Genomic DNA, 72,089 nt, shown 5'->3' on the forward strand with positions numbered 1-72,089 from the left:
GTAAATAACATGATATTTTATATTAATTCATAAAATGAACTTTAATTTTTTATATTTTAAGTGCAAATGTTAATAAATAAATCTCATTGATTGATTGATTTTATGTTTGAGTGATATTTATATTAAATCTTAGTAATTATCGAAATTGTAGATATTATAATATGTAAATAAGATAATATTTTATATTAATTCATAGAACTAAAGAATATTTTAGTTAGGTCAAATTAAGAAATTAAGTTTATCAATATATATAAAGTTAGTTTTATAAAATATTATTGATATTTATTTATTGTAAGGTCGAACAAAACCAAAAATAAAGATATAATATAATAAAATATTACAAATTAAAAATGTATACATAATTTTGAAATGTATAAGAAAATAGAATCAAAGAATAAAGAAAAAAACAATATATTTTTTAGGTAAATAAAGAGTTTTGAAATGAAAAGACATAAATCATTTACCTATAAAAAAATTAAATATCATAATCATCTTTAATTGATTGCAACTTTAATTTTTGATTTAATCTGATTGCTATTTTGATTTTTGATTTAATGTGATTGCAATTTTTAACTTCTTATCCATAGTAGTCCAAGCATTATGGTCGATTTGAACGTGATTTTAAAGAATGGTTTGTTGAAATAATGAAGCAGCACACCTATTTTCTTGATATGGAAATAATTGGTATATTATTGCAAATTTTAATAAATAAATTTCATTGATTAATTGATTTTATGTTTGAGTGATATTTATATTAAATCTTAGTAATTATAAAAATTATAGATATTATAATATATAAATAACATAATATTGTATATTAATTCATAGAACTAAAGAATATTTTAGTTAAGTCAAATTAAAAAATTAAGTTTATCAATATATATATATATATATATATATATATATATATATATATATATATATAAAATTTATAAAGTTAGTTTTATAAAATATTATTGATATTTATTTATTGTAAGGTCGAACAAAACAAAACAAAAATAAAGATAAAATATAATAAAATATTACAAATTAAAAATATATACATAATTTTGAAATGTATAAGAAAATAAAATCAAAGAATAAAGAAAAAAACAGTACATATTTTTAGGTAAATAAAGAGTTTAGAATGAAAAGACATAAATCATTCACCTATAAAAAAGTTAAATATCATAATTACCTTTAGTAATCATTGATTGATTGATTGCAACTTTTAATTTATGATTTAATGCATGTGATTGCAACTTTTGATTTCTTATTCTTTTAGTACTTACCACATGTATTTTTCAATTATTAGATTTGAGAAAATATTGTACTTTTATATCTTACAAAATTATACTGTTTTTACAATATTGTATGATTTACCTAAAAAAATATAATTTTGAGAAAATATTGTACTTTTGTATGATTTACCTAAAATTATCTAATTTTGTAAGATATAAAAGTCTTTTAACGACCCATACGTTAAAATCATTACGTTGGGGATAATTTAATTGATATAAAATCAATACATTAAAATCATATCAATTACTTACCAATATATTAATTGGTATAAAATAAATACTTTACAAATATATTTAGTACTCCAATTATATTGATGTTGTATCACCAAAAATTGAGTGAATCAAATTATCATTAAAAATTAATAAAAATAGTTTATCTCACTTGATTTCCTTCAAAATTATTTAATATACACTTTCCAAAATAATGAATTTATCAACCTAATTTTGAAACCAAATATCATAGGGTTAGAAGATGTCTAACCTCTTATTTAACAAAAGGATTAATATTATTAGATACATATTTTAATAAAGTGTTTTAGGCATATCATTACTTTTATATATTATATGGATTTTTTTTTTTGATAAAAAATGCATAATTAAACTAACTACTATTTTCTATTTTCACTTTAATAAGATTTCTCACTAATACTACTAAATTATTTAAAATATAAAATTTGAAAGTTATATATATATACATATATATATATATATATATATATATATATATATATATATATATATATATATATATATATATATATATATATATATATATATATATATATATATATATATATATATATTAATGAAATTTTTTTAGAGATTATGGGTGTTAATAAGTATAAGTAATCGAATGAAACATAAGTACTGTATGAATAAATAGTAATAGAATGAAACATAAGTAATGTATGAATAAATAGGAATAGAATGAAACATAAGTAATATATGAATAAATAATATCAAAATTGTATGATATTTTTTATTAATCATACAATTTGTTTGTCATTTATAAAATTTAAAATTTTAATTGGACAAGTTCATCAATAATCAATATATATTTATCTATATATAATATAATATAATTGAAATATTACCATTAAAACTTTAATGGGGTCAATTCTATCCAAATACAAAATAATATATTACGGATATACACGGGTAATTATATGGTACGCGCATATGGTACTGATATTAACACATTTAATTAAATGTTGAATAATAACGAGAATAAATTTACAATCGATTTAAATAGTTTTATAAATAATTCCAAAACAAAAATATTGATGAAAACATGAAGTTACTGATCGAAATATTAAATATTAACGGAAAAATAATATTTATTGATCAAAATATTTAATATTAAAACAAATGAGCGTACCACACTGGTCCCAGTGCGAATGAACATGTTTCCCGTTAATATTCAAAATATTGAATATTAACCGGAGCACGGAGTTATTGATTAAGATATTGAATATTAACGGGAGCACGAAGTTACTGATCAAAATTTTGAATATTATCGGAAACATTAAGTTACTGATCAAAATTTTGAATATTAACGGGAACAAGTTTTGAACATTAACGGGAACACGAAGTTACTAATCAAATAATAAATATTAACGGAAATACGGGGTTATTGACAAAATATTGAATATTAACGAGAACACGAAGTTACTGATAATTTTTTTGAATATCAACAGAAACATTAACTTACTGATAAATTTTTTCAATATTTACGGGAACAAGGAATTACTGATCAAAATAATGAATATTAACAGGAACATGCGTTACTGATAAAAATATTGAATATTAACGGGAACAAATTTGGAATACGTTGAAAGTAAATGTGACTAAGTTTATTGCATTGGACAATCGACATTGTTTTATTGATCTTCCCAATTTTTATTGCATATTAATAAAATAACACTTCATTATTCTATTCTTTATCAATTTCATTTTTAAGTTTATTATGTATCTTTGCTGAACGAAATGTATCATAATAATAATTACATCAATTTCTTTTTTTTATAAAAAAATATAATATTGAACAAAATAAGCAAGAACATGAAGTTACTAATCAAAATATTGAATATTAACGGGAACATGAAGTTATTGAATAAAATATTAAATATTAACGAGAACATGAATTACTGATCAAAATATTGTATATTAACGGGAATATGAAGTTACTGATCGAAATATTGAACATTAATGGGAACATGAAGTCACTGATCGAAATATTGAATATTAAAACAAATAAGTGTACCACACTAGTCCCCGTGCGAATGCACGGATATCCCGTTAATATTTAAAATATTGAATATTAACGGGAGCACGGAGTTATTGATTAAAATATTGAATATTAACGGAAGACAAAGTTACTTATCAAAATTTTTAATATAATCGGAAACATTAAGTTACTGATCCAATTTTTGAATATTAACGGGAACACAAAGTTATTGATCAAAATAATGAATATTAACGGAAAAACGGAGTTACTAATCAAAATAAAGAATATTAACGGGAACATGAAGTTACTGATAAAAATATTGAATATTAACGGGAACAAGTTTGGAATATTAACGGGAATACGAAGTTACTGATCAAAATAATGAATATTAGCGGGAACATGAAGATACTAATCAAAATATTGAATATTAACGGGAACATGAAGTTACTGAATAAAATATTCAATATTAACGAGAACATGAATTACTGATAAACTTATTAAATATTTACGGGAACATGAAGTTACTGATCGAAATATTGAATATTAACTGGAAAATAATTTTTATTGATGAAAATATCCCAAACTTTACCCCAACCTATTAAAAAGAAATTTCTATATTTTACACATCTGATTTTATGACATTTACCTCTAGAATAATATATATATTGAACAAAATAACACGGCCACAACGGGTACCCGTGCGGACGCGAGGGTATCACGCAGGGATGGCAATGGGCAGGGTTTGGGCAGGGTACTATAGTACCCGTCCCCATATCCGCAGTTTAAAAAAATCCCCGTACTCGAGCCCAAACCCGCGTGGGTATCAATATTCATGCCCGTACCCGTACCCAGTGGGTACCTCAATGCCCATACCCGTACCCGTTTATCTGCATTTATAGTAAAATTAAATCGTTTAATTACAAAATATCATATAATTTAAGTCTTTTTAACAATATTAAAAAAAATTATGTATGTTATTGTTGAGTTAAGAAACAAATAAACACTTTTATTAAAATGTGTAATGATTTAATAGCGATATATTTAAAAAAAAATAGAATCATGCATTTTTATATAATAATATAAATGACATTATAAAAATATGTAGTGTGGATATGGGGCGGGTTGGGTAGTAAGGTACCCGTGCCCGCACCCATACCCGCATATTTTAATGGGTAATTACCCGTATCCGTGCCCATACCCATTTTTATGAGTATTTACCCTACCCGATATGGGGTTTTTTGTGAGTACCCACTGGGGATGGGCCAAATTGTCATCTGCTAGTTTTTATTGACTAGAGTGAAATTCAAGAGTTCACTTCACTTAACGTCCTTATTTCTAACCTAACCACAAAGTAGAAAATAGAACAAACCGGTTCAAACGAACTAATTCGAATGAACCACAAACCCGGTTTTGGGTCTTGTAAACCGCCTCTCTCTCTCTCTCTCAAACCCGGTTTTGGGTCTTGTAAACCGCCTCTCTTTCTCTCTCTCTCTCTCTCTCAATTCCTTTCCACTTTTCTTTTCTCACAAAACACAGAACCCATTCTTCTTGCTTTTCTGTTTTTCCACCGCCATTGAAGCTAGGCTCCAAAACTTAAGGGTAATTTCCTCACAGTGGGTTTCAATCCTCATTATAATAAGAAAACTTTTATATGTTTTACTTCCATTTGAGTTCTCAATCATTTTAGTGTGTTGCCACTGAATTGTTCATCTAATTGCTTCTCATTTGTCTTCATAATAAATTAGCAATGAAGCTTTAATTTGATTTTTTTCCATTGTTAAGATGTTTCCATTGATAGCTGAATGAATTTGCTGTTGTTCTGTGTCATGGTATAATGCGTGTTTTCTGTTTGATAAAATGCTTCAACCAAACTTTGTACACAGGACACACAGTTTTAGTGATGTTGATAGTGCACTGTCATAATTATTTCATGCTTAATTGGTTATTTGATTTTGAGCTAGTGATGTAAGTGAATTATGAAATTTTTACCAGTTTGTTTAGTTGATTATTATCTCTGTATAAGAGAGTAGATGAGATTAACGTAATCAACTCCTTGTTGTAAAATTTGATTATGATGCAGGTACTGGATATATAGTTCACATATTGCAGTACTCTCTGGAATGGAAGATTCATCATTTTTGGACCGAATGATTGGTCATCTTCGGGGAACTTGCAAGTATGTCCATGTCAACCACTGGTGTCATTTTTCTTTAAGTTGTAGTTTTATTTACCTTTACTACTGCTTCTATTTTTCAATCATTCTGTAGTATACTACTTCAATAATTTTTTGTAGTGCAATATTCATTTTTCTCTAGCCATTTTATTTGTTAATTAAATATTAGAAACTAGTTATTGTCATTTGATTGAAGAATTGTTTAGTCACATCAATTAATTTATGGAATCCCATTTCAAAACTATTTCGTATTAATGACAAAGTTCAGTAATCCCTACTATGGTAGCATACTTTGCCTGATATAATTTAGATGATAGATACTTTGCATAATGCCCTGGTGCATTATTCTTGGAATATGTTCACATCATCCCATGCTATCTATTATTAGGTACTATACTGGTTATCCAAAGGATCTTGGACCATCACGGGTTATTCATTTCACCTCTGAGCGTGAGTTTGTCAATATCCTTCATGAAGGGTTTCCTGTGGTTGTTGCTTTTACTATCAGGTGATCTGGTTGGAATCAGCTCTTGAATACTCTTACTATGAAGGTTATTTATATCTGAATGAAAAAGAAAAGTAATAAACGAGTTGATTTAAGAATAACTTCTTATTATTAAATAATGCAGGGGGAATTACACAGAGCATCTTGACAAAGTATTAGAAGAAGCTGCTGCTGAGTTTTATCCACATGTAAAATTTATGCGTGTAAGTTATTTTATTAATGATCTCTTGTTACTTGTTTGTGTTAGCACTTGGGAGTCATATTTATGTATATTTATTACTCACGTTGAAGCATTGCAATTGTCTAGTCTGCTAGAGTCACAAAAGCATACACAAATGTGCTAATTACTTTGCAATGAGTTGGAGTTTACGTAGGCACTGGGCTTACAGTGGAATTTATCTTTTATCGTGTTGCTTTTTATGTAATTTTATTGCTTGTTATCGTCTACACACTCTGTAGCGTTTCTATTCCGCATTGATGACATGATAATTGTTTTGTGCTTTGCAGGTTGAATGTCCAAAATATCCTGGGTTTTGTATAAGTCGGCAGAAAAAGGAGTATCCATTCATGGAAATATTCCATAGTCCAACACATGTATGGCAGTCCTTTCTGTTTGCTCAGCCTCTTAACCTAAGTGCCTAAATTGCTAATTGGATGAAATTATAATAAATTTTCTTCTAATTGACATGTTTAAATAAACCTAAAAAGCACAAATTCTATGGCAATAATTTGGTTTTTAGTAATTGGTTGATTTTTTCATCGACTGAATGTACAGTTATTTGAGACATGTGTTTCTTCTTACAGGTAGCTAACCAGGGCAGGGTAGCTGATCCAAATATTACTAAATACAATGTGAAAGTCATGCCTGTAAGTATATCTCCTCCTGCTTTTTGGGAAAATTGTAAAGCATGTAATACCAGTCATGATTATTCATATTTTGAACAATCCCCCATAAGCAAATACAGATACTGAAAATGAACCCTTCCTAGGTATTACATCTAGTAGTCACTGCGAAGATCAACTTAAGCACATGTTTCTCGATATGCAGCCATTTATTTTATACCAATGGAATTTGTCTACTTGACATGGAGGGTTCCTCAAAGTCAAGATTTGTTCCATTCCATGTACAAGAAGTCATTTCCTAGCATTTAAAAACAAATTTTCTTACTCAAAATTGATATTTCATTTCGAAACAAAATTAATTAAAAATTAGAAAGTATAAAAGTGTAGATTGCAGGATTGCTTAAAGATTACTATATCATTGGAGCAAAATGTATATTGAGTTGCTTAAATATAAAGTGGCATAGTTGAAATTGAGAACCACTTATTAGCTGCTAAACAACTGAAAGTTATTGCTTAAAAGTTTCCCCTTTGGATATGCTCTTAGTGGCTGTAAATCCTATCTAACATTTTTGAACTTGTCTGACATATGTCAAAGGTTTCGACTTTGAATGTTTTTAATATTCTCAGACTTCCATTTGCTTGTGCAATTGCAGTTCAACTACGATATCAGTGTTTACGGATTTAGAGAAATCTTCAAGCGCTATGGAATCCGGGCATCAGATCCGAAGTAATGATCTAGTAGGAAGGTTTATCTTTCAAATAATGAGGAGCCACACCAGATTTACTACTTATTTTATCAATTTGTAATTGTATATCATCATAAGTTACAACTTCAGGCCAATAGATGGACAATTATAACTACCTGTTTTGTTGATGTCTCAACCCTTAAATATAATTTGGTTCAGTGCAAACATGGAGATGTTCTGTTCATTCCTTGATTTTGGTTGTTTAAGTTGTATAGTAAAGTTATTCGATGCTGCTTTTAGATTATTTTGCTCTTAATGTTGTCGTATTTCAACCATTGGCCCGATTGGTTAAGAATCTTAAGGGCATTTTTTTTTTCAAAAACTATTTTGTTAATAATGATGAGTTATTTTGATTTGTTTTTGAAAAAAAAAATACTTTTAATAGAACAATGATTATTTTTAGATGGTTGAACCATGTAGAGAGGAGACATGTAGATTGTGTGGTAATTAGAGTAGATTATATGAAGAGAAGTCAAACAACTAGATGATGAAGAAGACTTAGAAAGATTATAATTATTAATAAATAATTTGAGATTAACAGTTTAGATAGAAGCATGGTCATAAATATAAATATTATAACGTCAGTTGATCAATCTAGTTGATGAGTGGTAAATTGTTGTGAATTTGAGTGTGAATAATTAGCACTCATCAGCTTAATTCATTTGCTTTTCGTCAATAAACCTTAACTTTAGTGTATATTTGGTATAGTTTACGTTATAGTGTATATATTGCGTTATCGTGTAAATATCATTGAGTTTAATTGTTTTCATCTTATTTTTGTAGGTATTCAAGCATTGATATTTATTCATAGTTAGATAGAGCATTGAATAAGCTTTCCAACGCTTCAAACCGGACGCAAATCGGAGTTACGGTTCTCAAGTTATGGCCGAAACAGTGCAGAATTTTTGCTGTTCTGGTGTACTTCGCCGGGCGGAGCAATTGGCTCGCCGGGCGAAGCAGAAATACTCAAAAAATGTGATTTGCTACTGCCTGGAGTCGCCGGGCGAACCATTTTAGTCGCCGGGCGAAGCAGTGTCGGCAGAAAACGCAATAAAGCTGTTGGAAATCATTTTTTCAAGGATGGTTGGATATTTTAGAGCTCCAATCCATCCAATAGCATTTTTTGAGTGGAAAGATACTAGAAAACACATTGGAGCTGTCAAATGGATGATCCGGGGTTGAATCCTTCATCAATCGGAGCCGACAAACCGGGAGATTTTTGGGTTTTTCTTCTTTTCTTCTCTTTGTGGTTTCATTTGTGGGTTTTGTGTAGATCTACTATGATCTCATGTATATTTGTTGACTATTATGTTATATAAATCTTGCTTTCATATTTTTATGGATTATTGTCTTAGATTATTGCTTTGTGGCTATGTGTTTGAGTTGCTATAGAGATGTAGGGCTCTAATGCTTATCTAGGATGATTTTCTATTAACTTAATTGCATAGATGGATTAGGTTGATAATCACTTAGTGTCAGTGCTTAATGCGTCTGAGTGGTCGTGTTTGTCTGAGAGATCGACATTTACGGGAAGCCCGGATTTCTCATGTGTTGTTTAGGTGTCTAAGAGATCGTCACTTAGATAATGTTGTGGGTTGTGTTGTTGACATGTGGTAATATTGATAGGTTACAAGTTGAGTACATTTGGTCAATAAGTTTAAGTTTGTGAAGAGTAGATTATATGCAATACTTGATAGTTTCTTCTATTTGAAGAATGAATTTATTTTATGTTCATATGTTATATTTTCCTTGTTTACTTTCAACCCATTCAATCCAAACTCATAACTATGGAAACTGTTGAACGGCAGTTCAATGCACTGATCCCTGTGGAGACGATAATTTTCCCGGAGTAATACTTCCTAATTTTTGTTGCTTGCCGCTTTACCGCCCCACCAAAATGGCGCCGTTGCCGGGGATTGGTGTTTTATTGAATTTGCATTGCAATAGTTTCTTTGGTTTGGAGTTTTGTATATATTGAACATATTGTATATTCTTACTTGTCTATATTTGTGTATATGTTTACTATACTTTCACATGTTTTCTATACTTGTACATTTGTTATATTATTGTTTGTTTTCCTTTCACGTTTGCTTGTGTGTGGTTAGGAATAGCCGGACGGAAGTAACTTGAAGGAACGTTCTTAAATAACAGGCGTCGAGCTAACGACGTAAAACAAGCGCTTGTTGGGAGGCACCCCAACGTTTGTAAATTGTTTATAATTTTTTCTTTAGTTTTTGATTTTTTGTGTTCAAAGTTTGGCTCGATAGCTTGAGGTCGCAATTGGTGATTTATCAAGTTTGATCGTTGCGACTTGCGGATGTATGGTAATGATAGAGTTTAACATTTTGTACACGTTCGAGGTATGTGTTTATCACTTTCTAGATTGTAGCATATTCATGATACTTAGGCTTTTTGCAACTTGTATGCCATTCATTCTTTCGTATACTTGTTCATTTGTGAATCACTTTAGTTCTCAACCTTTTTGTGAGGAAGCTTTCCATTGTTTACATATGCGGGAGACCACAATTCTTGTTTTAACTAGATGTTATTATGTTTAATATTTTGTTTGTATTGACTTTGTGAAAGCATGAAAATGATCAAGGCATTTTGTTTGATTTTGAGCACAACTACCTTAGCCATATTGTCATTTCACCTTGTGAGTGTGTGATCTTTTGTTAACCCCCTTTGAGCTTTTTGTCATTATCCATTTCGCTTTTTGAACTTGAGAATTAGTTCGCTTTTTGGTGGATTTTGATTGTTGTTTTTTCTTGAACCCTCAACCTTTTGTTGTTGTATGAGTTTTTACCTTGCCTTAGTAAGTGGGAGTATTCATTGTATAACGTTGGTTGAATTCAAGTTGCGGAGAGCATTGATTATGTGCTTGTTTGGTTGGTTGAGTATGTGTTGAGGAAAGGAAAAAGAAAAAAAGAAAGAAAGAAAAATAAAGAAAGAGAAAAATAGAAAAAGAAAGAAAAAGAAAAAGAAAGAAAAAAGAGGAAAAGCTTTGAAAAATAGTAAGACAAAGAGTATGGAATAAATTGTGCTAATAAGTTTTGTGTTTGGTGTGAAACTTGTGATGATGAAGAAGTGTGATTTAAATTATATTGTGTGAAACTTTGTGGAAGTAATTACTCCCTTAGTTTTAGGCAAGTTTTTGTTTCATTTAGCTTTAGGACTTATCACTTGTTTGTTTACCGAGCCGCATTACAAACTTGAAAAGCCCTTGTGATTTATGTTTTCATGTGTCAATGTGAATTTTTGAGATAAATGCATAATTTTGTCTATTGTTTGCAAGATTGTTGGATGAGTGAAAATTCTTCATTTTGTGTTTTTCATCTACCGATGATTCTTTTTGCTAGGTATGATTCATATGTGAACTTGCATTGTTTTAGAATGTTTGGCATAAATTTTGTATTTAGCATTGGTTTCATGTTTTTATGTTATCATCAAAGTAGTGGTAAGTAGTATACTTTGTGTGTACCGTTTTTGATTGAGCCATACATTTGTTTCCTTCTTTAAAACTTGTCGTTTCGTGATTCTTTGATTGATCTTTTTGTCATTTCGAGTTGTTTAGTTTTGTTTGAGGACAAACTTTCTTTTGAGTGAGATTTGTTTGTTTCTTGTTTGAGGACAAACAAGTCTAAGTTGGGGAGAGTTTGATGAGTGGTAAATTGTTGTGAATTTGAGTGTGAATAATTAGCACTCATCAGCTTAATTCATTTGCTTTTCGTCAATAAACCTTAACTTTAGTGTATATTTGGTATAGTTTACGTTATAGTGTATATATTGCGTTATCGTGTAAATATCATTGAGTTTAATTGTTTTCATCTTATTTTTGTAGGTATTCAAGCATTGATATTTATTCATAGTTAGATAGAGCATTGAATAAGCTTTCCAACGCTTCAAACCGGGCGCAAATCGGAGTTACGGTTCTCAAGTTATGGCCGAAACAGTGCAGAATTTTTGCTGTTCTGGTGTACTTCGCCGGGCGGAGCAATTGGCTCGCCGGGCGAAGCAGAAATACTCAAAAAATGTGATTTGCTACTGCCTGGAGTCGCCGGGCGAACCATTTTAGTCGCCGGGCGAAGCAGTGTCGGCAGAAAACGCAATAAAGCTGTTGGAAATCATTTTTTCAAGGATGGTTGGATATTTTAGAGCTCCAATCCATCCAATAGCATTTTTTGAGTGGAAAGATACTAGAAAACACATTGGAGCTGTCAAATGGATGATCCGGGGTTGAATCCTTCATCAATCGGAGCCGACAAACCGGGAGATTTTTGGGTTTTTCTTCTTTTCTTCTCTTTGTGGTTTCATTTGTGGGTTTTGTGTAGATCTACTATGATCTCATGTATATTTGTTGACTATTATGTTATATAAATCTTGCTTTCATATTTTTATGGATTGTTGTCTTAGATTATTGCTTTGTGGCTATGTGTTTGAGTTGCTATAGAGATGTAGGGCTCTAATGCTTATCTAGGATGATTTTCTATTAACTTAATTGCAGAGATGGATTAGGTTGATAATCACTTAGTGTCAGTGCTTAATGCGTCTGAGTGGTCGTGTTTGTCTGAGAGATCGACATTTACGGGAAGCCCGGATTTCTCATGTGTTGTTTAGGTGTCTAAGAGATCGTCACTTAGATAATGTTGTGGGTTGTGTTGTTGACATGTGGTAATATTGATAGGTTACAAGTTGAGTACATTTGGTCAATAAGTTTAAGTTTGTGAAGAGTAGATTATATGCAATACTTGATAGTTTCTTCTATTTGAAGAATGAATTTATTTTATGTTCATATGTTATATTTTCCTTGTTTACTTTCAACCCATTCAATCCAAACTCATAACTATGGAAACTGTTGAACGGCAGTTCAATGCACTGATCCCTGTGGAGACGATAATTTTCCCGGAGTAATACTTCCTAATTTTTGTTGCTTGCCGCTTTACCGCCCCACCAAAATGGCGCCGTTGCCGGGGATTGGTGTTTTATTGAATTTGCATTGCAATAGTTTCTTTGGTTTGGAGTTTTGTATATATTGAACATATTGTATATTCTTACTTGTCTATATTTGTGTATATGTTTACTATACTTTCACATGTTTTCTATACTTGTACATTTGTTATATTATTGTTTGTTTTCCTTTCACGTTTGCTTGTGTGTGGTTAGGAATAGCCGGACGGAAGTAACTTGAAGGAACGTTCTTAAATAACAGGCGTCGAGCTAACGACGTAAAACAAGCGCTTGTTGGGAGGCACCCCAACGTTTGTAAATTGTTTATAATTTTTTCTTTAGTTTTTGATTTTTTGTGTTCAAAGTTTGGCTCGATAGCTTGAGGTCGCAATTGGTGATTTATCAAGTTTGATCGTTGCGACTTGCGGATGTATGGTAATGATAGAGTTTAACATTTTGTACACGTTCGAGGTATGTGTTTATCACTTTCTAGATTGTAGCATATTCATGATACTTAGGCTTTTTGCAACTTGTATGCCATTCATTCTTTCGTATACTTGTTCATTTGTGAGTCACTTTAGTTCTCAACCTTTTTGTGAGGAAGCTTTCCATTGTTTACATATGCGGGAGACCACAATTCTTGTTTTAACTAGATGTTATTATGTTTAATATTTTGTTTGTATTGACTTTGTGAAAGCATGAAAATGATCAAGGCATTTTGTTTGATTTTGAGCACAACTACCTTAGCCATATTGTCATTTCACCTTGTGAGTGTGTGATCTTTTGTTAACCCCCTTTGAGTTTTTTGTCATTATCCATTTCGCTTTTTGAACTTGAGAATTAGTTCGCTTTTTGGTGGATTTTGATTGTTGTTTTTTCTTGAACCCTCAACCTTTTGTTGTTGTATGAGTTTTTACCTTGCCTTAGTAAGTGGGAGTATTCATTGTATAACGTTGGTTGAATTCAAGTTCCGGAGAGCATTGATTATGTGCTTGTTTGGTTGGTTGAGTATGCGTTGAGGAAAGGAAAAAGAAAAAAAGAAAAAAAGAAAGAAAGAAAAATAAAGAAAGAGAAAAATAGAAAAAGAAAGAAAAAGAAAAAGAAAGAAAAAAGAGGAAAAGCTTTGAAAAATAGTAAGACAAAGAGTATGGAATAAATTGTGCTAATAAGTTTTGTGTTTGGTGTGAAACTTGTGATGATGAAGAAGTGTGATTTAAATTATATTGTGTGAAACTTTGTGGAAGTAATTACTCCCTTAGTTTTAGGCAAGTTTTTGTTTCATTTAGCTTTAGGACTTATCACTTGTTTGTTTACCGAGCCGCATTACAACCTTGAAAAGCCCTTGTGATTTATGTTTTCATGTGTCAATGTGAATTTTTGAGATAAATGCATAATTTTGTCTATTGTTTGCAAGATTGTTGGATGAGTGAAAATTCTTCATTTTGTGTTTTTCATCTACCGATGATTCTTTTTGCTAGGTATGATTCATATGTGAACTTGCATTGTTTTAGAATGTTTGGCATAAATTTTGTATTTAGCATTGGTTTCATGTTTTTATGTTATCATCAAAGTAGTGGTAAGTAGTATACTTTGTGTGTACCGTTTTTGATTGAGCCATACATTTGTTTCCTTCTTTAAAACTTGTCGTTTCGTGATTCTTTGATTGATCTTTTTGTCATTTCGAGTTGTTTAGTTTTGTTTGAGGACAAACTTTCTTTTGAGTGAGATTTGTTTGTTTCTTGTTTGAGGACAAACAAGTCTAAGTTGGGGAGAGTTTGATGAGTGGTAAATTGTTGTGAATTTGAGTGTGAATAATTAGCACTCATCAGCTTAATTCATTTGCTTTTCGTCAATAAACCTTAACTTTAGTGTATATTTGGTATAGTTTACGTTATAGTGTATATATTGCGTTATCGTGTAAATATCATTGAGTTTAATTGTTTTCATCTTATTTTTGTAGGTATTCAAGCATTGATATTTATTCATAGTTAGATAGAGCATTGAATAAGCTTTCCAACGCTTCAAACCGGGCGCAAATCGGAGTTACGGTTCTCAAGTTATGGCCGAAACAGTGCAGAATTTTTGCTGTTCTGGTGTACTTCGCCGGGCGGAGCAATTGGCTCGCCGGGCGAAGCAGAAATACTCAAAAAATGTGATTTGCTACTGCCTGGAGTCGCCGGGCGAACCATTTTAGTCGCCGGGCGAAGCAGTGTCGGCAGAAAACGCAATAAAGCTGTTGGAAATCATTTTTTCAAGGATGGTTGGATATTTTAGAGCTCCAATCCATCCAATAGCATTTTTTGAGTGGAAAGATACTAGAAAACACATTGGAGCTGTCAAATGGATGATCCGGGGTTGAATCCTTCATCAATCGGAGCCGACAAACCGGGAGATTTTTGGGTTTTTCTTCTTTTCTTCTCTTTGTGGTTTCATTTGTGGGTTTTGTGTAGATCTACTATGATCTCATGTATATTTGTTGACTATTATGTTATATAAATCTTGCTTTCATATTTTTATGGATTATTGTCTTAGATTATTGCTTTGTGGCTATGTGTTTGAGTTGCTATAGAGATGTAGGGCTCTAATGCTTATCTAGGATGATTTTCTATTAACTTAATTGCAGAGATGGATTAGGTTGATAATCACTTAGTGTCAGTGCTTAATGCGTCTGAGTGGTCGTGTTTGTCTGAGAGATCGACATTTACGGGAAGCCCGGATTTCTCATGTGTTGTTTAGGTGTCTGAGAGATCGTCACTTAGATAATGTTGTGGGTTGTGTTGTTGACATGTGGTAATATTGATAGGTTACAAGTTGAGTATATTTGGTCAATAAGTTTAAGTTTGTGAAGAGTAGATTATATGCAATACTTGATAGTTTCTTCTATTTGAAGAATGAATTTATTTTATGTTCATATGTTATATTTTCCTTGTTTACTTTCAACCCATTCAATCCAAACTCATAACTATGGAAACTGTTGAACGGCAGTTCAATGCACTGATCCCTGTGGAGACGATAATTTTCCCGGAGTAATACTTCCTAATTTTTGTTGCTTGCCGCTTTACCGCCTCAACACTAGTCGACTTCATTTAATGAAATAAGACTTGATTGTGGAGATTATTTTTAAACAAATCAACTCTATATCTCTTTATACGAACGTAGTAGTGATTTTTTGTTATTGGAATTGAACCGAGATGTCTACCCTTAGTCACATCGCCCTTCAGACCTTATGCATGAAGAACTGTGATTTGAGATGCCTTACTTTAATCACACCGTTCTTCTAGGTCTCGTACTTGAGAAACTAAGAAATGAAATAACTTAAGTTGGACTTCAAAGAGGCCAGTCAACCAATTGTGTAGCTTGTAAGTTACGCGAATAGGACTTGGGTGCGAAAGGGCGAGGTCCAATGGAGAACATGTGATCTCGCCCGACTCAATGCTCATCTATCTTGGATCATCATCGTAGGTGACATGTCCAACCACATATTAAGAGAATAACTAAATTTATCCCAAGTTACATAGATTTTCTACACTCTGTATTATGGTCTATGGAGGATGTTTGTCTCCACTCACTTCACTATCATGTCAAAGCTAGGAGGCGTATGTCTAGATTTATAGGCAACAAAAGCGATCTTCACAGAAACTCCTGGATCAAGTAATCCAACCTATACATATCATAGCTAGATAGCTTGACTAGTCATTCACTTTTTAAGATATCAAAACTCAAAAACTCTTTTGCACATCGCATCACAGACATGATATCTGATATCACTTATTGTACTCACCACAAGTTCAAGATTCAAGTACGAGATCTAGTTTTCTTCACTTATTGTACTCACCACAAGTTCAAAATTCAAGTACGAGATCTAGTTTTCTTTCCACTGTTGTTGCAGGGGATAAGTAACATATGTAGCCATATCTAAGTCTTAGTACAATTAACATGTGATTCCATTGAAATCTATTAATATTTGTTTTATAACATTAGTCTTGATTTGAAATCTATTATAAAATTAATTAATTTTTTTTCAATTCTACCCTCTAATTAATACTTTATTAAAAGACATTTTTAGTAAAAATATCAGTTGGACTCCAATGGTAAATGAGCTCCTTCAAAGGATGACATTCGAAGAATACTGAATTTGGTTCGTGGTGGAAAATAATGTTTGGCCAAATTTTTGTAGTGATTCCACACAATTTCATGTTGATAATAATATTGGTAGTTAGTGGTTAGTTTTTGACTGAATGACAAACAGAGATGTAAAACTGTGGCACAATGAATGTAAAAATTCAAATTCGCCTCCCTCTAGGAAGATTCACCAGTTCATATAGATCTTTTAGTTATACAGTTAACTACTAACTAACTAGAGCCAAAATGTATTACATCGCCATATATGCAATAAATGGCAAATTAATATTCACATTTGCGCCAAAAAAAAAAAACTAATCCATGTAGTCAGTTTCATAATCTACACTAGACTATATCAAATGGTGGTCCATACTAAATTCGTCAATGTGGAGACATGATGTCACATGCTAGCATATGACAGCACTTTCAATATCAATCAAAGTATATTTTGGAAAGTCCTGCCAAAAAAGTACTCTTAGATATGAACCCCGTCTTCATTTTCATTTATACATGTGCTATAAGACAAAAGTAGATGGATATAAGTTATAACATGACATGTGATAGGAAAAGAGCCATATGAGTTGTAATTTAAAGTTCCAAAATTTAGGTAAATTTGATGGTTGCAATTTTAATATGGCATGCCAAACTAGTAAATTTCAATTAAAAAACAATCAAATTATCTTTGGAATCATGAAAGAGTGAAGTTAATGCAAAAAAATTTAGTTGGAAATTCAAACATTCTAAATGATGGTGAACATACATTACAATCACATGTCTGTTTAACTGTTAACAAGACAAACTACTCAGCATTATAGAATAAACAAACATTTTCTAACTAAATTGAAACTAATTCCTATGATTACAATATGGTCTATATCAGAAGATCATGCTTCCTACCAATATGGAAGTCAGGGGAACTGTGAGATTGTCATCAAGATCTGTGCTGATAGGAAGGGACTCCACAATTGCCGTGATAACAGACACAACTAAGAAACCTATAACCTTGTTCCAGCTTCCCTCCATGTATCCAAACGACGAAAAATACCACATAAACCTGACAAACCACTAACTGTTAATAACGAAATAGATTACAGGTATGTTTGGTTTCACTTTTTTTCTGTGTTGTTAATGGCGGATAGCAGAATATGGCGGAAGGACAAAAAATTTCCATATAAACATGCCATTGCAGCCTATGACACTGCCAATGGCGGGGATCACTCCACGCCATGGCCTGACCATGACTGCCATTTAACAGCACTGCTTTTGAATAAGGCAAAGCTGATTATAGAAGCATAAAGTTGATTTTGACAAGTTTATGTGTGCTCGAATGTAGTTAATTTTGCATCCGAACTTAATTCTAATATAAGCTAAAATTTGGAGCTTTTTGTATGTAAAATTGATTTTAACTCACAAGTTTATAGTTTGACTACTTTTAAGAAAATATGTTCTAACAAAAATCAATTTTCATCGATGCAGAAACAAATGCACACATAGTAGGCTATCACGTGCAAGGGAAATTTAATAGAAAGTAATACAGGTCCACAGATATTTACCCAATAGAAGCTAAAAATCCAGCAGATGCCATTGCAATTGATCCAGCATAGGACTTGTTTTTGTTGTAAGGTAACTTTTTACTACCAATTCTCCTTCCGACGACGTCAGCCATACCTGAAATATTAAATTAACAACAACCATAAGGTAACTTTTGCGCGGCTCAACCATTTATGTATTTTCATCCATCAGATATTTAACTTATGCCATGGTTAAAAAATGTGTAAAACATTGCCTAATTACGGTAAATGGGACTAAAAGTAATTAGCTGAGAAGCATTATTACCATCTCCTGCACACAGATTACATATTGCAGCAATGGAAACCGGCGAAGTTCTCCAGTATATTATGCATGCGAAAGTAATAGCTGCAGCATAATACAGTGGTCCTCTACGAAGTTCCCTGGTGCAGAGGAAAATGTGAGACCAACCAAGTGAAGAATTAATGTCAAGACATGTAATCAATTATCAGTCACTAGCAAGAACTAATACTATTATAGTTACATCACATGTTCAAATATTCTCACTGGCATTAACGTATTCAATTTCGCAACCTATAATCTCCAAATCTGCTCATCGATTTCACAGTGGCCTCATCTTTCCATATTCCAAGTCCAATAGCAAGCATCCGAAGTATATTGACTCCCGGAATAAAAGCCCCAAAGTAAGGCCCCCATTCACCAGTACTGCAATAATACAAGAAAGGGTCCGTCGTTCAACAAAAAGACATCGTAACAGAACTTTGAAAGGCTCGTAAACTCATAAAGTCATAAACTATACAATTACCCGAATAATGGCCAACAGAGCATGAATACCAGCCCAATGGATATGTGCACAAGTTTCCTATTCAATTTCTAAACATAAGAAAAGCTAATTAGCATAGGTAGAAGAACAGAAAATCGGTAGCTTTATAATTGTAACATACAACAAAAATGCACAAAATCCTGGTTAAGATGAGGTTCTAGCTTACGAAAGCTTCTCATAAGATATAACTATACAAGCTTGTGGAGAGAAATCAGATAAAGGAAATTATGAAAAGGCAAAGGAGTAAAAGCTTTATATCACGACATCTCTAAAAAAAGGCGTGTCCAGTGTCCGGTACCAACATTTATTTTTTCAAATTATTACTGGTGTAATCGTGTCCTGTTAGTCTCCCGAGTAAAAGCTGATTACAACTTATGCAGGAAGTTATTATTTAGAAGACTCAATTTTTTCTTTTCCTAAAAGTGCTTAATGAAAAGTTTATCTAAACTAAGTGCTAAATAACATAACCTAAACCAAAAAAAAAATTAAATTATCAATTCCAACAATCCTCAACTAAAGAAAACTCTACATTCATTAAATTTTCCTTCAACTTATAATCCCATAAAAAAAACAAACATTCACAATTCATCTCCATTTTCATCTAAATCAAAACAATCCCACTTAATAAAAACTCCAAAATTTAAGCATCAAACCTCACCTGATCAAAAAGTCCACGTTTTGCAGTTTCCTGCCACAACCTAAGAAACGAGGTAGCAACAACACCAGATATACCTAATGCAATGAAATCAGAGACAACAGGGTCATGGTGAAGCATGGCGGAAGACGGAAGTTTCCGGCGAGATAGGAACCGTAATTGGGTGGAAGAAAACAGAGAAGTGAGGGGTGAAATGGGTTTGAGTTTGGGGAGAAAAAAGGGAGAAGAATGGGAAATGGGTGTGAGTGTGAGGTGAGGAGGGAGAGAAGAAAAACGGGTAGGCGGGTGAAATGTGAGAGTATTAATCATGTTTGAATTGGGAGAAATTGCAGAGATGATAAACTACCCAACTACCCCATTTCACTGCTCACTATTTTGTCAACTTTTGTTCATTGATTATTACAATGAAATGAAAAGGTAGGACTAGTTACTGTTAGGATTTGGTTTATGCATAGCTCAATAAGTACTTTCTTGGATTTTCTCCCTCTTTCACTAATTGTAAATCATTTTTAAATTTTTTTTATCTTAAATTATAAGTTATTTTACGATTTGATATACATTCTATTGATTTCTCTATTTAATTAAGAAATGAAAGTATCGTAAAATAATATATATACAAAATTAATTAACTATGTTTTTTAAAATTTATGTTAAATGTCTAAGGCGTTTGGGAAATGCCCTATACTTTTTTTAGTTTAGGACTTTTAAAAAAAAAGTTTAAGCATGAGTAACCTATAGAAAAAAAAATACCATAGCCCAAGGGTAGGAAGACTTAGAAGATAGAGATTGAAATGCACTAAGAATACCCATAAAATAATTATTGATTTTCAACAAAATACACCGTAAAATAATTTATTAGATATGAAAGCAAAATGTTTATTAATTTAGAGGATAATTTGAGACCGTTTATTTAATTAATATCATGGCCCATTTATTTTGGGCTTTTATTTTTCCACCCCATGTTTTTCTAGCCCACCACGTAAAATTCCACAAATGTCTCTTAAAATCGAAAGTATATTTTTGGTGCGCACCAAAAACTGAAAAACTCTACAATTGGAACCAGAAATGTATTTCCGGTTTTGTACGGGAGATATAACTACGATTTTGTTCTAGACAGAAACCAGAATAACTTCAATAAATAACACCATTATCACAACAAGCCAACATTACATAAGGAATTATAACATAAACATAGGAAATAAGGATTTTAACAACAAGCAAACATTACAAATCAGCGTCCGCGTGGACGTTGTAACATCATGATAATATCATCGACCGATCTTGAAATAGTCGCATCTAACTCGATCAGAACTTTCTCCTTAAAATTGGTAAAAGTATTCCACATAGCCTGCATATCAGCGCTGTTATTTAGCTCACAGTTGATGAAAACAAGCTTCCCCTCCGTGTCAACAGATGGCGAGCGGTACTCAATCTTTCCAACTTTGCGATTGTCACCATAAGGTACAACTTCATGCAATGTTAGACGCACTTCTTCAATTGGGGTGTACATGGTGATCTTAAATTGCCGTGATGGTGTGGCGCAAGTAAAGTGGACAACTCCAACATGCCATTCGATAATCATTTTCATGTTCATTTCTGGTTTTTGGTGTTGTGTTATGAAAAATATGACAAATGAGGTTATTTATAATAGGTGGATGCAAACATGAACCATACAAATCCTATCTACTTTTGCCGAAGGAAAAACCAGAAGTGTAACTCCGGTTCTGTACCAGAAATATATTTCCGGTTAGTGCCCTGAAGTTGATAAAACAGAAACAACATTGAAAAATAAAATTCATGTATTGAAATATTGTATTTTGGCCAAACTACAAGATGACTATATTTCCACAACACAATACATGAACAAGATGACATTTATGATCAAATGAGATCTAACTACGCCAATGACCCGAAAAAGTTATCGTCGCCCAAATCCACCGGAGGCACCCCTTTTAACTTTTCTCTATTTTTTTCTATTTCCATTTTGTTCAACTTGTTGTAGTCTTGCATCCTTTATATGAATTGGTCCGCCCAACTCTCGGACGACATTGGGAAATGAATCACCCACTCCGGTGATATAGGTGGTATAAAGCATCCCAGTTTCAAATACACTTGTCGCGGATTTGAAACTCACCCAACACATATGATACGATCATTATGGTTAGCACTTGAAGTAGTGCGCAAAGGGACAAAAGTCTCATAGAAACCGTATCTCGTAAGATAAATACACACCCTCTCATACGCACTTGCTATTAGATGACACATTTCATAGAAATGCATCCACCTTTCCTCCGGTGTGAATCCACTTACGCTTGGTACAAGAGTGTTATATATTTCTTCAACTTTCTCTTTACTCCCGAACACGCGTGTGTATAAATCTCTATAGCCTCTCAACTCTTTGATCAGGGTATGTCGGACAATAATGTAATCCTCTTCCCCTTTCCCAGCAAACCGGAAATAGCTCGAAAACCACAGTTACCGTACCGTCTCCCCCCCCCCCCCACATTGACGATCCATTAAATGTACATGTGCATAAAAACCGGCATGTGATCGATGAATGGTATTTTTGGTGGAGTCGATGTTGTAGGTGGTTTGCTAATACGGGGGCCTTTGAAAGCACTTTTTTGAGATTTTGGAGTAGGTGAATCGGGAAAAACTTTGTCAATGTGTTCAAAATATGATGGAGTCCTGGTAGTCGAACTGCCGCCCGGTGTCGGTTTCACCTTCTTAGGTGCCCTTTTAGTTTTTACCGGTTGAGATGGTGGTTTCAAATCTGTGGTCTTCGGGAACACAATCTTCCTTAGTTTCTCTTTTATGTGGAGTTTTGCGGCGTCATCGACTTTCAAAAGTCTTTCTTGTATCGCTTCCCATACAGTCAAGATGGAAATACTCGATCTTTCGTTTTACCGTCATCTTCAAAATCGTGTCTCTTCTAATGACTAGAGACCTCGTCCATACGTATTGGGCAATCAAATTTCATGTTCTCAGATATGACACAAGCACAAGGGAAACCATATGTTTTCATAATTGTACAACCACACTTTGAGTTGTCGGAACCGACATTAGAAGCACGTTTGACTTCGTCAAAAATATAATTCAGAGCTGCCCAAGACAAATTACCGACCAACTGAGAATATAATGTTGTGTCTTAGAACATGTGTTCCAACACTGTGATACCTGTAACACCCTTCTAAACCCCCACGGAAAATATAATAAAGATCAGAGTAATTATACAACAAGGATGTTACAATTAATAAAATAAATAAAACTTCAAGTCGTTCGTGTAACACCCGTATATTTTAATTTTTAATTTAACTGGAAATTTAATTTATAATTAGAATTATTGGTGGTTGGTGGGATTTAATTGGAAGAAAGATGGTTTATAGTGTTGGGCCAAGTGTGGTATTAGTAAAGAGGGGGTGCTATGTTAGTAAAGCCCTTTACTAATTAAAATGTTATTTTTCATAAAAATAAGGAAAATTGGGAGAAAGGAAAAAGGAACGTGAAAAGCAGAGCAGAGGAGATGAGGGATTGGAAAGCTGGTACGTGAAGAGGAGCAATGGAGGGAGAGACCAATCAAGAATCTTTGGCTAAGGTAAGGGGGGACTCTCCGGTTATCATCTATTATCGTATTCTTGGATAATAATATTGATTAGGGATGTTGTTGAGTCAATTGGATTATATGTCGGGTTTAGGGAGGTTATGATTTGATGAAAATTGCATGGATTATTGATTGATTATGTGTTGTTTTGATGTGTGATGATGAATAATGATGCAATTGATGATTAAATGCCTGTATATGATGTTTAGAGTCAGTTTTGGACTCAAATTGGGTGAGATCGCAGGATCTGACGCAGACCTGAAAGTCTGTGAAATCGCCAGTTCGCGCCGCGTCCTAGTGTTGGCGCCGCGAAGGCGTACTTGTTTCCTCGCATCGCGCCGCGTGCATAGGTTGGCGCCGCGAACATGTTTGTGTGCTTCAGGTCGCGCCGCGAACTTTGGTTGCGCCGCGTGCTGTAGCGTTAGTCGTTTTCTTGGAAAAGTTAAATGATGTGTAACTTTCGAACCGTAGGTCCGTTTTTAGTGCCGTTTCGAGCACAATGAATCTTACGAGATAGTCTACGTGTTTAAATGATGGAATGAGGTGTGAATCCAATTATTTTTAAATATGATTTTATTTCTTGGTGAATGATGTATTGTACATGTATGTGATGAGATGTGTTAAATACATGCTACGTTGAAATATTAATCATGTGATGAGTTGTTTAATTGGATGATATATTGTTGACATATATGATGAAATGTAACAATATAAGATGTTGTTTTGAGAAACATTAGGATGTGATGAATTGTTGAGAATTGTATGATGTTGATCGATTTGATTTGGAATGATGTGGATACATGTGTGTTCTTCTTATTGATGACGATGATTGATGTGGACACATGTATGTTCTTTAATGATGATGATGATGATTGATTGTGATTGAATGATGTTAATATATATGAACATACTTGATAATGATGATGATGTTGATGATGATGATGATGATGGTATAAGTATGTTGTATATGTTGCATTCATTCATGTTCATTGATGATACTGTATCCATAAGGGTGTGTTGGATCAGTGAAGGGAATGATTCCCATTGTGTGGAATCTGTGCTGGCAGGGCCGTATCTTGATGATGTTGGATCGGTCATGGGTTATTCCCATTTGACGAGGTTAATCGTGTGCCCATGTGGGGTGTGAGCGATTGAAGGGCAGTATCGTAGAGAGAAGTCCTGTGAATATGATTCACGAATTTTGGTACCACATGCATAGTGCCAGTTCATACATATGCATACTTTTATAACATGATTAGAAGTATTCCAGTGTTATAAATATTGATGACGTGTTGGTTGTATGTTTTGTTGAATTAATGTTGAGTATGATTGTCTGTTTGAAAGATGTGTTTTGTTGACGTTTGTGTAAATGATGGATGTTCCTGATAATCTGAATATGATGAAGTTGGGTGAGTAATATAACTATGACGTGTTGTTATTTAAGATGCAATAACATTTGTTAACTGTGATGAGACTCACCCTTACTGTTGACATTTTCAGATTGAGGATAGCTGCTTTCGACTTGGTGAGGATTAGCTCATAAGTCGGTTTAGTTGTTGTGTCGGTGTCATGCTCTGATAGATGTAACACTGGGGACGCGATGTTTTGAGTTCGATTATAACTCTATTGTTTATTTTATTTGAAGTCTGATACATTAACGATGTAATGTTGACTTGATGATTTGATTCCGCTGTGTAAACATGATTTTTATCTAATGAGTTATAATTTCAGATATTTCAGTGAATGCATGACATATGCCGAACGTGTGTTTTCTTTTATTTTTGAATTGTGACACCCTTTGCATGTTTACTCTGATTTAATTTTGTTAATTACCGTGGGGTATTAGAGGGGTGTTACAGTTCGTCATGCTTTATTAGGAATAATTCAAAAATATCAAAACATATGTTCAGCACAGCGGAAACTCATTCAACAATGTTATAAAACATCTCCAATAAAATCAACGGTACATAATCCAATAATGGCAAAACAGTGTATCACAAGTAACTCTAAGACTATCGATCCCAGTGTTACAAATCAGAGCATGACTCGACACGAACTACGGACTAGCCTACGAGTTATCCTCACCCAATCAAGATGCCGCTACTCCTTAATCTGAAATCATCAAAGTAAGGGTGAGTTTCATTCGAATTAATAAGCATTATGCAGTCATAAGCAATAAAATTTCATAGCAATTATCATCCACTCAACCATACATGTATTCGGAATTATTACAACAAGCAAGCATCAATGCATAACTATCACCTATCACATCGCACAAACATTCAGCTATATCAGGCTATAATGCAATGAATGAACTGACACTATGCATGTGGTACCATACATGAGCTAAACCCATCCAACTGATCTTTTTCATCACCAAGATACAGTCCAACCAGCACAAATTCCTCACAATGGGAATTATGCCCACCATTTTGATCCAATGTCATCACCGGGATCCATCACCAAAATGTATACGAATGAATGCAACGTATAACATGCTTACAACATCACCCATCCGATGTAATACATCGTCTCATTATAAATCACCAATTCATCACCAATAAGCATGCATATGTTTTAGCATTCATACAAATATATCACACGCATACATGTAAGACATCACCTAATAAATAATATAAACACGATATAAAACTCGGACTTTACGTCCATATCACCTATTCATCATATAGGCCATTAACTCAGCTTCACAATGCCCCAAACGGAACTTAAATCAGACACTCGGATCAAAAGTTATGGGTTTTTGAAGTAAAAACAATTTTCTAAAAACACACAGTAGAACCCGGTTCCTCCCACACGGGAATCGGTTCCTGACTGCTTCCCAAAACTCGTCTCTGATTTTTACTATGGGGAACCGGGTTGTCTCTATCTGGGAACCGGTTCCCAATAACCCAGAATTCCCACGCCTCTGTTTTTATAATGGGAACCCGGTTCCTCCCACACAGGAACCGGTTCCTACGTACCTGCACAGCAAAAATTCATAGTTTGACAGCAATATGCTTTACCCCATTCCACCAATTCGTCCACACACGAATATTACACACAAACATCACCAATTTACACATTATAACACATTTCAAACAAGTTTTAAACATCTAATAACAACATATATCATGGTTATTATCAAAATCATGCTAAATTATGAAGGTTTAACAAAACCTAACAAAATCCCCAAACCCGACACGTCAGATTGAACTAAATGACAATCCTAATCAATTCTACTACCCACAATCACATAAGGATTACTAACCCGAAGAATCCCCCCTTACCTCAGAGTCGAATCTTCGAAGGTCCTCTTCCTCTTTGGCTCTTCTCCTTTTCACGTACTTCTCTGTTCCTCAGACTTCTGCTCTTTTTGCCTCTAACCTTCTTTTTTCCCAATTTCCTTTATTTTTATGAAAAAATAAACATTATCTTAATAGGCTTACATAGTTAACACCCCCCTTCTGCTAACTACCACACTAAGCCCAATGCCAATATTTCATCATTTTCCAAATAATTCCCAATAAAATATTAATTCCAATAATTTAATTAAAACTTAATTAAATTAATAAATAAGAATTAACGGGGTGTTACAATACCGCGAACAAATGATGTATGTATCCCGCTATGCTGGTTTAGTATCATTTGGTTCACGTTATCCCAACCCGTAATCAAATCACTCTTGCTATTTCCCAACCAATTTTTCAGACAAGCATGAGCAGACTCAACTTGGTTTGTTGTAGTATTTCCAAGATGCAAAACCCCATTGGTCCAAGCACAAACAAACTTCTCCTTTACCTGATCAAGTATTGGGCTTTTGACATATTTCACTAGATCGAGATATTTCACGCAAACACTCATAAATTGTAAAATAGCCTCATCGTATAGTTCTTTTGTAGATGCACTTACTATCACATTCCATGCATCCATAATTTTCTCCACAATAACGCTCGACTTGACCAATTTTCCATCTTCACCTGCAATCTATTTTGTCCCCACCGCATGTTTAATCCGACTTCTCCCATTTGTAGTAATATGGTACTTACAGAGTAAGGCGTAAGAAGTGGGAAATATAGTTGCAACCAGATCCATTAATGTTGTATCTCGGTCGGTAACAATGACTTTCGACATATCTTCTTGATCCTTCAAAATTGACCTACAAACCTCCAAAGCCCATGCAAAGTTGTCCTCTTTTTTGCACTCTAGAAATGCAAAACCAACAGAATATGTCTTCTGAGTCGACGTAACACCAACAATTTCCAACAACGGAAGCCTGTACTTGTTCGTCTTATACGTTGAATCAATTATGAGCACCGTGGGAAATGTATTGAACAATTTAATGGAGTCGGGATGAGTCCATAAATATCTCTTAGCGTAATTCCATCATCACCTCGTCGGTGCCTACAAACATAATCTTTTTCATCTAGAAGTTTCATGAGGTGTTGCATCTCGGTTCGATCCCCCCTAAGCGTTACTTTGGATTGATAGCCCCTATTGTAAACTTGCTTGATATTTGATGTATTCCTGAGTCTTTGCCCTTCAAGGTTGCAAGAATGTTCTTGGGATGTACTAAGCTCAAAGTCATGTCAGATACACATATCTTCTCATCCGGAAGAAGCCGACATGCAATTGGATGACCGAACAACTTTTGACTTAGGTCATGGGTGTGTAAACCACATATCACGTTAAATCTATATTTGTTATTTTCCAAATGATAGCCACACAACTTAAATGGGCATTCACATTTTCTTGAATCGGTGTCGTCGCGTTTCAATTTTTGGATACGACAAATATTTTCCCCACTTCTTTCGCATGTCAAAGTCATAAATGCATTTCTTCTAGACGTACCATTATAGGACCTTCCAATCACAACACCAAATCCTAGTTTCGTTGCCTATGTTCGAATCCAATACAATATGTCATCGCATAATTCAAACTCTTCTCCGTTTTCAAGATACTTACGAATATCTACCACCTTAGTTACCAAAGGAGATACGAGAGGTGAAACAACTTGAGACGCATTAGGTTTGGGAATGTTATCAAGATGCACCTTACCTAATGTAATAGACAACATAATCATCAGTTCTGCTGGAAAATAAACACAGACAGAAAATCAGAAAGGTACTTTCGATTTTGTTCAACTACAAACCGGAAATATAACTTCGGTTATCGTGTGACCTGTTTTTAAATTCAAAAACAGAATAATGTATGCTATGGGTATTGAATAGAATAAAATTTACCTTAAATTCCACTGCTTGAGCTCCTTTTGATATGATGAACCACAAAAAAGAAGATTTAGAGTGAAAAATGGATTGAGTAGGGAAGGGTTTTTGAGAGGTTTTATGGAAATATGAAGAAATGGTATGATCAAAAGGTGACCATGTTGGTTACTGTTTTGGTCTATATATAGTTGCCATAATACCGAAAGTATACTTCCAATTAAGGGTGTTCACGGTGCGGTTTGGGCTATTTTGACGTAAAAAAATTATCCGAATCGCAAGAGGAAAAAGTGTGCAGTTCGGTTTGGTTGGATTTTAGAAATAAAACCAAACCAATGCGGTTTAGGTTGGTTCGTTTTTTTCACAAAAAATTATTTTGCTATACATGCACATATAGATGACAACATAACTTTATATTTAGTCATTTATGTGTTATCAAATAACAACAAAATTCATCATATTTGGATAACAACTTTCCATTTAATATACAAAAATAAGATTAGATAAAAGTGAAATAAAAAACATAAAATAGTAGCATAAAATAATATTAAAAACATTATAATGAAATAGAAAAAATGAGGAGATGAAATATTAGGGAAGATGAAAAAGAAAGAGAAGACGAAATGAGAGATTAGATAAGAAGAGAAACATTAAAAACGTAATTGGAAGAGACAACAGTATGATAAAAATAATAAGATGAAAAAGAAAAAACTTAAGAGAAGAAAAACTAGAAAAAAAGAGGTTATATACTTGGAAAAGAAGATGAGAAGAAGGCGCAATACCGCTAAGAGAGATTTGAGAAGACTTAAACTAAAACCTGAAGTGTGAGGAAGAGAAAACGATTCGTAATCGTAAGGCTAATGCATAATAGGTTTGAGTTTCGGTTGGATATAGATTAAGTGAAGTTTGGGGGTTATAACATAATGCGGTTTGGTTCGGTTTGCAAATACAAACCGCAAACCGAACCGAACCGAACCACGCGGTTTGTTAAAAAATGGTCCAAAAACATTCGAACCAAATGCAATTTTTTGCGGTTTTGATTTGGTTTGATTCGATTTTGCGGTTTTCTATTGGACCGGTTTGGATTTGAACACCCATACTTCCGGTAATATATAAAATAACAAGGTGGTATCATTTCCCGCTCTAATTACCGAGGATATATTTCCGGTTCTAAATCAGAGATATATCTCCGGTATAGTTTTTTACATTTTGAGGAGCCAAACTCAATTTGGCATATTTGTGCCAAATGTGGTGCGTATCAGAAATATATTTCCGGTTTTTACAGGGGTAGAAATGAAATTGCATAGTATCTTTCTTAGGACTATGGGGTGGAATAAAAATTTCCCATAATTTTTACAGTGTTACATAATTTTGTGTATATAAAATTGTAATTTTTTATTTATAAAAGGTTCAATTAAAAGTTTAGTTTAATAGTTATTCTTAAAATATTATTTCAGATATTTGATCATTTTATTAAAAAAAGAATTTAGATATCAAAATTTCAAAAAATCACTTAATTTTAAAACTATTTCAAATAACTTTTTATAAAAATTATTTTTGAAATATATATATATTTAAAATTGTCACTTTCGAATATGTTTTGATATTCAATAATGTATGTTTACTGCAGATGGGAGAAGATGAAAATATTGCAGGCTATGTCACAAAGGTGCAGAATCTTGTTCATCTCATGAAAGGCTATAGTGAAGTCCTAACTGATAAGATGATAGTTAAGAAGGTAATGCGTACGGTAACCTCTCACTTTGATCACATTATTTTAGTTATTCAAGAATCCAACAATCTTGAAACTATGAAACTGGAAGATTTGATTAGTTCTTTGGAGGCACACGAGTTACGTATTATTAAGAGGAAAGGGCTCCAAGATTCAATACAAGCACTACATGCGCAAACATGGAAGAATCATGATGGTTCCAACAAGCTCAAAGACAAAGGAGACAAGACTCATAGCAAGAAGTCTTGGGTGAATCCTCAAAAGCATGAAGCAAATGATAGGGCTTTTGAATCCTCAAAAAGAGGAGAAGGAATCTCATATCAGAAAGATAAGGTGTGCAGAGCTATAACAGTGAAAAGTGGGGTCACTTTGCCAAGAATTGTTGGTACAAGAAATACAAGGGAGTGATAAAAGGCAAAGATGAATAAGAAAATCATGCACGTTAAGATTCAGATGATATGGTGCTTATGGCTGCAGCAGAAGATGAGCATGTCAACTCTAAGATATGGTTTATTAACACAGATTGTTCAAATCACATGACTGGTCGAAGAGAGTGGCTAGCATAGTTTGACGATACGAAGAGGAGCAACACCAAACTTGCAGATAATAGCTCATTGCAAACAAAAGGTACAAGCAACATTGTTATTCAAAGGAGGAATGAAGCTAAAGCTATGATCAAAGATGTACTTTATGTACCTAGCATGAAATGAAATCTACTAAGTGTTTGACAACTGGTCGAAAAGGGTTTCTTAGTGGTCATGAAAAATGGAGCCTTAGAATTGTTTGACACCCCGAACAATTTGGTCTTAAAATCTCCTATGTCAAAGAATAAGATGATTAAGACTATGATCGGTTTAACTAAAGTACAATGTCTAAAAACAGTTGTTGACCACAAGCATATGGTAACTGGTATACCAATTCTTGTGATTCCCGACAAACTCTGTGAAGGTTGCTTACTAGGGAAGCAACCTAAAAAGTCTTTTGTTTTGACTATGCCAATGAGATCCTTCTACATACTCGAAGTTGTACATTCATATGTATGTGGCGCATTCGAGAAGCATACCATTGGTGGAAACATGTATTTTGTCTCATTTGTCGAAGAGTATATTTGAAAGCTTTAGATCTATGTGATCAAGCATAAAGACGAAGTATTTGCAATCTTTAAGAGATTCAAAATACTTTCCGAAAACCAGAGTGAAAAGAAGATCAAGGTTCTGCGAACAGATGGAGGTGCGAATATACATCAAAGATGTTTGAAGAATTTTGTACAGAACATGGTATTCATCATGAGGTAATTGCTCCATATACGCCTCAACATAATGGAATAGTAGAAAGAAAAAATAGAACCATACTAGATATGGCCTGATGCATGCTGAAGTAGAAGAATCTGCCAAAACCCCTATGGGGTGAAGAAGTCACCATTGTTGTCTATATCCTAAACATGTGTACTACCAAGAAACTGAAGAACAAAGTTTCCGAAGAAGTTTGGAGTGGCAAACAACCGTCCGTGAGTCATCTGAAGGTGTTTGGATCTATTTGTTACAAGCATGTCCCTAGTGCGAGAAGAAGAAGGATTGATGACAAAAGTGAACATATGATTCTGGTAGGATATCATAAAACTGGAGCATACAGGCTATTAATCCAATTAATGAGAAGATCGTGATTATTGGAGATATTATGATTGATGAAAACTCTGTCTCGGGTTGGAATTCGGGTGATGCAATTAACAAGCCTTTGATGAGTTATCGCATCGAAGAAGAAATTAATAAAGTCGAAGTCAAAGCAGTAATTGACATTCCAGACATAGTCGAAGTCAAAGAGGATGTGGCTAGCATAATCCAAAGACCATAAGGAACTAGAGTTCTTCCAGCAAGGCTTTAACTGTGAAGTGGTTTGTGATGATGAAGTCACAATAGATGGAGAATTAGTTCAGTTTGCTTTACTTGCAGGTGTTGAACCAATTAGCTATAGAGAGGCTTTAAAGAGCAAACAGTGGAAACCAGCTATGGTTGAAGAGTTACAAGTGATCAAAATAAACAACACATGGGAGTTAGTCGAATTTCCAACGCACACAGAAGCTATCTAAGTGAAATGGGTGTTCAATTTGAAGCACAGTGTTGATGGGTCGATAGAAAAACATATGGAAATATTAGTAGCTCGAGGATTTCTTTAGAGAGAAGGACTCGGTTACTCTGAAATATATGCACCAGTAGTAAAATTGGAGACCGTCAGATTGGTGCTAGCCTTGGCATGCAAGCAAGGCTGGTCGACATTTCACTTAGATGTGAAATTAGCATTTTTGAATGGTTCTTTAGATAAAGAGGTATATGTTACAAAACCTCATAGGTTTGTGAAACAAGAGGAAGCAAGGAAAGTATACAAGTTACACAAAGTGCTTTATGGTCTCAAACAGGTACCTAAGGCATGGAACAAGAAGATTGATTCATACTTAGTCGAATTGGGATTCATCAAATGTAAATCTAAATATGGTGTCTATGTGTAGGTCATGACACAAGATATAACCATTATTTACTTATATGTTAATGACTTGTTGGTAATTGGAAATAGCGTGGAAAAATTATCGAAGTTCAAATAGCTGATGATAAGGGAATTTGAAATGTCGAATCACGGAAACTTGTCGTATTTCCTAGGTATGGAATTTTCAATTACTAAGCAAGGTAAGGTGTTGCATTAAAGGAAGTATGTCAAAGAGATACTTGATAGATTCAAGATAGATGATTCGAATCTTGCATCCTCACCTGTCGAACCAAATTTGAAACTGACGAAGCATGGAGAGGAGGACAAAGTCGATGTAACTTTGTTCGAAAAAATTGTAGGATCTTATTGAGATATGTGTGCAATAGCAAACCAGATATAAGTTTCTTAGTCGGATTGGTGAGCAGATACATGAATGAACCAAGGGTGTCACACATGAAGGCTACAAGAAGAATCTTGAGATATTTAAAAGGATCGATAAATTGTGGAATTCTGTTTCCATGAGATTCTGAAAGCAAAGAAGCTACGGTTACTTGCTATTCATATGATGATTGGTGTGGAGATAAGGAACATCAAAGAAACACAATTAGTTACTTTTTTTTAAGTATTTGGTGCCCCAATCTCATGGTGCTCAAGAAAGCAACACGTGGTGGCATTATCATCGTGTGAAACTAAATATATAGCAGGATCATATGTTGTGTGTCAAGAAATTTTTATCAGATATGTGTTAGAAGAGATAAATGTTGAAGTGAAGAAACCTCTGGGGCTGCAGATGGACAACAAGTCAACCATAAATCTTGCAAAGAATTCAGTTCTGCATGGAAGGATTAAGCACATTGAAGCTAAATTTCACTTCTTAAGAGATAAGGTAAATCACAGTGAACTTAAAGTGAGGCATTGCTCAAGTGAAGCACAACTGACTGACATTTTCACTTAAGGATCAAAGATCGACAGATTCCTAACATTAAGATAGAAATTAAGATTAGTTTAAATCGAGTATGTTTAACATGTGCTTAATAACTTGGATTATAAGGGGATATGTTGAAAGTATAATCCAAGTTAAGTAACCCTAGCCCAAGTCCAAGTTAGTTAGAGTTTTTTATGTTAGTTACTTAGTATATATGAGAGAGAACAAGAAATGAACAACAAACAAGGTGAAGATTTCAAAAATTCATTTCCAGAAAGAAATTCATTTTCAGAAATGAATGAAGATGGTTAAGATCTCACTATCGTCACCGTCTCGTTCGCTAGGACACCCTTTTGTGTTATGAATGAAATAAACTGTCTGGTATGTTTATATTAAGTGAAAAAATTCACAATGGTTGCAAGAAACAACCGTAATGAAATATGGAACAAATAAGCACGGTTGAATGAAACAGCTGTGGTTGTTATACTTTTAATTTTTAAATAACAAAAAATATTAAGGGTCATGCGCTTATTTTTATTGAAAAAATAGAAAAATGTTGATGATGAGATTCGAAGTTTGTCACTCAATTTCTATAATCACGGTTAGATTTAAAAATGGTGATGAAATGTTTCTTCATAAAATTAAAAAATAACGCGCGTAAAAAAAAGATATTACTACAGTGACTAAATGACTGTGGTAATATATCCAATGTAGGTATGTAGGTATGCTTTGTAGTAGTGAGAAGTCAAATAAATTAGTTTCATTTTCCTTCTTGCAATTCTCGTGTTTCCTTTCCTTGCTTCGTACGAATTGGAGAAGATATGATGGAGGTGAGTGAAAAAATGATCCTTCGTACTAAGTTTCGTTAGGGCGCTAATATGTTCTTTAAGGGAAATAAGTTACAATTTCGTTTATGCAATTTGTTTTAATTTGAAATAAAAAGAAGTGGAACTTTTCACCTTAGTCTGTTTTACCAAACGTGGAAAAATGACTTTAAATGAATAAAAAATAAAATTGTCGGTTACGATTCAAAGCGTGTTCTGAAAGACATTTTCTCACGGTTGTTAAAAATGACCGAGGAAAAAAGTAATTTTATTTTAATTTTAAAATAAAAGGATTATGCCATATATATATATATCCCCATTGTTGATAACATTAATCGAAGAGAAACAATAGCTTCAAAATTAAAATGAAAGAAAGACGCCTTTGAAATAAATTTTACCTCGGTGGATTAATTGACCGAGGTTAAAATTTGTTACTATTTATCATAGTGTTGCAATCAAATATTCTAACAATTGAGGAAATTTTTGGCTTGAAATTAACTCAATATTGATCATTCGTGCATTTTTTAATGTGAATATTGTCCTTTGTCATTTTTTAATTAAACGAAAAAATAGTGTACTCGCTATACGTTCTTTTTTTATGTTCAAGATATCTTACATTTTCAAAGTGGAAAATTATGTTCAAGATATCTTACATTTTCAAATTGGGAAATGTAAGTGTATATAAATTAGTCAATGTCATTTTTTAGTTGATTATGAACATTGGTGAGATTTAATTTTTATTTGTGTTATTTTTAAAGTTTTTTTTAGGGATAGATTAAACATGTCCAAATATCAATTTTGCTAAATATTCATGGGATAGATTTTATGTCTCTCATCCTTTTTTTTATTTTTTATTTTTATTTAATAATTTGTTTTTATTAATAAATATTAAAAGCAAAATTTCTATTACTAAAGCACTCATCAATAATATTTAGTATTTTAAAGGTCAAATTTCAATAAAGCAATAAAATATTGATAAATTAGTATTTAAAATTATTATCATTTATTGGCTTGGGTTAGAAAATGAACATGTATGGCAACAAATTAATTAATCAATTTATTCATATAGAATATAATTTAAATTATTATAAAATTAAATATAACAAAAACAATTACGAAAAGTAATTATTTAATATTAAATAAAAATTATGTAAAATAAGAGTTGATTTTAAAAATGTATATGATTTATCACAAGGAGTATTCTATCATTTATATATTCTAGAAAATTTTAAAAATAATTCAGTCAAAATATATATAAAAATATGAATATGATTATTATTATTATTTACAAATTATATTGAAATATTATTACAAGACTTTTTCTTTTCTTTTCATAGGATACATATCATCATATATATTTTTTTGTTACTTATATAATTTTAAAAAATATATTATATAAAATTAGCTTATACTTATTGAATATTTTAAATATTTTTTAACATATAAAGTTTGAAAATATAACATGTTAGTTTTGAAATAAAATTTAATTCTTTATAAATTTAATACTTTTATTTAAATATGATTAATTATTTTTTATTGTTAATAAAGTAAAGGGAGGGATGTATTTGGCTAAATTATATTTTTTTTTCTTAGCAGAAAGATACAACATCTTGCACTCTCCTTATATATGAGAACATAGTGCAAGGTTCACTTTTTGAAACAGTGTAGGTGAGCAGAATTTTTTCTATATTTTTTATATTATATAAAAATTTGATTGTGGCTTAATCAATGTCCTTTTTATGCAGGAAAAACTCAGGTTGTGAATTTTGAGTGAGATATGAAAGACAACACACAAGAAAATAACATCAATGTCCCTTCCTTTGTCTCCTTTTCTCATATCAATTTATCAAAACCTCCTTTGTGTCCTAGTTCACCATTTAAAGCACACATGGTAGAGAATCATCTAACTACCATCAACAACTCTACTGCAAAGTTAAGAGCCAGTCCTAACAGACGGTAGTATTAATTTCCTTTGATTCTCATTTTATTTTGAATTATAGTTATGATCATATTAGGATCTCAAATAATCTTGACTCAAACTTTTATTTATTTAATTTATTAGTATTTTTTTTATTCCTTCTAATGTAATTTCATTCGCTAGGAAAATTATATATAATTTAATGTAGTGTAGGTGGTTTAGATTACTTTTGTCTTATTTGTATGTGTTTTTTCGGGTAACCTTTCATTTTTGGTTAACGAGCGTCCATCAGACGTGATAAGTATTCAAAAGCTCTCAAGCAAGAGAGAGTCTTTTCTCTTCTTTGTAGTGACATGATACTGTAATTGTTTTGGTTCTGCCGGTGAATAATCTTTTGACTATTACAGCGAATCTTAAGAGTTTTGAGCTTGCATCTAGCTCTAAAGTCAATTTCTGTAAGAGTTGTATTTACGAGGTTAATGTGGGGAGGGAGTTTTTGCACCTGGTTGAGGATTTCTTGCATTGTAAATCAAGTAGCCTTCTGTTTAAGTATTTAGGATTTTCAGTGAGTGTTAAACCTAGGATGAAAGGTACCTAGGAACCCCTGATTAAGGTTGTGTCCAAGATACTTGTTTCTTGGATAAATAGATTTGTGAGTATATGAGGGAGGTTCTCTTGCGAATTATGCACTTAACACATTTCCTATTTGTTTTCCTTTCTTTCATGAAGATGTCAGTTAAAGTCTGGAAGAAGTTAGCTGGGAGGCAAAAAAAGGGGGAAGCTAATGTAGTTAGGGTGAAGTTGGAGGATGCGTGCAAGCCTAAAAAGAAAGGTGGTTTAGGGGTTAGAGATCTAACTCTAGTGAATTTGACTCTATTAAGTAAATGGAGGTGAATGGTTCTGGGGGATAGTCAGTGCACATGTAAGAATATTGTTTGTTTTCGACATGGAGCATGAGTGTGTGGTTCGTTGATGGGAGATATTATGTTCAGCTTACGGAGGGCTTCCTATTGGTAGAGAGGAGTTTCCCTTCTAGATTTTATATCTGATCAACATGTAGATTGGTTCGTCTCTTTGGCCCAAGGTGGTTATTAGGGATGGGTTGAAAACCAGGTTATGACATGATGTTTGGGTAGGGACGAGTTTGTTATGTCTCTATTGAGAGAATGGTCCTCATCTCATAACAAAATTCTCTAGTGGCGGGGTTGATGGGTAGGAAGGAGATATTTGAGTTTGAGACTTTTGGTGGAGACGTTCACATCTTGTATTAGAGGAACAACTTATGATGGAGTTACTTAGTTCTATAGTTGGATTGGTTAAGCAGGGTCAGTCTGATGGTTGGGTGTGATCCCAAATCCCTCGAGAGACCTTTAGGTTACATATATGCCCCAATGGTAAGCTTTCTTTTTTAATGGTTGGTGTGAAAGATAAGTCAGACGAAGTGATCCGAGGACTGTATAGGGTTTAGAAGAGTTAGGGTCCTTCTAAAGGGAAGGGTTTTTCTTGGCGGGTGTTATAAGATAGATTGTCGACTAGGAGAAATATTTTTATAAGCGAAATTGTACTTGCTAATAATGATGAAGGTGTGTGACTTGTCTAGGTCACGTGGGTCTGTGGATCATTGTTTTTCCACGGTGAGGTTGCTTTCTCGCTCTTGTACAAGGTGTTTAGGATTTGGGGGTTTTTAGGGTGTTAAATATGGTAAGAAGTTAAAAAGATCATATTATTGCAATTATATCTATTATACCGGCCCAAAATCATGAAGAATGTTATATTTATTTTTAACGAGTATGAATCTATGAGAAATCTAGATTTTGTTCAACAATTAAATCTATGACAAACTAGTAATCGACAATGGGTTTAAATATGATTTAATGTATGTTTTTTCAGAGCTCTAGCTAATCGAGTCTCAGCTAATGCATCAAGGCTAAAGCAAGTGCTGTATCTCGATGATTTGGAAAGAAAAGTTAAAGAATTTGAGGTGATCGGTGTCATTAATTTTTTATATAATAAAGTTTATCATTTATGTTTCTTGAATATATATTATAAGATAATATTTTGATATTATTTACTATACATATACATTGAAATACGCAGGCTCAAATAGCTAATCTGAAGCCACAAATTGAGTTAAAACTCATTGAGAAACACTCTTTGTTGATGGAACGTGAGTCATTGATGAATCAAGTGGCCATTTTTCATGAGAAAATACATCTTAATGATGGTAAGTATTTTTTTCAATAATATTTTATTTAATTGAGTGAATGTAAAAGGTTAAATATATGATTTTCTGTTCCATTAATTACCAGCTGAGCTTGAGGAACGCAAAATTGAAGTTGGGAAATTGAGGGAACAAGAGCTACAGATGCTTACTAATGTTCAACCAATGTCCAATGACCTCAACTCAAATTATCATTCAAATCCATATCATCAAGGTAAACAACATGTTACTATGTGTGTGAAATTAAAGTTAGGAATTTTTTTTCTTGTTATTTCAATCATTACTAAAAAAAATTAATAATGGTCCCATTTTGAGAAATTCAAGCATGACATAAATTATGCAAGTTCATAAGTTTGCAACTCTTAAAACAATATAAATTGGTCTCAAAACCTTTTTATATTGTCCAATATCCTTATAATGGAAGGAAGACGAAATATAGGTTATATTGGACAAAGGATTTGATTGAATGAGGTAGAGGTCTAAGGAGATTAGACAATTGAGAGCTTTAGACGCGGATAAGGAAAGGGTAACTTGACTATTTTGTTATGGTATACCATGCCACACTTGGAGTTCTCCTTTTTTGAGTTTATTAAAGCGTTAGTGGGAGTATACATGTGCTTTGATGATAACACTATAAGTCAAGCTAAGATAGATGTAGCCCATATTATGATTGGAACCAAATGCAACATGATATTTGAATGAGGCTTTTAATTTGATGATTAATGGGGAGGTGTTCAAGATCAAGATGGAGGGACATTCTCAAGGTCCATTGAGGATCAACTTAATTTGTGTTTAGAAAACGGTACAAACTCGTCTGAGTCGAATTTGGAGGAGTGTATGGTGAATGAGTCGAAGAAGAAGAAAATTCTGAGAATGAGGAAGATGGCTATGATGGTCTCCTTGAAACCAACATGGAAAACAATGATAGGGAACAAGAACTAGGCATACAAGATTCTAGTTGTCTATGAAGAGGCAGCTAGGGACAAAAATGGATATGTGTTAGAAATCATTTACTAGCGCGTGCAAAAAATGTCAACCTTGATAAAAAGGGTATCATCAAGAGGAAAAGATGGATAGCATAAATCAAGGAGGTTGGGAGGAGAGATAAAGGGCTTTTGATATGAGTAAAGTGAGACAGGATGATGGAAATGCGTCTCTCATTGCATAATCAACCAGAGTTCTAGATGTGGGCTTAGTTAGAGAATTGGGCCTTCAATCCACCATTAGTGGGCCTTAAAATTTTCCAAACCTCTTGGCACAATCTAAACGCTTTTTCCAATTCCAAAACAAGGATAGGGGACTAAAAATAGGGCCTCCAGAATCAAATAAGGAATGTGAAGCCTTTAAACCATCATACTACTCATCCCTCTTACCTCCCAATCACACCAAGTAGAAATCACTATATAAGGAACCTAACCATTCAGATTCATTGATGGATAAATTCTCCAGGGGGCTCAACTATGTGTTGCGAATCTATATCCGACTTGGATGTAATTTAAGGGAATATAAAATTTTGGGCAAAAAGGGAAGGAGATGTAGAAATCAATATATAGAGAAAGGCTATAGACTTATGAGTAAAAGGCGTGGAGGAATATAATGAGTATATTGAAGTAATTAGAAGTATGGAGTAGTGAGACCAAGAAGGGAGAATGGAGAGGGATGGTAAACTCAAATACACACAATGAATATATTGTCTTACAACATACTTGGGTGTGGCTACTAAATTAAAAGGAATTTTATTTGGCAGTTGATTAATAAAGGCAAAGTGGATGTGTGTTTGTTGCAAGAAACCAAACTACAAAAAATGGAAGAATCAGATGTGATTTTCCCTTGGGGTAATAAGTAGGTGGAATGGTCTGCAAAAGGAGCCCAATGAAGGTCAGTTGGGCTAATTATTATGTGGAAATATGGGGTTTTTAACTTAATTTCAGTTTTACATGGGATAGGTTCGTAGGGAGGGAATTTCATATTTAATTGTAAGTATGTACTCTTTAAGTTGTATTAAAAAAAGAGGAGGTTGTGGAATGAATTGATAGATTTCAAAAAATAAGTTCCCTTGGGGAGAATGGTGTGTTGTTGGGGATTTTAATGGAGTAAGAAAAGGAGAGAGAAAGGAAAGGGTCATCACTTAAATTTAATTGAACTGAAATTCAAGAATTCCAAGACTTCATAGACTGTTTGGATCTAGTTGATGTGCTTGCAAATGGAAGAAAATTTACATGGTATAACAGGGAAGGTAGCGCTACGAGTCAGATAGATAGGTTTTTGCTATTTGAATGCTTGACTAAATTATGGAAAATTGAAGGGCGGATTACGAGTAGTAGAGATGTATCAGACGATTACCCCTTATGTTTTAAGGCTAACCACACCAATTAGATTCTCAAGTCATTTAAAATATTTAATTGTTGGTACAAGCACAAAAAATTTGTTCCATTTGTGGAAGATGTTTGGAAATCAACCATTATGTAGAACAAAATCTATTTGTGTTAAAGGAAAGCTTAATACATGTTATCGTGAGATGTTTGGGAAGGTAAATTTGGGGATAGAAGAGGCTTCCCAAGAACTTAATGACCTGGATCATTTAGTTTCAGGAGAAATGAGACATGTGTTTGAAGAGGTAACAACTAGGCATTTGGAGACTTCTACTAAGGTTTGGCAGAGATTGTAAATAAGGAATTTACTTTTAGGTAAAAATCAAGGCACAAATGGATCCGAGATGGAGACTTGAACTAAAAGTTTTTCCATGCAGTTATGAATAGGAGATTTATGAGGAATTCCATATAGGAATTTTCTTCCATATTGGGATATTATGTTTTCTCATTCTTTAAAGAAGTTTCGACAAAGGCTTAAGGCAAGAGTTAGAAAAAAATTACAATGTCTGCTTTGGTTGGAAGTGAGTTGGGTAATTTTGATATACGAGAATGAAAAATTGTTCAAAGATAGTTGAAAAGGAATGGATGAAATGGAGTTATTTATCAAAGTACTTTCTTGAGAATGGTCCTTAGCAAAGTACAAAGGGCATAAAGAACATTGTTGGTTTGAATGGAGCTTCAATCCATTAGGTTGTATTTCAAAATGTTTATTGTATAATATTTATGATGAACTCATTGGAAGCTAATGTAGTTCTATTCTCCCTTGGTCGTAATCTGGCTGTCTTTGGCTGGTAGTAGAGTAAAGTACTCCTTGTACTCGCATAATAATAATTTTGCTTATAGAAAATCCAACCTTAGAATCTATTTTAAACTCCTTCTAATAAATTAAACCATGATTACACCTTTACATAAGCGAAAAATCTTACTTTAATGTATAAATAAATAAAGCTTTTAGAAAATCTATATAAATTAGTCATACTTTAATATGGTAAAAGATATAGGACTATATTTTTTACGTTTTAATCATCATAAATATATTTTGAAATTTTATTTATTTACGATTTAAGAGTTGTAAATTTTAAGTCATGTGTAGTGACGTGCCTTACATGCATTTAAAGACGATTATGTATATGAATAAGAATTAATATTTATTCTTTTATTACCTACTAAAATATATTATTTAGTCAAGTACAATTTTTTTGAATACCTACAAATATCTATTTAATAATTATTTGTTTTATTTTTTTATGATATAGAACCAAGTCAAATATGGACACCTCCTTTAGTCGATCCAAATGAGGAAGAAATGCAAGAAAACATCATGGAATTGATAAAGATGCCTGAGAATCCTAATCTTAACGATCTGTTTCCATAAAACCCATAAATGAATAGGACTTTGATTATTTGTTATCTCATATTATCCTTGATTTATATTTTGTTTCTAAACAACGTGTATGCCCTAAAATGTTTTGGCTATTTATTTTTACTATGACTTCTAAATTGGATGAATATGTAACTTAAATTTCAATTGACTCTCTTTATAATATGAGACTTGAATATGTGTTTTGACCACCTTATTATGAAGGTATTTGAAATGTTGTTGGTGATCCTGATTATTTGAACTTTCCCTCATCCTTTTAGGGGTGTGGTTCTTGTGCCTTCCTTTTCTTCTGTGGGGTTTTGTAATGCCTTTTTGTTTTGGATTTTTTTTACTGTAACTAGTAACAAACTCATGCATCTGCACGAGGTATGTTTTTAGGTATGTTGTCTGGGAAGTTGAAAAAATGAAAAAACTTTAAAATACTAGTAAATTAAAGTTAAAATAGTAATACATGTAGAAACGAAATATAAACAACAATGTTATGAATAATATGATTAAAAATAAAAACTATTGAAACTTATATTTGATAAGTCCATCATTTTAGTTTTTTACATATAAAGTAATTATTTTATAAGATAAAATACAATTTAAAAATATCAACTCAATATTTTTTTAATAAAATCCTTTAATCTTTTTCATATATCTGAAGAAAATGGTTGAAAAATTTCCATTATTCAATAATTGGACAGGATATGATTTTCGACGCATTTTTTTGTTGCAAATTGCAATAAGTATAACTTATTGAAAAAAAAAAGATAAAAGTTAAGAATAATATTTATATTGTAAATGCAATTTTTTCGTTATAAAAATATTTTGATCAACTATATTTTTTTCGTTTATAAACATTATTTTTGTTTTGGCATTGTTTATAAAATATTTGGAAAAATAGTAAATTTTTTCCTGTTTTAAAAAATAACTCGCAATTATTGAAGAATTATACTCTTTTACTTGAGCTTGGAGAGAAACAATTATAACACAACTATTTACACAAAGACCTTTTCGAAAATGCAATCAGGCACAACATGGATGACATAAATAGACCTGTCATATGAAACTATGGCCATCATAGAAACCTAGGGAAACTGCTTCAGCCTTGTAGAAAAAAAAAGTATAGAAAAAAACAAAATGCATTGCATTCAATCAAACCTCTACTCTAATTCCCTATGCAGAAACCAGGAAAAAATTAATGTTATAATATTGAAAATCATTGAATCTGCACATTGTATAACATATATTTCTAACACAATACCGTTCTGCTACTATATAAATTTGAAAGTAACTGTAAGCTTGAAAGCTAAAAGGCTGTGAAAACTTCCGAACATTCAACTCATCTTATTTATAAGCAGCAAAAGTTGAAAGATCAAGACCAACGATGAAAGGAGGTTACCAGATCAACGACTAGTCTTCCCCTCATGGATACCCGTCATCTCAAGTTCTCTCAAGAACTCTCTAAATTGCGTCATACCCTAGCTGGTCACATTATTGTACGTGTCAGGAATGGGTAGTGAAGTGTTTCATTTATGGGACCGCATTAAAAGCGCATGTTCCCTATTACTTCTTTAAAAATTTATCCCAAGAGATTCAATTATATCTCACCTCGTATCACGACATAAAGGTCAATTAATAATATTTAAGGCTTCATTTGACACCTTCAATGCCTAGCAAAGCATTGAGGGCAAATGTTATGGACCGGAATAGACCTAATTGACCAAGTCTCAATCCATCTTAAGCCCAGTCTACTCGACCTAATATAGAAAAATAGTGTTAGAACAAGAATTGTTCTGATCAATATTCTTAGTTTTGATGATAACATTATATATAAATTTTGTATAAGACAATGTGGTACTCTAATCCTATGCATTTTCCATTTCAGGAAATATATAAAGAGTATGCATAATTCAGCGCAAGAAGCACTAACTCAGAAGTTTCAAGTATGCAACATCAGAACATGCTCTCGCAAGACATCAGAAGATGGTCAAGCAGAATCAGAACATGGTCTATGAAGCATCAAAAGAACTTGAGTTCAGAAGCAGAAGCACTGAAGTTCTTATGGTATCACGCTAGAAGCACTTCAAAGTCAGAAGACAAGAAGATGCTCTGCACCAAGCTGAATGACTCTAATATTCAAATGTTGTATCTACAAAGATCAGATCAGAAGCAAGTACAAGATGACAGGCTACGGTGACTGACAAAAGGAACGTTAGAAGTTATTAAAGGCAAAGTCAGTTAAAGCAGGAAAAGCAAGGCTCGAGGTAGTTGACAAAAGAGTGAAACATTAAATGCAAAGCTGTACGGATCACGCAACGCATTAAATGCTCCCAACGGTCATCTTCTCAAAACGCCTATAAATAGTGAAGTTCTGATCAGAAGCAAGGTTACAATTTTACAAACCAATTTACGAACAACTTTCGCAAACTTGCTGAAACGCTGTTGAATCAAACATCATCTTCAACCTCACATTACTTTTGTAATATCTTAGTGAGATTTAAGCTTAGAACTTAAGAGAAATATCACAGTTGTGATTATAGCTTATTAAGAAGCATTGTAATACTCTTGTAAGAATTTGTTTTACATTTATTTGTAAAAGGTTCCTAGAGTGATCAGGTGTGATCAGAATACTCTAGAAGACTTAGAGGGTATCTAAGTGGAAAACCATTGTAATCAAGGTTGATTAGTGGATTAAATCCTTAGGTGAGGTAAATCACTCTAAGGGGGTGGACTGGAGTAGTTTCGTTAACAACGAACCAGGATAAAAATCATTGTGCAATTGTATTTATCTTAAGAGTTTTTAAAGTCACACTTATTCAACCCCCCCCCCCTTTATAAGTGTTTTTCTATCCTTCAATTGGCATCAGAGCGCCGATTCTAAGGTGCAAGCACTTAACTGTGTTAGAAAAGATTCAGGAAGAGAAAAACACTAAGTCAAGATGGGTGATACTCCAACACCTATATCTACATCTGGCTCTACTGAGCAACACATTGGAAATGGAAACAATGGATATTCTAGACCACCAGTATTTGATGGTGAAAACTTTGAATACTGGAAAGATAGATTGGAAAGTTACTTTCTTGGTCTAGATAATGATTTGTGGGACTTGCTTGTGGATGGTTACAAACATCCTGTGAAAGCTAGTGGAGTAAAGCTGATAAGACAAGAAATGAGTGATGATCAAAAGAAGCAATTCAAAAATCATCACAAGTCAAGGACTGTTTTGCTGAATGCTATCTCTCACGCTGAATATGGGAAGATATCTAACAGGGAAACTGCCCATGATATATATGAATCATTGAAAATGACTCATGAAGGAAATTCCCAAGTCAAAGAGACCAAAGCTCTTGCTTTAATCCAGAAATATGAAGCCTTCAAGATGGAGGATGATGAAAACATTGAAACAATGTTCTCAATATTTCAAACTCTAACTGCTGGATTAAGAGTTCTTGACAAGGGATACACAAAGGCTGATCACGTCAAGAAGATCATTAGAAGCTTGCCAAGAAGATGGGGTCCTATGGTGACTGCATTCAAAATTGCCAAGAACCTGAATGAAGTCTCTCTTGAAGAGTTGATCAGTGCTCTGAGGAGTCATGAAATTGAGCTAGATGCTAATGAACCTCAGAAGAAAGGTAAGTCTATTGCGTTAAAATCTAATTATAAAAAATGTACTAACGCATTTCAGGCTGAAGAAGGAGATTCTGAAGAATCAGAATCAGAAGAAGAAGATGAACTGTCCATGATCTCTAGAAGGGTAAACCAACTCTGGAGGAGTAAGCAAAGGAAGTTCAAGAACTTCAGAAGTTCTAAAAAGCCTGAAAGAGGAGAATCTTCTGGAAGCAGAAGAAATGACAAGAAGAAGGTCACGTGCTTTGAATGCAATGAGCCAGGACATTACAAGAGTGAGTGTCCAAAGCTTCAGAAGGAGAAGCCCAAGAAGAAGTTTCATAAGAAAAAGGGTCTTATGGCAACTTGGGATGATTCAGATTCATCAGAATCAGAATCAGACTCTGAAGGCGAACAGGCAAACATTGCGCTGATGGTTACTGTGGATGCTGAATCAGAATCTACATCAGAATCAGACTCTGACTCTGAAGAGGTATTTTCTGATCTATCTAGAGATGAGCTAGCTTCCAGTTTAGCTGAAATTCTTGAAATCAAGGCTAAGCTTAGTATCAAGTACAAAAAGCTGAGAAAGTTCTTTGTATCTAAAACTAAGAAGCTTGAATTAGAAAATTCTGAACTTAAAGAAAAAGTTTTAAAACTATCCAAAGATGCTGAGTCATCTTCTGGTTTAGAAAAATCTATTCCAAGCTTGAAAAATATTCTTAAAGAATATGACTTGAGTTTCAGGAAATTCTTATCTAGAGGTATTGGTAGAAGTCATCTTGCCTCTATGATATATGTTGTGAGTGGAAACAAGCGAGTTGGCATAGGTTATGAGGGTGATACCCCATACAAACTTGAACCAGTAGATGATATGAAAATCTCATACAAGCCATTGTATGATCAGTTCAAGTATGGTCACTCCCATGATATTAGGCTCACCTCACATGTGAAAAGATTTCACGTTACACACACTAAGAAGCATGTGACACAAAATAGAAAATATCATGTTGCTCAACCTAAGGAATATCATGTTGTACCTCCTGTAAATTATCATGCTAAACCCAAGTTCAAACAGAACTTGAGGAAAACTAACAAGAAAGGACCCAATAAAATGTGGGTACCTAAGGAGAAGATAATTTCTGTTGCAGATATCATTGGCAGTAAAGAAGAAAAAGCAAAACATGTCATGGTACCTGGACTCTGGGTGCTCGCGGAACATGACGGGAAGAAGGTCTATGTTCCAAGACCTGGTGCTTAAGTCCGCTAGAGAAGTCAAGTTTGGAGGAGATCAGAAGGGCAAGATTATTGGCTCTGGAACCATAAGTACTGGTAACTCTCCTTCCATATCTAATGTACTTCTTGTAGATGGATTAGCTCATAACTTATTGTCCATAAGTCAATTAAGTGACAATGGTTATGACATCATCTTCAATCAAAAGTCTCACAAGGCTGTAAATCAGAAGGATGGCTCAATCCTGTTTACAGGCAAGAGAAAGAACAACATTTACAAGATTGATCTTCAAGATCTTAAGAATCAGAAGGTAACTTGTCTTATGTCTGTTACCGAAGAGCAATGGGTCTGGCACAGAAGATTAGGCCATGCTAGTTTGAGAAAGATTTCTCTGATTAACAAACTAAATCTGGTCTGAGGACTCCCAAATTTGAAATATAAATCAGATGCTCTTTGTGAAGCATGTCAGAAAGGGAAGTTTTCCAAACCTGCATTCAAGTCTAATAATGTTGTTTCTTCCTCTTGGCCGCTAGAACTTCTGCACATTGATCTGTTTGGCCCAGTCAAAGCATCATCTGTCAGAGGGAAGAAATATGGATTAGTCATCGTAGATGATTATAGCCGATGGACATGGGTAAAGTTCTTGAAACACAAGGATGAGTCTCATTCAGTGTTCTTTGACTTCTGCACTCAGATTCAATCTGAGAAAGAGTGTAAAATCATAAAGGTCAGAAGTGATCATGGTGGCGAATTTGAGAACAGATTCTTTGAGGTTTACTTCAAAGAAAATGGTATTGCCCATGATTTCTCTTTCCCTAGAACTCCACAGCAAAATGGAGTTGTGGAGCGAAAGAATAGGACTCTACAAGAAATGGCCAGAACCATGATCAACGAGACAAATATGGCTAAGCACTTATGGGCAGAAGCAATAAATACTGCATGTTATATTCAGAATAGAATCTCTATAAGACCTATTCTTAATAAGACTCCTTATGATTTATGGAAGAACAGAAAGCCCAACATTTCATATTTTCATCCTTTTGGATGTATTTGCTATATTCTTAACACTAAGGATCATCTGAGTAAGTTTGATTCTAAGGCACATAAGTGTTTCCTTCTTGGATATTCTGAACGCTCAAAAGGCTACAGAGTATACAATACTGAAACATTGATTGTTGAAGAATCAATCAATATCAGATTTGATGATAAGTTTGGTCTTAAAAAGCCAAAGCAGTTTGAGAATTTTGCAGATATTGAAGTCTGTGACTCAGAAGCTGAAGAACCCATAAGCAAAGAATCAGAAGATCAAGTTGCTGCTTCTTTAGAGAATCTCATAATTTTTGAAGAGCCAACAGTCAGAAGATCTTCCAGACTCACCTCTGCTCACTCAGAAGATGTTATTCTCGGAAAGAAAGAAGATCCTATCAGAACTAGATCATTCCTTAAGAACAATGCAGAATGTCAATTAGGTCTTGTTTCTCTGATCGAGCCAACTTCTGTTGATCAAGCTCTAGAAGATGCAGACTGGATAATTGCCATGGAAGAAGAACTAAATCAGTTTACAAGGAATGATGTGTGGGATCTTGTTCCTAGACCAAAAGGATTCAACATAATTGGAACCAAGTGGGTCTTCAGAAACAAGCTAAGCGAAAAAGGAGAAGTTGTAAGAAACAAAGCCAGACTGGTTGCTCAGGGCTATAGTCAGCAAGAAGACATAGACTATACAAAAACCTTTACACCAATGGCCAGGTTAGAATCTATTCACTTATTGATTTCTTTTGCCACTCAACATAACATCACTCTATATCAGATGGATGTTAAGAATGCTCTCTTAAATGGTTATATAGAAGAGGAAGTTTATGTCCACCAACCTCCTTGTTTTGAAGACTCAAAGTCTCCAGAACATGTTTTCAAATTAAAGAAATCATTATATGGATTGAAGTAAGCTCCTAGAGCTTGGTATGAAAGATTAAGTTCTTTCCTTCTGAATAATGGTTTCACTAGAGAACAAGTGGATACTACTCTCTTTTGTAAAACCTTTAAGAAAGATATTTTAATTTGTCAAATTTATGTTGATGATATTATCTTTGGAACCTCTAATGCTACACTTGGAAAGGAGTTTGCTAAGTCTATGCAGGCTGAGTTTGAGATGAGCATGATGGGAGAACTCAAGTACTTTCTTGGGATTCAAATCAATCAAACTTCTGATGGAACATATGTTCATCAAACCAAGTACGTGAAAGAACTTCTGAAGAAGTTTAATCTTTCTGAAAGCAAAGAAGCCAAAACTCCTATGCATCCAACGTGTGTCCTAGGTAAGGATGAGGTAAGTAAGAAGGTAGATCAGAAGCTCTACAGAGGTATGATTGGATCTCTTCTATATCTTACTACTTCTAGACCTGATATTTTATTCAGTGTTTGTTTGTGTGCAAGATTCCAATGAGATCCTAGAGAATCTCACTTAATAGCTGTTAAGAGAATTCTGAGGTATCTGAAAGGTACTACTAATGTTGGCTTAGTCTACAGAAGATCTACATAATACAACTTAGTAGGATATTGTGATGCTGATTACACTGGAGATAGAGTTGAAAGGAAAAGTACTTCTGGAAGTTATCAATTTCTTGGAAGTCACCTGATCTCCTGGTACAGCAAGAAGCAAGCTACCATTGCCCTCTCTACAACAGAAGCAGAATATGTTGCTGTTGTTGGATGTAGTACACAAATGCCCTGGATGAAGAGTCAGCTAGAAGATTATCAGATATATGAGAGTAACATTCCTATCTTCTGTGATAATACTTCTGCTATCTGTTTATCTAAGAGTCCTATCTTACATTCCAAAGCTAAACATATTGAGATTACACATAATTTCATTAGGGACTATGTTCAGAAGGGTGTTCTTTCTTTAAACTTTGTGGATACAGACCATCAATGAGCTGATATCTTTACAAAACCTCTTGCTGAGGATAGGTTTAAGTTCATTCTGAAGAATATCAGTATGGATTTATGCCCAGATTGAGAAGACGAGAAGTTCTGACGTATGGTTAGTTTTAAAATGATTTTGTCTTATCTTCTTATAAGAAGTTCTGATATTGATCAATTAGAAGTTTTGATTCTGTTATTACTAACGTTTCATTATCTAAGTTGATTCAGAATCTCTTTTAAAGCAAAACAGCTGTCACAGCTATTCTAGAAGATGAACACGTGTTTACTCTATTTGGACAAGCATGCGTGCAGTTGATGAGACGCCGCCCTAGGTAACTGTGCAAATCTTTTCAAATATTACGTTATCTCTCCTAACGTCACTTTTCATTAATTGCATTTGTTTTTCATTCTGTAACCTTGTTCATTCAAACACATATTGCATATCATTTCAAATCCGTCTCTATATAAATACATCTTCATAACATTTCTTCTCTTTAAATTCTCTCTCTTCATTCATTGTCTCTTTCGTTCATCTCTTTCTTTCTCGTTTTTGCATAAACCCTAGTTTCTAAACCGAATCTCAGAGTGAATTCATGCTTCCATCCTCAAGTATTCAAAACAAAATGTCTTCGGCACATCTTGTTCAACACAAATATGGATATCATCCCTTGAAGGCTTGTTCTATTACATATGATGAACTGGAAGTTCTATGCGAAACAATGGTGGATTTTGAAAATCTGTTGGAACATGATTTCAAAACCAAGGCTGCAATGCTGGTATAAGGTTGGTCAAAATACTTTGAAAGATTGATTGGACCAGTTTATCCTCTCTTGGTTAAGGATTTTTGGACTCATGCAAAAGTTACTCCAACTGCTATCATCTGCTTCGTATTAGGGCATGAAGTTGTTGTGACTGAGAAGATGATAAGGAAGTTGTATGGTCTTGATGACACAGATGGAATCTCAAGTGCTCTTCCTGGAAGAGTTGATTGGGAGAAAGTTGATAGAGAATTGTTTTCCTCTGGATCTGCATCTCATCTCACTACTTCTTTGAAGCCTTCTTATAGAGTTTGGGCTGAGATTATTCTGGGATCTCTCTATCATAGAAAGTTGTCTCTTGCTACTACGTATGTCAATCAGGATCAGAAGTATGTACTTTTCTGCATTGGAAAAGGTATGAAAGTTAATCTCTCACACATTCTCTTTCAACATTTGAAGACAAATATTGAAGAATCAAGAGATGAAGAACGTAAGAAAAACCCAACTTTCAAGAAGAATTCTATTCCTTTTGCCAAAATGATTTCAGATATTCTGATAGAAAGTGACTTGATGGATGTTCCGAGACCTGTTGGTTCACCCAAGTTCTTAACTGTCATACAAGGACGTATTCTGAATGCTTTTGATTTACAAAGGATGCAGCTGATTGAAAAGGTAACTTCTATTCCAAGAATATTTCCAGATAAACTAGAAGAACTCCTATTGTGAGCTTCTCTCACATGTTCAAAGAAGAGTCAGACAAGTCTGTTAAGCGCTATTTGAAGTCATGTGTCAAAGCTCAAACTTATGTTGATCTTGTGGGATTCGAGGAAGAACTCTTCCATCTATGGATGAGTTGAGAAAGAAAGAAAAGAAGAAGAAAGAAAAGAAATTGAAGAGAAAGGCCTCAGAAGCAGGACCTAATGCTAAGCCAGCTAAGAAGCAGAAGAAACCCTTTGATCCTCTTAAGGTAAAATCAGATGATTATCTTGCTAAGCATATTCATAAAGCTTTTCGTACAGACTCTCCTGCCTGTTCCTCTCAGAAAAAGCCTCCTCCTTCTGAACCCCACAATTCTTTCACCATTCCAAACAGTTACCAACCACCTCCTTCTACACATATTCTAAACCCTCAACCACTAAATGCCATTCCCCCAACACCTTCTGAAAATTCATCTCCATCAACCTTCACCACAGATTCTCCACATTCTTTACCTTCAAGAAAATCTAAACCCTATTGCCTTTTGTACCCTGATTATTGTTTCACCTTTAATCCTCCAGAACCCTCTATTGATATCTGCTTTGATCTGCTAAAGCTTAAATTCAGAACAAGGATGGAAACTTTGAAAGCTGCTCATGACTCCAAGTTGGATCATGTTTGTAACACCCGTATAATTTTAATATTAATTTAATTGTAATATTGAATTAATAAATTAGAATTATTAAGGATTTTGTGAAAAATAATGGAAATAATGGTTTATGGCATTTGGGCCATTGAGAGGAAATAGTAAAAGAAGGGGGGTGTGATATAGTAAAGCTTTTACTAATTTTATTATTATTTTTCATAAAATAATTGGAATTGGGAAGAAAGAAAGAACGTGCAAGAACAGAGCATTTGGGACACGAAGAACTGAAAGGAGAACTGTAGAGGGAGAGACCAAGGATCAAGAACTCTTGTCTAAGGTAAGGGGGGGCTCTCCATTTAATCTCTTTTATCGTGTTATGGATGATGATATTGATTAGGGATGTTGTTTAGATCAAGAGGTTCCATATTTTGATTTGTGTTACTGTGTTAATCTGTATATTGAAACCTATGATCATGAATCCCTAATAAATTGAGTGGAATTATGTTTGGATCAAATGGAATAGCCATGGATTAGTAGACTATAGATGATAGATGATTTCCATGTGTTTAGAAGTGCAGAAATTCTGGTTTTAGATCCAAATCGCAGGTTGTACAGGTGAAATCGCGAGGAAGACGAATGGGTAAGATGCAAATTCTGAGAACTGCTGCCCATTTGCGTATGGTACGCGTATGATACGCGTATGGGGGGTGGTACGCGTATGGTACGCTCCCCATTGTGCATCAGAGTTGCACTTCCTGCTCGTACGCGTATGGTACGCGTATGGGGAATTGGCTAGTACGCGTATGCTTGCTTAATACGCGTATGGGTGTGTTTTGTGTGGAATTTTGATTATGTTCATACGCGTATGGTACGCGTATGGTGTGTGCTGAGTGGATTTTGGCCCCTGTTGGTACGCGTATGGTACGCGTATGGTCAGCGTGACATGCAGATTTTACTGTTTGTGATTTTTGAAAGTTTAATGGCATGTAACTTTTGAACTGATGAATTTGTATGATTTACTGTTATATGATTTATTGAATGATGCAATTGTATATATATGAACATACTTGTTAATGATGATGATGAATGACGATGAACGAGTATAGATGATAATACTCATAGTATGATAGTGATGATGGTATGTTATATATATATATGTTTGCATGCATTCATACTCATTTGATGAGGGCTGAATCCTAATGATGAGAGGATTCAGTGAAGGGCAAGATTCCCATTGTGTGGAATCTGTGCTGGCAGGGCCGTATCTGGATGATGATAAATCGGTCGGTGGGTTTTCCCATTGATGATGTTGGTACCACATGCATAGTGTCAGTTTCATACATATGCATGATTTTTGTAACATGACTAATATATGTTATGTGATGTCTTGATATCTGTGAATGTGTGACGATGATGTATCTGAGTATGAAACAATTGGGTGAACGATATAACTATGATATGTTGTTATTTATGATTAAATAACATTGGTTAACTGTGATGAGACTCACCCTTACTTGTTGTCATTTTCAGATTGAGGATAGCGGCGCGACTTGGTGAGGATTAGCTCATAAGTCGGTTTTAGTTATTGTGTCGGTGTCATGCTCTGGTAGATGTAACACTGGGGGAACGTTGTTTTAAGTTTATGTCATTAAATCTGTTGTGTTCAAATTATTTTGATAATTAAAGCATTTGACGATGTGATGCTAGTTTGATGGTTATTCCGCTGTGTAAACATGAGATACCTGGTTTATGAGTTATGATAAATTGTTCTCCAGTGAATGCATGACATATGACTGAAATGTTTGTTTTATTTATGAATTGTGACGCCCTTGTGCATGTAACTCTGATTTATGTAATTAATTGTCGCGGGGTTATTAGAGGGGTGTTACAATGTTGCTATTCGAAGCTTATGGAATATCTTCAAGAAGGACTTTCAGATTGATGCTCTGAACATCCAGAAGAGATGCTTGGGTGAGGCATCTGGTTCTCCTGGTTGTTTCTTAGAAGTTGATGATGGTAGGTACTATCATCCAATCAGAAATTGGAGATCGCTTGAAGAAAAAGAGTTTGTTGATGAGCTTGAGGAAGTACAGCCTCTTGCTATGGTGGTATGGAAGCCTCAGTTTCATGTTCTGACTGGAGACTTTCAGTTTCTATTCAACTGGCTAAGGGAGAATCCCTCTGAGAAAGCACCAGATATGGTATATCTAGTTGTTGAATACCCATCAGAAGTTGCTGCTCCTACTCCTCCAAGGAATCTGGCTGAGATCCTTCAGGCTCTTGCAAATTCTGATTTTGATATCCCTGCTCCAGAATATGCTGAAGATGCTTCTATGTCAGAAGCTGATGCTGAGAACTAAGTTGCTGAGAATCATCCTGCTGAGAAACTTCCTGTTCAGGAAAATCAAGATGATGCTCTCATGATTGATGCTGCTGTTGAGCATGCTACTCCTTTGAATGATAGTTGTGAAGCTTCTTCTGCTGAACCTTCTGTTCTGGTGAACGCCATGAAGGCTCTTCAAAAGAACCAAGCTGATCTTGCTTCTCGTTTGGATAAGCATGAGGATACTCACAATGAGTTTCGCTCATTCATGAAGACGCATTCTGCAAGTACTTCTGAGATTCAAAACCTTCTGGCCAAAATAGTTTCCAAGCTAGGCTAGTCGTACTGTGTCTTGGTCTTAGATGGTTTCTTGTTTCTTGCATCTGCCTCTATCCTTTTGTATCTTCTGATATTTTATTGAATCAATGAAATATTATCTTCTTCACTCATATTGTTTTTCATCTGAATCTTTTAAATGCTTTTTGATGTTATAACAAAAAGGGGGAGAAACATGGTAATTGATTTGGTTTACTATATCAGTTGCTGGGATTAAGTCTCAACATTCCTAACATTATTTGCAAGTTCTATGTCTTTGAGATTTTTTGCAGGATTGAAGATATTCTGAAAAAGCTCAACATGAGAAGCAAATACATGGGAAAATGCAATTCTAAAGAAGCATGTTCTTGGAATTTGAAGCAAGCTTAGTGTTGTGAAGCTTCAAGATCAGAAGCAAGAAGGAAGAATGTTCTGATATTCTCGTGGAAGAATATGCTCTAATACATTCTTATCCCTCATATGTTCTGATACATATTCTTTTTTAAGAACTTATCAAAGTTTACTCTGATATTTTTTTAGCATTGCTCTGATACATGTTCTTTCTTAAAAGAATGTTCTGATTCATTCATGCTCTGAATTTTGTCGTCTAGTTTGTTCTGAAACATTTCAGGATGTAAAGATGCTCTGATGATGCTCTAATACACTCAAGAATGTTCTGATACAATCAAGCATGATATGATTCCAGAAGAAATTCAAAGCTCTGAAGCTGTCTTATGGAAGCAAGAAGCATAAGCTCTGAATGTTCTGAAGTTCTAGGCAAATGTGAACGTCTCGACTGAAATGACAAATACTCAGGGAAGTCTTTTATTTATAAATTCTTCCAGTATTTATTTCTGGGGGAGATTGTTAATCTCAGGGGGAGACATATTCACACACTATGTTTATATGCTTATGCTATAATTGTGTAATTGTCTTTAGTCATCTGATATTCTGATTACAAATTCATATCAATTATATATGTTTTTGTCATCATCAAAAAAGGGGAGATTGTTAGAACAAGAATTGTTCTGATAAATATTCTTAGTTTTGATGATAACATTATATATGAATTTTGTATAAGACAATATGGTACTCTAATTCTATGCATTTTCCATTTCTGGAAATATATAAAGAGTATGCACAATTCAGCGCAATAAGCACTGACTCAGAAGTTTCAAGTATGCAACATCAGAACATGCTCTCGCAAGACATCAGAAGATGGTCAAGCAGAATCAGAACATGGTCTATGAAGCATCAGAAGAACTTGAGTTCAGAAGTAGAAGCACTGAAGTTCTTATGGGATCACGCTAGAAGCACTTCAAAGTCAGAAGACAAGAAGATGCTCTGCACCAAGCTGAATGACTCTGATATTCAAATGTTGTATCTATAAAGATCAGATCAGAAGCAAGTACAAGATGACAGGCTACGATGACTGACAAAAGGAACGTTAGAAGCTATTAAAGGCAAAGTCAGTTAAAGCAGGAAAAGCAAGGCTCGAGGTAGTTGACAAAAGAGTGAAACATTAAATGCAAAGCTGTACGGATCACGCAATGCATTAAATGCTCCCAACGGTCATCTTCTCAAAACGCCTATAAATAGTGAAGTTCTGATCAGAAGCAAGGTTACGATTTTACAAACCAATTTACGAACAACTTTCACAAACTTGCTGAAACGTTGTTGAATCAAACTTCATCTTCAACCTCACGTTACTTTTGTAATATCTTAGTGAGATTTAAGCTTAGAACTTAAGAGAAATATCACAGTTGTGATTATAGCTTATTAAGAAGCATTGTAATACTCTTGTAAGAATTTGTTTTACATTTATTTGTAAAAGGTTCCTAGAGTGATCAAGGTGTGATCAGAATACTCTAGAAGACTTAGAGGGTATCTAAGTGGAAAACCATTGTAATCAAGGTTGATTAGTGGATTAAATCCTCAGGTGAGGTAAATCACTCTAAGGGGGTTGACTGGAGTAGCTTCGTTAACAATGAACCAGGATAAAAATCATTGTGCAATTGTTTTTATCTTAAGTGTTTTTAAAGTCACACTTATTCAAACCCCCCCTTTCTAAGTGTTTTTCTATCCTTCAAATAGTTCACAGACTATGAGAATGTACATGGTCTCTGATCTCCAATTTCACTATCACTACAATAAATAACGCTTTTCATGACGAAACTTTCATGTCATCCAGGAAAAATCGAGGTTTTATTTCAAGGCGTGTCATATTTACATATATATTTAAAATAAAAACAACTCGGTGCGTTGGTCTTTATAAAAACTGAGGTTATATACCATTCAAGACATTCTTCAAATCTCATTTAATACACCTTATGTTTTTATTTGTTAACAACTGTAAAATAAATGATTTAACCCTTTTGTCTCTTTGGAAACCGAGAGATAAAATAATTGGATTTTACTTTAAATCACTCGCTGAACATATTTTATCCTAATGCTATCTTATTTGTAGCCGCCCCAACTTCGATTGCATCATTTTTTTAAGGATGGATTGCAATGAAAAAATGTTCTTCTACCTTGAACAAAATATTTTTTCAGCTTTTGTAATCCATCTCAAACAATGACGAAACACCTAATTAGAAGTTGGATGCATTACAAGCATGCAAATTGTATATGCTAGTGAAAGAAGTGATAATGATAGAATCAACAATCAATCTTGGTGAATACATGTCTGACATTCAAGTGCAGATTGTAACATCCCATTTAAATATTAAGTCATTGTGTGTTTGTTTGTGAATTATATTGGCATGATTAAGTGTGTGTAGTAAGGGTGAGTGTGAGGACTTAGTCTTAATGGATTAATTTTAAATAAAAAGCTTAGAATAATATTATAATGATAATATAGTGAATAATAGTATATTATTATTATTAATATCATTAGTATTATTATTATTAATGTTATTATTAGAACTAAGGGAAAATAAAATATATTAGGGAGAAGTTAGAAGGGATTGAGGGAGAATAAAGAACACATGAAAAGAGAAATAGAGAGAAGGAAGAAGAGTTAGGGCAAGAGGGAGACTAAGGAATTCTACCATTCTTGAAGGTTCAAAGCTCAAAACTAAGGTAAGGGAGAGAATGGGTTCTTTTAATGGTGATTGAACATGAGAGGATAGCGAGGGTTCCTTCCCTCTTAGGATTTTAGTAATATACTTGAATTCTGAATTTGTGTGTATGTTTGTTTGATTATTGGATGAATTTTATTGTTGTGTTATGTAGGTGTGATGAATTGTGGTTGAATTGCAATTGTATGTTGTTCTTCTTAATATGATGGAATTGATGTTGTGTAGGTGCAAAGTATGATGAATTTGATGTATGAATGAATATGTGATTGTTGTGTGTTGATAGGAAAACAAACCCATAATTGAATTCGTATTTAAATCTAGAAATATTGGAGTTCTTGAGTGAATGGGGACTGGGTTCGTAATAGAAAATTATGCAGAAAACTGCGTCTGCACAGGAGAAACCGATTTCCAATTTTGAGGAAACCGGTTTCCTGAGTCGGACAAAAATATTTTCTAAAACTTTAAAATTCATAGTTTTTTACTCAAGTGTCTGTTTGACGCGCCGTTTGAACCAGTGGAAAGATAATGCAATGTTCTTTCTTGTAAAAATGGTTTCAAGTTTCTGGAACTAAATATAATGGATGTGTAATGAGGTTTTGTGTTGTCAGTATATGTTGCAGTGTGATGCTGGTGTTTGCATTTTCGTAAAACTTAGAAAATTCATAATTTGAGCTATGAATGTCCGAATGACGCGTCGTTTAAATTGTTTGAAAGCTTACTTAACCTAATTTTATTTAAAATTATTTTCATGCCAGAAATCCAACTATTCAACATGTTTATGTGTGTTTTCGTAACTGTTGAACTACAACGAGTACGTGAATGGAATAGAAAATTGTCTCGTATGAATGTGTGATGAACTTGTGATGTATAATTGAGGAATCTGCAATTACTCTATGGTGATTTGTGATAACTCGAATTGTATAATATTCTTGTATGTTGAAGTAATTCGGAGGGAGAATTTCGGTGATCAATGAGGATCGTGGTGTGCATAATGTTATTATGTTTGTGTAATATTATTGTGTGTTGGAGTACTTTGGAGGGAGAATTAATGTGATCAATGAGGATCATGGTGTGCATAATGTTATTATGCTTGTGTTGTGATGTGTCATGCATTCATATCATTTATCTGGAGATGAGTCTAGGTGTGAATCCATGATGGGTGTCTAGTCTCATCCGGACTCTCGAGATAGAGTCGAGTTGAGATAAGTCGCAAGATTTGGGGGAACGCTTAAGACTTATCCAAATTATGATGGTATTCAGGTTCATATATTTGTACTAGGGTTATTCATGGTTCATGAACTACATTGAACTGAATCATATTAATGGCTCAGTTTAATTTTTGAAACTATTTTAATAAAAAACTAATTAACTGTTAAAATGGTTTCAATGGAATGCAATGAAAATAATATGATAAAGTAATAATTAACAATAGAAGAGAGGATGAGAGAGAAGGGGAATGGGGAGAGAAAAGGGGGTAGAGGCAGAGGGAGATTTTCAAAATCAATTTTTAAAAATAAATCTATTCTAAAAATATTTTATAATATAAAATTGGTTTAGAAGTTAATCCATATAATTAACCAGTTCTTAAAAAAGAAATTGGTTATAAATCGGTTTTAAACTGAATTAGAATTGTTTAAAATAAATGGTTCTATTCATTAACTATTTAAGTTGTTCCATTTTTTTGTGGTGCAGAACAGATCACTTTAGTGATATGGTTCAATTAACCATATTTTTGCACACCCCTAATTTGAATTGTATTGTTTGTGTTGGTACCACATGCATAGTATCGTGATGGGTGAATCACTCTGCATACATAATTGAAATGTGGACTATGCATAGTGAATGTGCGGGATTTTGTTATGTGAATTAATTGTGTATGTGATTGTTGTGTTGTGTTTGTGAATACTACTCCTTAACATGTGATATTCACCAATAATTAATTGAATGAAATTCTCACCCCTTTTCTGTTGTTTTGTCTGCTGTGCTTCTTTGAAAGTATTGATAATCCAGGTACTTGAGTAAACATGGAGCTTGTGTTTCTCGGTCGAGTCTTAGGAGTCGCTCTGATATGTAACACGGGGAACATGGGATTATTTTACTTGCGTTTTTATATTTGTTTCATTTTTACGTATCTCGTTTTATTGGGTTTATGTTAAACCACGAGTTGGTGGCGCTTATTTTGTTTAGGCTATGGAGCCATTGAAATGATTAAATTTTTAACTTCCGTTATTTGATTAAATTGTTGAGCAATAAAATATGAAGTGACTTGATACTTCATGATGTTCTATAGGATATGACATTTCTACTTGTGTAAACTCTGATTATTTTGCGAAAAATTATTTTTGTTAACTATAATTAAGTAACGGGGAAGTAGGGTGTTACATATTGTATCAAAGCAGGTTGTTCCGTCCGGCCAAGTTGTTGAGTTGGTGTAGTAGGTGTAATATGGTGAACTGACTTTAAAGAAATGTCGCGGTAAGCAAGAGTCGCCACTGACTTTTATTTTATCCAATTTAATAGAAAGGCTAAAAGAACAGAAAAAGACCTTTTTAAAAAGATTTTGAGTTCGGGGGGTAATTTATACAAAGGGAAGGTTTAAGGCACCCTTTGTATCCATGGTTTTCCATGGGCTCTTAATTGCTTAGCTCATTTGTTTTCAAAAGTATAGAAATGTATAGAAAAAGCATTTGAATAAGGACTTTATCTTGTAAATAAGCGTAGCCTTTTGAAGGTTTCTGAAAAGAGGGTAAAATTAAATTTAAACCAGAGCAAGCAATTAGAAGCAATTACCCTAAATTTATAAAAAAGTTCTTTTAGCCTTTCAGGGCTATCCATACCATAAGAGGGTAGGAAGTCCTTTTATTAGAGGTTGAAGGGTCATCGAAGTTATCGTTCGCCATAAGACTGTCCCTGCCATAAAGAGGGCAGGTAGTCTAAGGGAAGGATAAAATAGTCATTTTAGGCAACTAATGAGGACACCTCAGCAAACGAAAGGGACTATCATATCATATCATAGGCAACATCGAGGGACGAGATCATATAACCGGAGGCAACATCGAAGGGACTTATGATCTTCAGTAATGATAATGAACTGAGGGCAACATTTGCTGAGGCATTCTCGTATCCGAGGGACTTGACTATTCTGTAATAAACAAGGCAACAAGGCAGCAAATAACAAGGCAACAAGCAACAAGAGGGGTTACCATTAAAGGTGTGTGGGTGCACAATCACGTGGTTGATTCAGATATATTATCTTGTAATTAATTATTCTAAATTCAATTAGAGGTTTTCACGCCCTAAATTACTAACCACGCAATTAAACAAATAATACAAAATCTAACTATTACAAGGCCTTGGGCGGGGGATTACATGGCCAAAAACCCATTGATAAGAAAAATAAAGGCAAGAAAGAACAATAATTAAATAGTGGTAATTTCAGGGTTACCACAAGGTTTGAGCTTTCATCGATCTCGGTTAACCCTGAAAATTAGGCACAAAGAAGAGAAATGTTAGTGTATTACAGATCTACAACCCTAATTTATAGGGCTAAATCAGGGTTAATGCAAATTAAGCAAAAATAATTTGAATAAACATTAAAGGTTAGGAAAATCGAAAGTTCGGTTAAATATAACCATAAAAAAAATTGTTGGATTAAATCCCAATTTTTAATTGATTAAAAGCATTTGTAAAAATATAATTGAATTAAAAAACAATTATTAGTAAAAAGTCGAGTTTTCGATAAAAAATAATTATAATTTTATTATAAAAAAAAAACAAGCTATTATTATAAACAAAAGTTTAAATAAAAATTATAATAATAATAAATAAAAAAGGAAGGGAGAAAAAGGAAATAAAGCATTTATATAATAAAAAATAAAAAAATTTAAAAAATCTTAGCTTTTAATCTGGTGTGTCGAGACTTGAGGGTGTATGGCATGGCTGCACGTCATGGGACGTTGGATCTTCTTGGAAAGTGATCTGATGGCTGGAACGCGGGGAGAGCATCAAGTGCGCGTGGACGTGAGTGCACCGGATCCTTCAGCTTTTAAAATCTGAACGCGCGCGCACCCTGGCCACTAAGGAACGACATGCGTCTTTCTTCTTCCTCTCATCCGTCGTCTAAAGTCTGAAAGACTTTTACCCACGGACAAACTGCGTAGCAATAGATCCTGCAATTACGAATACTACAATAACCACACAAAAATATTTCGCGACCATGCCAACATGATCGTCCAAGCACCCTGAGTTCAAAGATACCCTTAAATATTCCTAATTTTGCCTTAAACATGGAACCCTAATTTGAAGCTCTAAAAACCCTAACAATGGCGTTAGTCTCAGATATGCACAGAAACGTAATTACAGCTCCAAAAACGATCAACACACCATAACAAACATATATATGCAATTAGATTTTAATATGGATGCCTGAATTAACGTAATCGACTCAAGTTAGAATTGGATAAACTGTGACTTGTATGGGGCTCGTTCTTGATGATTCAGGACCTGGTAAGGATTGGTATCGCTTCAGAGATGTCCAAGGAAGGTGCTTGAATGATTGGATTTCCTTGAATTGCTCTGCCACTGAAAATTGGAACTTAGGATTTTCTTGACTTTGCAAACTCGGTTTAGGGTTCTAAATGGCCAGAAATTAGTGAGCTTTTGGTCTGATCTTGTTATGTTTATATACTAGAATGAATTAGGTCAACTAATCTGAACAAAATCCAAATAAATTCTTGATTTGCAATCTTGGAAAATATGGTTAATGGAAGTTTCTAATTTGGTCCAAATTGATCCAATCTTTTTCCAATTAGCCTTTGCACGAAATTTGATTGAATATTTTGTTTAAATGGTGATTAAATGTGATTGGAATGAGGTCCTTAACAAAATATTTGATTTTCCATGATTTATATAAATTAATTATCACTTTTAAATGATCAAAAATTCATATAAAATCAAATAAATTTCAAAAATCCGTGGAAATTAAGTTTGGAGTCTTGGATAACTTGAGGATCAAGATTGGATCATAAAAAGTTGGGCCTTTTTACAAGAAAATCCATTTTGAAGCCTTTGTTTCACATTTTTCTCTTTAAAATTGTCCAACTTTGACATGGCATATCTCCCTCAATTTTTAAGATATGGAAGAGTTCTAGGACTTTTTGGAAACCTAAAGATGTCCTCTACAAGCCACTTTGGATTCTTTTTTCCATTTGAGGATTTTATCTTGATGATATGGGCTTTGACAAAAAACTGCTTTTGGTTGACTTTCAAAAAGGACCTATAATCTTTTGATCCATATCTCTCAAATGAAGCATTTTTGGACTTGGCTTGTGAGAGACAAAGTTGTAGATAACTCAATTTCCTTTAAAATGAGCTTTGTATGGGAAATTTCTGATGTTCCATGTGAAATTTATGGTTGGTCAAAGTTCAGTTGACTTTAAGTCAAAAAACCCTTATTTAGAAACTTTAGGTTTTGTTAATTTCTGAACTTTCCTTGATGAATCATGATCAATCCTTGATCAAATGATGAATGATACTTCAAAACAAGGGCGTAGACAAAAAATCAGGAGTTTTGACTGTACTTTGACCACAGTTGACTTTTAGGTCAAACTAGTCGACTGTTGACTTTCTGATCATATGACTGGGCAATCCTTGGAATTGAAGCTTGTACTTTTCTATAGAGATAGTTTGAAGCATCATAGGCCATATAAAATCCATTGGAGATTTTGATTCATTGATCTTCTTCAGAGAAGTCAAAACTCTAGTTCATTGAGCCATTGTTTAGGAGGATGTATCTTTGAGCCTTGAACTTTGGTATGAGCTTGAATAGGAGAAATGAGATGGGAAAATTTTGGGGTATGGCAGCTGCCCCTGTTCAATCTTCTTAAACCTGAGGATGTAGAGTGGTTTGTATGCCAGTCGGTATTTGAAGGTGGAAGATGATTGAATACTAGAGTACCCAGAAATTTGTACCATCGGGGATGGGCTTAGAGATGCCATCTAGCTTGATAGACTTAAGAGTCAGAATAAGTCGTACGTTAGATCGTATCTGAAGGATATACTTAGGATGAGTCGTACGTTAGAATGAATCCACTGTATCGATAAGTGTCAAAGTAAGTCGTATGTTAGGCTATACTTTTTAGGACGAGTCATACGCTAGACTAGGTCCAGTTTGCATCGATAGATGTCTGGAAAGCCGCGCGTTAGGCCGAAAGATGGGTCATACGTTAGACCGGATCTAATTTGCATCCGATAAATGTCTAGATAAATAAGTCATACGTTAGGCTGTAGGATAGGTCGTACGTTAGACCAGGTTCCCTATGTTGATAGTTGTCAGAATACACCGTGCGTCAGGTTGTATGCCAGGATGAGTCGTGTGTTAGATTAAATCCTTTGTATTGAGAAGTAACAGAATGAGCCGTACGTTAGGCTAAGCTCGGATGAGTCGTACGTTAGACTGGATCCACTATCTCGAGAAGTATTAGTACGAGCCATACGTTAGACTGCCAAAGACGGGTCATGTGTTAGACCGAATCCAATAATTTGTCAGAATGAGTCGTACGTTAGGCTTTGCTTTGAATGAATTTCAGATTTGAATCTTTGATTGTCTTTGTAATGTACCTGTAAGATAATGTCAGTTTTATGCAATGTTTATAACTATATGTAGTGTAGGATGTATGATTATGCCTTATGCTACATAAGGCATTTTGCAGAGCTTGAAATTCTGTAGTAACGGGATCCTGATGTCCGATCTTGTATTGAAGACGTGTAGCTGGGGATTGATGATTTCTGCTTGGGCATGAAAGCAGTTTGAATGCCTGATTTTAATGTGCCCTGACCGGGAATAAAAGATATGAATAATCTTGTTTGGAGAGAAGTATCGTTGAATCGGCATTTTCGAGGATGTAAAATTTGTTGGGGAATTGAATATCTGTTGGGAAGATTACTCTGTGGGGATCTATCCAGACTATTGACTCCGTGGGAGAACTCCTAGATTACTTAGACATTGTGTAATTGCCTTTCCTGTCTTTTACAAACACACAAATTTTTTGCAAAGGAAAGGATAAATGTTAATCATGTTCATATGCATATGTTCATTCAAGATTATCATTGGACGTTTGCGCATTTGAGAAAGAAAGCAATACTCAGAAGAGTAGAAAAGGAAATGACTTGTATTAAGAAAGAGCCATGAATATGCCAAATGATAAGAGAACATTATTGTGTGTTTTTTTGAAAAGATACAAAGTAAAACAAAAGAAAAACAGCTATGTGGGAATAATCCTATTGAGTTTCAATTCTGCTATTGCCATTATGTCTTCGAGCATCTCATCCCTTGCTTGTTGGAGAAAGATGATTGAATCGGTCCGTGCCCTTTGAACTTGATGTTGCTGATGAAACTGAATGATGGATGATCTGAACGAGACATAGTCGTACGCTTTAATCCTTAACTTTTGCCTAGGCTGCCCTTTCAGGTTTTCAGCCTACCAGGATACCCTTTTTGCCCAAGTCGCCCTTTCGGGTTTTCAACTTGCTGGGTGTACAATTTATATATATATATATATATATATCCCTAACTTTTGCCCGAACCTTTTTGGTTCGCCGGGATGCCCTTAATTTTGTCTAGGTACGTCGACCTAGCGGGTCTTATTTATGCGTAGTATTTTTTGACTATGTCTGCATTCACAGGGTGTGGAAAGTCTTCACCATCCATAGTGGTAAGTATCATAGCTCGTCCAGAGGAGATCTTCTTGATTACAAATGGTCCCTCATATGTGGGAGTCCATTTGCCCCTAGGATCACCTTGTGGTAGAATAATTCGCTTTATTACCAAGTCACCAGTCTGGTATGCTTGTTGCTTGACTCTTTTGTTGAATACCTTGATCATACACTTCGGATATAACTGCCCATGACAAACAGCCGCAAGTCTCTTCTCATCATTCAGGTTTATCTTGTCTAGTCGAGTTTGGATCCATTCATCTTCATCTAACTCTGCATCCTTCATGATCCTCAAAGACGGAATCTGAACTTTAATCGGCAATACTGCCTCCATGCCATAGACTAGTGAGAACAGGGTTTCCCCAGTTGATGTACGTGCTGAAGTCCAGTAACCATGAAGAGAAAATGGTAACATCTCATGCCAATCCTTGTAAGTAATTGTCATCTTTTGTACAATCTTCTTTATGTTCTTATTGGCGGCCTCCACTGCACCATTCATCTTTGGTCTATAAGGAGAAGAATTGTGGTGCTTTATCTTGAACTGCGTGCAGAGTTCGATAATCATCTTGTTGTTCAGGTTGGTACCATTGTCTGTGATAATCCTTTCGGGGATGCCATACTGACAGATAAGGTTATGTTTAATGAATCGGGCCACCACATTCTTAGTAATGGAAGCAAAAGAAGCAGCTTCTACCCATTTCGTGAAGTAATCAATGGCCACGAGGATGAAGCGATGTCCATTGGAAGCAGTAGGTTTGATTTCCCCGATCATATCAATGCCCACATTGTGAACGACCAAGGGGCGGTCAGAACATTCAGTGGAACTGGAGGGACGTGTACTTTGTCAGCATATATCTGGCACTTGTGACAAGTTCCGGAATGCTGATGGCAGTCAGTTTCCGTAGTGGACCAGTAGTAACTCGCTCTCAGAATCTTTTTAGTCATAGTGTGTCCACTAGAATGAGTTCCAAAGATACCGTCATGCATGTCTTCCATAATCTCTTCTGCTTCTTTCTTGTTCACACAACGAAGCAGAGTCGAATCATGATTACGCTTGTATAGGGTACCATTGCTCAGGAAGAATTTGGAAGCAAACCTTCTTAAGAATTTCTTGTCATTGATGGATGCCCCTTCAGAGTATTCCTGAGCTTCGAGGTATCTTTTTACTTCATGAAACCATGGTTTCTCTTTGACCTCGTCTGTAGCTATCTCGTAACAGTATGCCGGTTCATCATGCCTTTCAATAATAACTATAGGAGCCTCATTGTCCCATCTGACCTTGAACATGGATGACATGGTAGCTAATGCGTCTGCCAATTGATTCTCCTCTCGGGGAATGTGTTCAAAAGTAATCTCTTCGAAGTAAGGAATCAAAGACAGCACCAAATCCTTGTAAGGCATGAGATTAGGATTCTTCGTGTCCCATTCTCCTTTGATTTGGCTAATCACTAGGGCTGAATCCCCATATAGCAGCTCTGAGACCTAAGATACATGCTTCATACTCAGCCATATTGTTAGTACAATCGAAACACAGTCTTGCCGTAAATGGAGTGTGTCCACCTGTTGGAGAGATAATCACAACGCCAATACCATTACCAAGTGCATTCAAAGCTCTGTCAAAAACCATGGTCCATCAGGATCCTGGTTCAGGTCCTTCATCCGGATCGGGTTGTTTGTAATCAGTAACAAGCATGACATCCTCATATGGGAATTCAAAACTCATAGATTGATAATCGTCTACAGCTTGCTGGGCCAAGTGGTCTACCAACACACTTCCCTTGATTGCTTTCTGTGTCGTGTACTAGATGTCATACTCTGTTAATATCATTTGCCATCTTGCTATTCGTCCGGAGAGAGCGGGTTTCTCAAACACATACTTGATAGGATCCATTCTAGAGATCAATAAAGTGGTATGGTTCAACATATACTGTCTCAGTCAGCGAGCGGCCCATGCCAAAGCACATCAAGTTTTCTCGAGCAGTGAGTATCTTGTTTCACAGTCGGTAAACTTTTTGCTAAGGTAGTATATTGCATGCTCTTTTCGACCAGACTTGTCATGTTGCCCCAATACACACCCCATTGAGTTCTCCAATACTGTTAAGTACATGATTAGAGGTCTTCCTTCAACTGGTGGTATCATGATCGGAGGTTCCTGAAGATACTTCTTGATCTTGTCAAAAGCTTCTTGGCATTGGTCATTCCATTTCACCGCTTGATCTTTCCTCAGTAACTTGAAGATTGGCTCACAAGTAGCGGTCAGATGGGAAATAAACCTGGCAATGTAATTCAAACGTCCCAAAAATCCTCTAACTTCTTTCTCATTCCGTGGAGCAGGCATTTTTTGTATGGCTTTTACTTTTGCAGGATCGACTTCAATACCTTTACTGCTGACAACGAACCCTAGCAACTTACCGGACCTTACCCCAAAAGTACACTTGTTTGGGTTCAGTCTCAACTTGTATTTCTTCAATCTATCAAACAATTTCTGTAGGTGGACCAGATGTTCTTCTTTAGTGTTGTACTTCGCAATCATATCATCAACATATACCTCTATTTCTTTATGAATCATATCATGGAACAGAGCTACCATTGCACGCTGATACGTTGCCCCTGCATTCTTCAACACAAACGGCATGACTTTGTAACAAAAGGTGCCCCAAGGAGTAGTGAAAGTCATCTTTTCCATATCTTCGGGGGCCATCTTAATTTGGTTATATCCTGAGAAACCATCCATGAAGGAGAACACTTTGCATTGCGCAGTACTATCGACTAGGATATCAATATGTGGTAGCGGAAAATCATCTTTGGAACTTGCTCGATTCAAATCTCTGTAGTCTATACACATTCTGACCTTTCCATCTTTCTTAGGTACCGGGACTATATTAGCGATCCATGGTGGATAGCTCACAACCTTCAGGAAACCGGCATTGAACTGTTTCTCAACCTCTTCTTTGATCTTCTGAGCCATGTCAGGCCTACTCCTTCGTAACTTCTGCTTAACCGGAGGACTGTTTTCTTTGATAGGTTGACGGTGAACCACAATATCAGTATCGAGCCCAGGCATATCTTCGTAAGACCAAGCAAATATCTCAACATTGTCTCGTAGCATCTGGATCAGTCTCTATTTGACATTCTTTTCTAGCTCGGCCCCTATCTTGATTTCTTTATTTTCTTCGTCTATACCTATATTCACAACCTCAATGGGCTTTTCATGCGGCTGTATAGTCTTTTCTTCTTGCTCTAGCAATCTAGCAAGTTCTCTAGGCACTTCGCAATCTTCCTCACCTTCATCCTCAGCTTGGTAGATCGGATTTTCAAATTCATATTTAGCAATAGCAGAGTCGTTATCAATGGGATCCAGAGTGGATATGGATCTGCAGTGCATTATGTGGGTGTGTGTAAGAACACATAGCTATAGAAGAGTAAAGAAAAATAAAAGCGAACACACAATTTGAATACGAAACGTCCAATGCTTTTATTGAATGAAAATATGCTTATGAAATGACAAGCCCTAACAACGGACCGTTGTGCCCCGGGCAAGACACACGACTTTAAAGTTTATTGTTTATTGAAGTACAGAAAATAAAACTGGGAAACATAAAAGAAAAAAACCAAACTAGAAATTACTCCTGACTATAGGAGATAGAGACAATGTCTTCAGTCTTCCAGTTGTCCAGCCCTTCGTCAGGTGTAGGAAAGATCCACTTGTCCAGGTTGCAATCATCTTCATCTTCTCCTACGGCATTGACCCCTTTGCTGATGAAACAATACTTCAAACCTTCTGGACAAGAGTGTTGTTCTCTATTCTGATCTTTAGCAGTGCAGCCTAAACCCTATTTGTTGGATTTGTAAGGAATATCAGGGAGTTGAAACCATTGTAGGAGGAATTCTAATAACTTTAGGAACAGTGTGGGCAGGTTTAGCCTCAGGAGCCACTTGAAGGACCAATTCAAACGCCTGTCGGGGAGATTCGAAGGCTCCTTTAGTAAACTCAACATACTTGGTCTCATCTATAAAGCTCACCACGTATTTTTCTTCACCATACACAGTGACGATCTTGCCTTTCGCCGGGTATTTCAGTTTTTGATGCAGAGTCGAAGTCACAGCATTTGCCCCATGTATCCAAGGGAGCCCAAGCAAACAGGAATAAGCGGGATGGATGTCCATCACATAGAACACAGTGTTGAAAGTCTGAGAACCTACTCTGATTGGGAGCTCAACCTCACCATATACCGTACTCATTGAACCAACGAAAGCTTTTACTATCACATCACTGGATTTCAGCACGATTCCTCTAGGGTTGAGTTTGTCCAATACCATCTTGGGCAGCACATTCAGAGATGAACCATTGTCAACTAGTACATGGGCCAGGGTAGTGCCCCCACATTCAATGGAGATGTGCAGAGCCTTGTTATGATTCTTTCCACTAGGACTTAGATCAGCATCAGAAAACCCATGGTAGTTGTCTGTCGCCAGATTTGTAATACAATTCTCAAGTTGAGTAATAGAAATATCTTGTGGCACATGGGTGGCCTCTAGAAACTTCATCATAGCTTTAGCGTGAGTCTTGGAAAAACTTAGGAGTGACAGCATAGAGATCTTGGAGGGAGTATGCCCCATCTGTTCAACAATGTCGTAATCACTCTTGCGGATGATCTTCAAGAACTCATTTGCTTCTTCTAGAGATAGATTTTCAGTAACAGTCTCAACTGGTGTCTGGATGGGTTCATGCAATGGTCCTTTACCTCGGGTATCAACATTTTGATTAGGAATAGGGGTACCAGCAGGTGCAGCAGTGTTTGGAGAGATCTATGGAGAAAACACTCTTCCGCTTCTTGTTACTTTACTAGTTCCGGCAATATTACCCACATCAAGATTAGTGTCTTCGGCAGCCTTATCAGCTACAAGTTCTTGGTTAACTCCCTGAATATAGACCTCGGCACCATAGTTCCAAGGGATAGCCTTATCAGAAGAATATGGAAGTGGACCAGGCTTAGTAATGATCACAGGAGCTACACGGGGTTCAGCCGAAATCTTGAATGGAGCCTTAGTTGAGATCTTCAGTGGAACTTTGGAAATCACTGATACGTCTTCAATCTTCAAGCCACAGGAGAAACCTTCGCACAAATTCTCTATAGAAGGAATCTTTTCAAACCTGATAGTGCGACGATCCATCCAACCTTGAATTCCTCTTTTCAGATTCTCACAACCATTGGGTTGGGATGCACAATAATAACAACCTGGGTCGTACCCCGGAAATAAAGCGGCTTGCAATAGCTTTCTCTTGATTTCCAAGAGAGGAGTTGACAGATCTCTCACATCATAGACATGGACCGTGTCCATGATAACATTAATAGTCTTATCGTGTTTTGGCATAGGAGCAGTGATGACATTAGGAGTCTCTGGAGCGTCGAACTCGATTTCACCAGCTTCTATCATATCCTGGACTTTGTTTCTCAGTGCCCAACAATTATCCGCATGGTGTCCAGGAGCATTGGAATGATAAGCACATGTAGCCTTGGGATCATAAGTTGGATTTGCAGTGTTGACAATCTTCGGAGGATCCTTCATGGTGATCAAGCTAGCCTTCAATAGATGTTGCAGAACTTGAGACAAAGGCATGTTGATCGGGGTAAACTGTCTTCTAGGTTTGTCTGTTCTGTGCTGATACCCTTGTCTAGGAGCCTGTTGAGGTTTTGGTGCAGATATTAGGACGACCCTAACAAATTGATTCTGATCATTCTTATTACGACCCTTCTAACTGTGCACAGCATTAGATTCATTCTTTCCATGATATGGCTTCTTTGTAGTACTAGAGGTAGCACCTACCTGAATCTTCCCACTTCGAATACCACTCTCAACACGTTCTCCAGTCAATATGAGCTCCGTAAAACCAGAGGATGAACTACCCAGTAGGTGACTATAGAATGGACCATTCACCGTACCTATGAACATGTCAACCAACTCTCTGTCAGCCAAAGGGGGTTGAACTCTTCCGGCCAAGTCTCTCCAGTTCTAAGCATACTCCTTGAAACTCTCTTTCGGACCCATAGCCATGCTTTGCAATTGAGTACGAGTAGGTGCGAGATCAACATTGTATTGGTATTGCTTATAGAAAGCAACAACCAAGTCTTCCCATGTATGAATGTTGGCGCCATCCAGTTGATAGTACCATTCGAGTTGGGTTCCAGATAAGCTCTCTTGGAGAAAGTGGATCTATAGCATTTTGTCAGCAGTGTGAGGCTGAATCTTCCTCACATAGGATTTCAGATGCATCTTAGG

At 34.6% G+C, this 72,089-nt stretch overlaps 2 protein-coding genes across 3 annotated transcripts; one reads left to right on the forward strand and one right to left on the reverse strand.

The window, feature by feature from the left end:
• The first annotated feature begins 4,950 nt into the window (after window positions 1–4,950).
• Window positions 4,951–7,939, forward strand: LOC131628569 (uncharacterized). 2 transcript variants are annotated; one of them, XM_058899397.1, is made up of 7 exons: window positions 4,951–5,106; window positions 5,588–5,683; window positions 6,069–6,188; window positions 6,310–6,388; window positions 6,693–6,779; window positions 6,990–7,052; window positions 7,682–7,939. In XM_058899397.1, exons 2-7 carry the CDS (start codon window positions 5,628–5,630, stop codon window positions 7,757–7,759), a joined length of 483 nt encoding a protein of 160 aa, XP_058755380.1. In that variant the 5' UTR covers window positions 4,951–5,106; window positions 5,588–5,627; the 3' UTR covers window positions 7,760–7,939. The 2 variants fall into 2 exon arrangements, with proteins under 2 accessions (XP_058755380.1, XP_058755381.1); XM_058899398.1 differs by having other exon boundaries at window positions 4,999–5,120.
• A 9,608-nt stretch (window positions 7,940–17,547) lies between these two features.
• On the reverse strand, window positions 17,548–20,269 carry LOC131628570 (probable phytol kinase 3, chloroplastic). The gene is made up of 6 exons (XM_058899399.1): window positions 19,855–20,269; window positions 19,179–19,246; window positions 18,947–19,078; window positions 18,680–18,795; window positions 18,397–18,511; window positions 17,548–17,897 (listed from the first exon to the last, which is right to left on the reverse strand). The coding sequence occupies exons 1-6, from the start codon at window positions 20,158–20,160 to the stop codon at window positions 17,720–17,722; spliced, it is 915 nt and encodes a 304-aa protein (XP_058755382.1). The 5' UTR covers window positions 20,161–20,269; the 3' UTR covers window positions 17,548–17,719.
• Between the last annotated feature and the right edge of the window lie 51,820 nt (window positions 20,270–72,089).

The sequence above is a fragment of the Vicia villosa genome, unplaced genomic scaffold (assembly GCF_029867415.1).
Source record: "Vicia villosa cultivar HV-30 ecotype Madison, WI unplaced genomic scaffold, Vvil1.0 ctg.000464F_1_1_3, whole genome shotgun sequence".
Classification (NCBI taxonomy): Eukaryota; Viridiplantae; Streptophyta; class Magnoliopsida; order Fabales; family Fabaceae; genus Vicia; species Vicia villosa.

Excerpts from the sequence above, each read along its gene's own strand:
- LOC131628569 (XM_058899397.1), top strand. The coding sequence starts at position 5,628 with ATGGAAGATTCATCATTTTTGGACCGAATGATTGGTCATCTTCGGGGA. Across the intron at positions 6,389-6,692 it reads CACATGTAAAATTTATGCGT|GTTGAATGTCCAAAATATCC; the intron begins GTAAGTTATTTT and ends TGTGCTTTGCAG. Across the intron at positions 6,780-6,989 it reads TATTCCATAGTCCAACACAT|GTAGCTAACCAGGGCAGGGT; the intron begins GTATGGCAGTCC and ends TTCTTCTTACAG.
- LOC131628570 (XM_058899399.1), bottom strand. The coding sequence starts at position 20,160 with ATGATTAATACTCTCACATTTCACCCGCCTACCCGTTTTTCTTCTCTC. Across the intron at positions 19,079-19,178 it reads CTCTGTTGGCCATTATTCGG|TACTGGTGAATGGGGGCCTT; the intron begins GTAATTGTATAG and ends GTATTATTGCAG. Across the intron at positions 18,512-18,679 it reads TAATCTGTGTGCAGGAGATG|GTATGGCTGACGTCGTCGGA; the intron begins GTAATAATGCTT and ends TTAATATTTCAG.